The sequence below is a fragment of the Cornus florida genome, unplaced genomic scaffold (genome assembly GCF_030987335.1).
Source record: "Cornus florida cultivar Cherokee Brave unplaced genomic scaffold, ASM3098733v1 CherokeeBrave_3.0.0_Hap2_Chr03, whole genome shotgun sequence".
Lineage (NCBI taxonomy): Eukaryota > Viridiplantae > Streptophyta > Magnoliopsida > Cornales > Cornaceae > Cornus > Cornus florida.
The window spans coordinates 86,958,656-87,030,744 of record NW_026775573.1 but is presented as its reverse complement, the minus strand read 5'-3'; the positions used below and the strand labels follow the sequence as shown (position 1 = coordinate 87,030,744).

General features: G+C 36.1%; 1 protein-coding gene and 1 pseudogene across 2 annotated transcripts; both read right to left on the bottom strand.

Annotated features, from left to right (window-relative positions):
* Positions 1–15,026: 15,026 nt before the first annotated feature.
* On the bottom strand, positions 15,027–41,488 carry LOC132300837 (zinc finger CCCH domain-containing protein 19-like). 2 transcript variants are annotated; one of them, XM_059798089.1, is made up of 10 exons: positions 39,980–41,488; positions 39,730–39,809; positions 35,716–35,885; positions 30,578–31,496; positions 30,350–30,477; positions 29,854–29,913; positions 29,712–29,762; positions 20,562–20,632; positions 17,453–17,607; positions 15,027–17,358 (listed from the first exon to the last, which is right to left on the bottom strand). In XM_059798089.1, exons 1-10 carry the CDS (start codon positions 41,191–41,193, stop codon positions 15,170–15,172), a joined length of 5,037 nt encoding a protein of 1,678 aa, XP_059654072.1. In that variant the 5' UTR covers positions 41,194–41,488; the 3' UTR covers positions 15,027–15,169. The 2 variants fall into 2 exon arrangements, with proteins under 2 accessions (XP_059654072.1, XP_059654073.1); XM_059798090.1 differs by lacking the exons at positions 29,712–29,762; positions 29,854–29,913.
* A 20,358-nt stretch (positions 41,489–61,846) lies between these two features.
* Positions 61,847–61,945, bottom strand: LOC132301970 (small nucleolar RNA R71; annotated as a pseudogene).
* Positions 61,946–72,089: the final 10,144 nt, after the last annotated feature.

Below are 72,089 nucleotides of genomic sequence, written 5' to 3'. Positions count from 1 at the left end.
GTCAAATAACCGTTGGACCTTGGCCACACTTCATACAAGATTAATAAAACCCTATGAAATAATGAGAATGGAATTCCACACCTGATGCAACTATGATGAAGCAATGACTTGCGATTTTTTAAGATTTTCACAATATTTCATGAAGTTAAAAAATACATAGAACACAATATGACGATCATTGGCCTCCGGCCTCATCTCATACATATCAAATACATTGAAAGGAGTGTACTTAAGTACACATTACATACATGGAATCAAATATACATATTTTGACATATAAGTCTACAAAATGACATTTCATGCTAACATTTGCATGAAATGGAAACTTGAAAGCTACACGACATCCAAGGAAAGCTAGGCGTCACGAACCAAGTCTTCGTACCTGAAATATGCCCCAATATCGTAGGGGTGAGTAACATAAAGCTACTCGTAGGAGATGAGCATGCATCGACCTAGCATTTTACAAATTTATCACCTTAAGGTGAAACATGTTAAAGGGGTTCATGCCACCTAACGTCTATATCGAAATGAGACTCAGGGAGCATCCTAAGCTACCTTAGAGTGTTTCTAGCATAAATCACATCATCTCTGCCATTTAAACAATTTGGAAGCACGTTATACAAAGCAGAAACATATAGGTTCTTAAAGGTATTAACTTGCAATCTCGAATACAGAAAAAACTAAAGTGATCATGTCACCTAACGTCTATGTTCTAAATAAGTCTAAGGAATCATCCTAGGCCATGCTGAACAATCAAACTGCAATTTACAACTTCAATGCAATCTAACCACAAAAAACATATTATACAAGGCAACAAAATACAATTTCTTAAAGCTATCAGCTTGAAATCTAAAGCACGAAAACAACAGAAGTGGGTCATGCCACCTAATATCTAAGTTATAAATGAATCAATAGGATCAATCCTAAGCTTTGTTAGAACGTCAAAACACAATTTTTCAACATCGATGCAATTTAACCAACATTGGAACTTCTAATACAACGCATAAAGCATAATTTCGCAAAGTTAACATCCTATAACTTAAAATAGAACGACAATTAAGAAACAACAAGTTACAACATCATCTAGTTACCAACTTGAAAATGAAATGCGAAATCAAACAAAGTGGATACTCGGACGTCACGCTGGATCAGACCGACAACATAGTTATTTTAGGGTTACTAGCCCATGGGTAACCTCCCTACGTGCGCACTAGACCATATAGAGGGACTATCCCCCGTACTAGAACCACGTCCTAGCCATAGTCAAACAACGACATCCCTAAGTTTCTAAAATCAACAAATTGTGCAACAACGCATATATCAACAGGAATATGCAAGATAATCAACTATCTACCAAGCACAACCAAATTTGGAAACCTATACAATACATACTCTAAGTCCACAACTAATATGATGTGATGAATGTCGAATCTTCAGTGTGCAATTCGTTACACGCTATGCATGAATGATGTTAAATACGAAGTGTGCAAATCATTACACAAGGCAACAATATATTCAATAAGAAAAACATATTCTCATGAGTACAAACATAGCAACTATGTTATCTAATGTTCAAAACATAACCAAATGAATATACAACAAGTCTAAGTCCATGATTTGAATATTGAAACCACTTCTAAAACACAACTAGATCATGGAGCAAATTGATAGAATTTAAATAGATAAACACAATTAAATTCTCTAGATTTCTGATTCAATTTCAATTAACCTCAATTTAACACATGTTAAAGGACATGGCAAGGTCATCACCTATATCCATTCTAAAACTCAATTAGGTTATTGGAATAATAAAGTAGAACTCTAATTAAATCATGCTAATTTAATTACCAAGATTCTAAAGCAACTTCAAATGGTCCACAATTAATATGTACTAGTAAACAAATCATGGGCAATACAAATATCAAGTTAAAATCTTAATTAAGCTAATGGGACCACAAAATAGGTTTTAATTAATTCTTTTAATTAAAATCTCTAGATTTTCAAACTTAACCAAATGCTCTCAATTTAACATATCTTAGAGAACATGCCAAGGACTAATGTAATATCACATTACAAGCTTATTTCATGCAATTTACGACCATGTGAATTAAATTTTCGCTAAAGTTAAATATAAATTAAAAGTTGTAATTCTCATGCAATTAATCCCAATTTAATATATGTGAACAACTAAACCTAAGCTTAATTTTCTAGCATGCCACAATACAATTCCAAGTTGTATATCACCATGAGGATTAAATCTTAAACATGGAATTTAATTAAATAAAAGGTTTCAAAACCTAACCGAATATTCTAAATCAAATATATATGAAGCTATATGGCATGTAAATCAAGAATATCAAGTCGGAATTTAAATAGAGTGAATAGTGCACTCGGGGCAAATTAATTAATAATTACTAATTTTCAAAACACCTCTAATTACTTTCAAATTCAACTATCTACTTTTTTGCAAAAAAACCCGACAACACTGTTCCGGTTGGTTTGGGCAGTAAGACACGCACGTGACCTATGTCATAATTTTAAAATGGCATTTTTGCCCTTATTACTGCTCTAACCTTGAATCCTCAAATGAAATCCTTAACCCTAACTTCAACACCCATTTGCTTCATTCCATTGATGTTCCAATTTTAATACACGACAATGAGCATATCAAGGGGCAATATAAAATCATGCTACATGTTTAAACCAAGTCATGAGCAACTGGGAAAATTAGATCCCGTACAAGAAAAATAAATAAATAAATCTCTAGATTTTATATTTAATCGTGCAAACAAGTAGTATAAGCATCACAAGCATGCTATATAACAAGAATTTAAACCTAGAACATCTCCTACCTCAATTTGAGATGAAAATCCCAAAGGCCCACCAAAATGGAACGGCTCCGAATCCGACGAAACTACTAAGTTTTGTCTGGGACAACGCCGTGAACATAACCCCCATGAAAGCCCCATCAAAATCATAACTTGACCTCAAAACCAAACTCAAGAAATGGTCAAAACTAAATTCTAACAAGGGGGAAAGGTAGAGCACGGCAAGGGGAACAACAAACGTTAAGGCCGAAGACTTTCCATCAAGGAAAAGTGAACCAAAAGAGGAGAGAGAAGATGGCAGCACCCCTTGGGCTGCCATGGGAGCTCCAGGTCATGCATGAAGATAGGAGAAGATGAAAAATGAAATATCTCACCCCCCTTTTATAGAAATCTCAAAAAGTGCCCCAAATGGGCCCCGCTAGGTCCAAAAAAGTAAAATTTAAGCAGACGCTCTCAAATGGCAAAACTTTGTGAACAAAAAAGATTCAAGATGATAAAATATGAATAACGGAAGAAACATCATAAAAAATTGAGTCCCGAGCAGAAAGTTATGCCCAAAACAAGTTTGGCGCAAACCGGGGCCAGAAACCCGAAACTGGAAAACATCAACCAGGAGGAAATTCCAAGAGTACACAACTCGACGAAATGTGAAAATGAATCATGTACGAGGATCCAGGCTCAAAACAAGACATTTTGCAATAACTTTCATTAATTGCACAATGGCCCCTCCAAAAAGTGAAAACTGCACTTATACAGAATGAAAATATCTTCCAAAAATATTTTCTTAAAAATCCCTGAAATAAAATATCTTCAAAAGATATTTACGAAAAATACCCCAAGAAAAGAAAATAATTTCAAAGAACTTTGCATCCATGCCCCTATGGACACCGGGAGCAGCCAGAGTACTTTCTTGCAAAAGTAAAGATACGTATTTCGAGGAAACCACTCAAGATGAAGGCACGTGAAGTCAAAAACCAACTCCGAGCATGAGAAGTGAGGTTGTGCCAACAATGTGACAAATGGGGAAAAGACAGAATTGGGAAAAGGACAAAATAGCGCAAAGTGTCCAAAAATGAAAAATGCGAAAATAACACGGTCCTCAAAGGAAGTTGTCAATTCACATGAAAGAGTCTCAGAAACCAATTCTGAGCACTCGAGATGACACTAAGCGATACGAAACAGAGCTCAGAAAAGAAAATTAAACGAAAAAAAATTCATTCGTAAAATTTTAGGAAAAAGGAAAGGAAGGCAAATGACCGGGTTGTTACAACCGATGCCCTTTGAATTTCATTTGAACAGTGAAAACTCAATTCTAGTAGCCATTTTCCATCTCGAGTCACAAACCGGTCGACCAGTTTGTCATTTCGGTTGACCGAACTGAAGGCTCATTTCCCCTTCTTTTCCTGGCTCATTTCGGCAGACCGAAGCTCCATTTCGGTCGACCGAAATAGAGCTACCTTATAGGTTTTGTTTGGTTTGTTGCCTAGACAGGTTAACTTCATTTGTTGTTCCTACAGGACCTTGTTTATCTTGTTTGAGCCATTCTATGGTACACATGGTCTAGTTTGAACTAGATCTTGCTCCTTTAGTTGTCATTGGTGCCATAGGGTATCAAGTAACCTTTTCATTCTAACTTTCGCTTCTAGTTATTCCTTTGGGTTCCGTGACCTCATGGAAGGTCATCTTAGGGTCTTAGAGGTGTGTTATGCCTTGAGAGACCATTGTCTTGTTTCTTTTGCTTCCACATCTGGATCCATTATCGGGTCAATCTTCGGTTCATCACAAGACACTGGGTTGAAAAATCCAGGGTCACGACACAACCTTTGTAGCTGTGAATTTCCACCAAATAAAAGCCTTATTTCTGCTTTGTTGCCTACTCAAAGAGGCTTGTATTGAAATTAAATGAACTAATTTGTAAAGTTCCTCTAGTAGATATTTTTACCAAATATAGAAATAGTTTCTCTCTCTAGAACGAGGGTTTTGGGGAAGAAAGTAAGGAGGAAGAAAATGATGCCAACCTTGAAGACAACCCTTCAGGGTTCCATAGCCACTACAATGAGTGGCTAAATCCTTCTCTTAGGGCTAGAGATAGCCTTTAGGCTTGCTTCCTAAACCTAGTCTTTCGTAGATTTTTGGGTATTTTAGTTGTAATTGATGTTTTGACCATGAATAAATATAGATCTTGTGTTTCTACATGATTTGTATGAATTAATACTTTTAATTAATTATTTAATTCTATCCATATGTCTATGTATGCTAGAATGAATGTTCATGTGTTTTTCTCTAGATTTTATGAGTTTGATGCATGTTTATGTGTGTTGGAATTATAAATCTAGTGATGGTCAAGGCATGGTGCTTAATTGATTACTCTTGTGGTTTGTTTGATGGATCATACTTATTTCTTGATGGATTGTGCTACCTCCTTAGCTTAATTAGTTTAATTTCTATGTTATTAGCATAGTTGTGGTGTAATTGCTTTAATTTCCTAGATAAGTGAACAATCCATTCTTATTGTTTGATGATCCATGCTTATGAGTGCAAGTAGTACATTTCTCTAGATTTTTATGTGTGCATTAATTGTGGTTTCATTGAATGGTTAATGGTCTTATTTAATAGGTCGTGCTACTCACTAGATTGATTAAACAATCTATACTTATTTTCCATCCATGCTTAGTTTTCAATTGATGAAACACACACACAATTTACAACATGAATGTCCCCATTAATTTACATTTTCTAGTGTTTGGTGAAGTGAAGCTTAGTAGTGAACTCTAAGCCCCAACACCTTTCTCTCATACTCTTTTCCCTAATTTCTATATTGTTGTTGAGTTGCATTGTTTAATTAAACCATTAGTGTAATTCAACCAACTAAACCCTATTTAATCATTCGACCTACTAATCTAACATTGATTCCAGAATACCTACAAATCCCTTGGGACAATCCATACTCACTCTTTCTACGTTAGTAGTTAGTAGTGGTAGTGGCATTTTACAAATTTAAAATTGGCCACAATCAAACAATCTTAATTTTGGCATATGCAAGCGACCCTTGTCAAGCTACATCAAGATTTCCACAAAGTCTCACAAATCCACTATCATAAGTAAACCACCATAGTAACTCACAAAATCATTTAAGCATCTTAGTCATCATTTATAATTGAAAAAAAATTAGTAAATCTCATATTAGCATTTAATCCACAACAAATGTATTAGGCAACCTAATATTATAAATCCGAAATGCGACAAAGTATCATATCATTCACAAACCACAACAAGTATAGCATGTATACCACTACAAGTGGCTCACAAAATCTACTAAAGACCTTGTCTAACATTAATAACTAAAACAATACATCAATGATTAAATCAATATATCCCTAAACATCCTAGGCATAGAAATCAACAATACTTTTCTAGAAACATCAAAATAAGGCATTGTAAATACACTTATACAATTCTAAATACACACACACATATGCATGTATAATTCCAAACTAACTCACAAAATACAAAAAAGGTGTAACCATACGTACGTAAAAAATCTCTACCTCATTGAGATGAAAATCTCAAAACTCCAAAGGTGAAGATGTTCCAAACAAGCTACAACTTCAAGGGTGTGATAAGGAAGGCAAAGGGTGATAAGCGCCGACTATTTCATATTCAAGTGCCCTTAATTATATATTTTAGTCCAGTTTTGTATCAATAATGTGTACTTTATAAGCTTTTGTATATTTTGTTTATTTTCATGTGACGACTTGGTTTTTCAAGCCAGTGCATCCTATAATGAACTGAAGGTTGACACAATAGCGGATCCAGATACGGAAGCAAGAAACAAGAAACAAGACAACGGTCTCTCAAGGCACAACACACCTCTAAGACACTTTAATGACCTTCCATGAGGTCATGGAACTCAATGAGAACTGACGCAGAAGCAAAAGATCAGAAAAATAACAATTAAGCCCCTAGGGGCAAAATAGTCATTTGACATGAAAATGGCATCCCTATAATGCATATCATTCCTGTGACACATCCTTAACTTCTCATGAAGTCAATGGACTTAAAAGAAAGTAGCGGAAAGTAAGAAAAATCAGACAAAAATAGCCACAAGGGTAATATAGTTATTTCTAAAAATATGGATTCGGGTGCCACCAAGTACACCACTAGAAAGACAACAAAAAAACTAATCAAGATGGACTCAAGAATCGTATGATTCGGAGTTCGAACGAAGGAGAAACGGCAAGACGAAGAAAAACGAGCACTTAAGGTTAAAAGGGTAAACTGATAATTATCTAGAAAGATCTGGGTGCAACTGAGCATACCGTTGGAAAGACAGCAAAAAATTAGTCAAGTTCAAAAAAAAGTTCACTTGATTTGGAGTCCAGACGAAAGAGAACGAGTGAAAACAAAAATCAACATCACGACGTCAAGACGAGGCACCACGAGCACCCCACGAGCATCCTGACAAGCACCATGACATGCTAGGGGAAGAAAAAAGATTCAGCCAGAACTGAGAGCCGAAACAAGGTCCGAAACGAATTTTTTTGGAAAAACACGAAAAAGAAACCCCCCCTAAAATCGAGTTTTCTACTCGACAATGTCGAAGAAAATGAAAAAAAACTCACTGCGAAATCCTCAAAATGCCCCTAGATCAGAAGAGGTCAAGAGAGCTAAAAAAATTGCTACAGTAATTGTCCACATCTAAGAGCAAAAACATCCTATCAAATGAATTTTTCTAGAAAAATACGAAGAAGAAACCCCTCCCGAAATCAAATTTTCTACCCAGTCTTGTGAGAGAAAATGAAAAAAAAAACACACTATGAAATGGCCAAAATGCCCCTAGATCAGAAAAGGGCAAAAACAAAAAAAAAAACTGATGCCTTATGGAATTTCTAAATCTGTTAACAACTGAGAGCAAAAATGAGCTAGTAGATAGATTTTTCTGGAAAAACACGAAAATGAAACCCCTCCCGAAATTGAATTTTCTACCTGGAATCACATGAGAAAATGAAAAAAAAAAAAAAAAATACACTGTGAAATGGCCAAAATGCCCTTAGATCAGAAAAGGGTTAAAAAATCAGAGAATGCAACTTTGCACCAAGTATGCATTTGACCCTAAATGCATTTCTAGGTTGAAACGAATGTGCATGCAAGTGTAATAAATGATTCTAAGCACGCGAGAATGGTCCGCGGCTCCCGAGAAGCCCCGACTCAAAATTCGACCCCTCGACGGCCAAAAATAATAAAAATGAACTTGGAATCGAAATTTTGAAATCCAAAAATATGAAATGGAGTCAAATTACCATTTGGCCCTTGGTCATACTCCATACAAGATTAATGAGGCTCTATGAAAGAATAAAAATGGAATTCCCACACCCGATGCAACTATGGTGAGACAATGACTTGTGATTTTTGAATATTTTCATAATATTTCATGAAATTAAAAGTTACATAGGATACAAGATACATGTCATTGGCCTCCGGTCTCATCTTATACATGTCAAATACATTACAAAAGGTGTACTTATATACACATTACATATATGGAATCAAGGATACAAGTTTTGATATATAAGGCTACAAAATAACATTTTATGCTAACATTTGCATGAAATGTAAACTTAAAAACTACAAGTCATCCAAGGAATAATGAGCATCATGAACCAAGTCTTCGTACCTAAAAAATGCCCCGATAACTTTGGGGTGAGTAACATAAAGCTAGTCGTAGGAGATGAGAATGCATAGTCCTAGCATTTTATAAATTTATCACCTTAAGGTGAAACAAGTCAAAGGGGCTCATACCACCTAACGTCTATGTCAAAGTGAGACTCAGGGAGCATCCTAAGCTACTTTAGAGTATTTCTAGCATAAACCACATCATTCATGCAATTTAAACAACATAGGAGCACTTTGTGTGACGCAACAAGATATAGGTATCCAAAGTTATCAACTTTTAACCTAGAATGCGATAACTACTGAAACGGTTCATGCCACCTAGAATCTAAGTCAAGATGCTTATATAGGATCAATCCTTAAGTCATATCAACATGAAGCAACATGAATCACGATGTCTATCAAATTGAATAAGGTTGGGATAATCCAAAGAATACGACAAGTTTATAATTTAGCATGAATCGCATTATCAATGAAATTGAACAAGGTTTGGAATAATCTATACAACACGACAAGAAGGGTACTTGAATACAAGGATCATATTATCAATGCAATTAACATGATTGGAACATTCCAATTAACACGACAAGAATAATACATGAAATCAAGGATAATGCATAATATCTATGCAATTAAACAAGATTGGAACATTCCAATTAACACGACAAGAATAATACATGAAATCAAGGATAAGGCATAATATCTATGCAATTAACAAGATTGGAGCATTTCACATAACACGACAAGTTTTAAATCTTCAAGGAATAGTGACTTGAAATTTAAAGAGTGAAATTAACCAATGTGGATACTCGGATATTGCCCAGATTAAAACCGTACTCTTGGGATCACTTTAGGGCTACTAACCCATGGGTACCTTCCCCTAGTTCGGACTATAATATAGGGAGCTCTCTATCTCCCGTACTAAAATCAAGTCCTAGCCATGTCAATTATTGATTGATATCCCAAGTTCCAAAATTAACAAGTTGTGCAAATTAAGATAGTATCAAGATACAAGTAATGCATTAACCACGTTTCACGCACAACCAAGATTTTGGAAGCACACGAGTCATGCCCTAAATTCTTAACTATGATGGCATGCGAAATGTCAAGAGATCATAGTATGCATCTGCATAGACTACAAACTAGGATTTAAAACACAAGGAATCCATTGATGTAAATATACCCCAGGTATAAGATTAATGATTTAATTATTTACTAAGCAATACATGGATAATTAAATCATTCCAGGACAATTGTGCTATTTCATTAAACACATTAATGGAGTCAAGTTACAAGAAGTCTAGATACATGATAAAAAACTAAAAGCCCCATGAAATACGAGTTACAACCATATGAATTAAGTTCCATACAAAGAAAATAATTAAATATAAGTTTCAAAACTTATCCAATTATTCTCAATTTGATACACGTGAAGGAACTTGTCAAGGAAATTATGAATACCAAGTTAGAAACTTAATCAAGCTCATGGAACCATTGAATAGGTTTTAATTAATTTTTTTAATTAAAATCTCTAGATTTTAAAACTCATCCAAATGCTCTCAAATTAAAGTATGTTATAAAATATGCCAAGACTTGATTTAATAGCCTAATACAAGTGATTTCCATGCAAACTACAACCATGATAATTAAACCTTCATACAAGAAAAAATATTAAAGGAAAGGTTTCAAAACCTAATCAAATATTCCCGATTTAATATATGTGAAAGTATATGGCATGCACATCAATAATATCAAGTCGGATATCCAATTGAGTGAATAGTACGCTTGGAATAAATTAATTAATTATCTTTAGATTTTAAAACATTTCCAATTACTCTCAAATTCACATATGTTGAAGAGTATGCTATGGCCTAATATAATATGACATCACATATTAATTTCAAACTAGATAAGGCTACATGAATTAAATTTTCATTTTAGAAAAATATTAAATAAAAACTTCAATACTTGTCCAAATGCCCTCAATTTAATTATGTCAATGAACATATCAAGATGTAATTTAATGTCATGCCACATGTTTAAACCAAGCTATAACCAATCGGGAAAATCAAGTCTCACACAAGAAAAATAAATAATAAAATCTCTAGATTTAATACAAAGACATGTAAATGAGTTGTATAAGCATCAATAACATGCAATACATCAAGAATATAAACTATAACATCCCCTACCTCAATTTGGGATGAAACCTCGAATCCCCACCGAAAGAAAAATGCTCCGAATCCGACAATACTTCTAGGTTATGTCGGGGAAAACTAGAGGAACAACTTTAACCTTTGAGGTACCATGAAAATCCAAACCTGATCTTGAAACCCGAACTCAAAAGTGGTTAGAAATGGATTCTAATAAGCGGGAAAGGTAGAGCACGACAAGGCCTACAATAAACGTAAAGGCGGAAGACAAAATACAAAGGAAATCAAGTGGAGAAGAAGAAAGAGAAGTGGCAGCCCCTTGGGCAGCCATGGCTGCAGGCCAAGAGGAGGAAGAAGAGCTGAAAAGTTGTCTTTAAAAATTAGGGCAACCTATTTATAGAAATCTCAAAAAGTGCCCCGAAAGGGCCCCGCCGAGTCCGGAAAGGTGGAATTTGAGCAAACGCCCTTAAATGACAAAACTCTATGAACGAAAAAGAACCAAAATAAGAAAATATGAACAACAAAAGAAACGGAGTCAAAAATTGAGTCCCGACCAGAGAGATATGCCCCAAACAAGTTCGGCGACAACTAAGGTCAAAAATCCCTAAAACTGAGGAAAACGACCAGGAGGAAATTTTAAGAGTACACGACTCGACGAAATGTGAAAATAAATCCAGTACGAGGATCCAGCTTCAAAACAAGGTATTTTTGCAATAACTTTCGTTAAATGCACAATGGCCCCTCCAAAAAAAGTTAACTTCACTAATGACCCAGAATGAAAATATCTTCCAAAAATATTTTCTTAAAAACCACTAAAATAAAATATTTTCAAAAGATATTTACAAAAAACAACCCAAGAAAAGAAAAAGTTTCCAAAGAATTATGCATCCATACCTCTATGGACACCAAGAGTAACTAGAGTACTTTTCTACAAAAGTAAAGATACATATTTTGTGGAAACCACTTAGAATGAAGGTAAGTGAAGTCAAAAACCAACTCCGAGCATGAAAAATAAGGTTGTGCCAAAAAGTGACAAACGGGGAAAAGACAAAATAGGGAAAAAGATGAAAAGTGAATAGTGTCGAAAAAATGAAAATGTGGAAATGACTCGGTCCTTAAAGGAAGTTGTCAATTCAAACGAAAGAGTCTCAGAAACCATTTCCAAGCACTCGAGATGACACCCAGTGACGAGAAACAAAACTCGGAAAAGAAAATTAAACGAAAAAATTTTATCCGTAAAATTTGAGAAAAAGGAAAGGGAGGAAAATGACCAGGTCAATACATTTCAGGACTTGTCCCGTAAAATGAATAAAAGCAAGGATTTATGGGACTTTAAGAGACATGGATCATGGCAACCTGAGGAATCGACCAAAAGGGCTTAAGATCATTAACAATTCTATTTTGAACAAGGAAGTTGACCCAAAAAGACTGGCAAAGAAGATGAAGTCGCCACAGAAATCAAGCTAGCATCTAGACGCAGTTTCCAAGCACAAACTTGGCGTCCGGACGTCCTGTGGAAAATTTGGCTAAACAATTGCAATTGAAATAACATTCCAGTAGCCAACGAAATTTTAGTTTGGCACATCTCTGCGTCTGGATGCCCCATGCTAGATGCAGCAGTTACAAGCACCCTGCGAGTTCAAGGATGCCAGCCCTGACAAGATGCGTCCGAACTTCACCCGCTGCGTCCAAACGCCCACCTGCGAATAAATAAGCTGTTAAAAGATTTTCAGTTTTGAACTTCTCTCTCCCCCACTTGAATGCACGATTTAAGGGGTTTTTGAATTAGAGTTTGACTATGGAAAGCAGTTATATATATCTCTATATTGTAGATTCATTGGGATATTGAATTTTGTATTGTTTTTAGAGAGCGAAAGTGAGAAAGAAATTAGGTTTTGTCTATGGAAAAGGGGGTTGCTATGGAGCTGAAAGGGGAGTCATCTTCTTCATTCCTTGGTATTTCCACCATATTTTTCATTCCTTGGTGTTTACACCTATACAATTCTAAATATACACACATATTTACTTAGCCCTTACTTAGCCATTTTCTACAAGAATTTGTGCTATAGATAGTGGTTTTATAATTGATACACGTAGTGCACATCAAGGGGAACAACAAAGCCTCCTAAGGCTACCTCTGAATCCAAACCCGAACTCGACCCAAAAATTTGAAATACCCAAAATCGAAAACAGAAAAAAGGATTTTGCTCCACATGGTGTCCTTATCATATCTCCCTTCTACGGCGAGTCACAAATCACGATGAAAACAGATCAAATCAGCCCTTAAGCTCAAGAACACTAAAGAAAATAAAAAAGAAAAAAGAAAAGAAAAAGGGGGAGGGGGTCGCGGCTGATTTCTGGCCGCTCTCCCTTTGTGTCTAACACACACACACACACAAATATATAATGCAAAATCCTAAAAAGTTAAATGTGGCCCCACAAAAGTTAAAATCACAAAAGGCCCAAAAATTAAAAAAATATTTAGAAAATAATAACGTGATTGGCTCAAAATAAAATATGATGTCTAAAACATCCCAAATTAAATATATAGGTCCAATATATCCCAAAAACAATAAATACAAAAAAATGAAAAAGAGATAAGTCTTTAGAGTAGGACGAAGACTAAACTCCAATAATTACACATGATTAAAATTTTATGCAATATTAGGTTAAAGGTGATGGGGTTCCCAATGTGGTGATGGGGTGGGTTTCCCTCCGTGACTGCATGAAAAGGCATGTGATGATTTTGACCATGTAAGGTATGAAATATGAACAGTGTATTTTGAGTTGCCGATGATAGAACAATATAGAAATATTTCTTAGTTGTGTTACTTGTGTGTATCATCAGTGAAGGAGAAACTACCTAACATTTCAGTTGGAAATTAGAAATTCTTACTTCCTTTTTTTATGAAAAAATATTAATTTTGTAGATCTTGATTTATGACCCATGAGGGGTGGCGGAGTGGACAAGAGCCCTACTTTGAAAGTGTTGCACCCAAACTTACCCTGCACATGTGGCTCAGATCTGAGTAACAGTGACCTCTCTGTTGTAAAATTTGACATTTTTATCTATTGATATCATAATAAATATATACCTAAAGATGAAGATGAGAATGTCCTTAGAAAGTTTGAATGGCTATTTTGTCAATAAAAAAACAGATATTTTATGCAAAAAATAATAAAAATATAATAATTATTTAATATCTTCGAGTTGATTTAACGATGTTATATTTGACACCATATAGAAGGTCTATGTAATTTAGACAATTTATAAAAAAAGAGTTAAGTGTAATTATCTCATAAATAAATCATGACAAAATTAGGGAAGATGCTTTTTCCGTCATATATATCTTTTTATTTTTATTTTTATTTTTATTTTTTATTACTAAATTCTTACTAACCTAACCTAATAAACTCTCACAGTCAGCTTTTACTATTGGTTGTTTTTCAATGGGCTTCAAATTTTTTGGGTTGTTACCTATTTTGTTGTCCAAACAATTAATGGGCTTGGGCCCATGAAAAAATATACGAAAATAGGGCCGACGAGACGAGCACGAGTTCACTTATCTTCTAATGGAGCGGGTCACTTATCTTCTAATGGAGCAGGTATGAATTTTGATAAACCAAACCGTTCGGGTGCAAAATTCCCATTTAATTAAATGGGGACGGGGTTTTGACACACGTCATACGAACCCCATTGCATCCCTAGACACAAATGTTCTTTCTCTTCAGAGTTAAAAGATCATTTTTCGTTAGGAATGTATTCACATGTTAAGATCATAGTATTTACCATGATAACCATGATAAAACAACTTTAACTAGTAACTCACGTTGAGATCATAGTAAATTAAATATGGAATCACATTTTTATATGAAATAAAAAGTAAAAAATAAAGAACAAAAAAACAAAAACAAAAAAACAAAACAAAACAAAACAAAACAAAACGTATGGTATGATTTCTTCTAAAAGAATATAATAAAATTTTCGGCATAGAAAAAGTAAATTGTTAGAATATACATATGTACATGTACAAGAATATTATAAATACTAATTAATAAAGGTGGTATAAAATAAAAATATGCATAATATAAATGCTAATTAATAAAGGTGGTAAAAAAATAAAAATATACATATATACATGTACAAGCAAAATATAAATGCTAATCACTACATTTATACTATTTTGTATAAATGTAATAAAATATGGTAGCATTTATATATTATTTTTATGTATGTTACAATAATTATTACATTTATACTATTTTGTAATTTATTTTCAATCATACTCTAATTATTAAATTATATTGAAAGAGTTGCGAAATGAATTTATTCATTTTTAGCTTATTCAAAACCCATTTTAGGTATCAAATGAGATTAGCATTCAACAGCAATGATATTGCAAGAGAGGAAAATTTGAAGTTTGCTGCTGAACTGAAAAAAAGTTTACAATTGAAAAGCACCAATGGAAATTGAAAAGTCAACCACCTTACTGGAAAATTACTGTACAAAATTTCTTTTCAAGTGTGCATATAATCGCAGGCAGCACCTTTCTTACAATATCCATGCTGTTGGTACGGGCACAATCTCTGCCCCTTGGGAAGCCTGTCAAAACCACCTTGCTCTCTGCCAAATGATGAATCCCTGTTCCAACGCCTACCGCCACCATAACCAGAATCACCACCCTGAGAACCACTATCCCTCTGACCAGAGAATCTATCTCCATTGCGTCGTTGTTCACCTCCCCGTGTGCCTTGATTCCCAGCTGGTGCACCCCAACCCGGATTTGCATTTCCAGGTGGCCCTTGAACAGCTCCATGATTCCCACTTGATGTGACCCATCCTCGATTCACATTTCCAGGTGGTTGCCCTTGAACGGTAGGTCCTGGATTCCCCATCGGTGTGGCCCAACTTGGATTAGCATTTCCAGGTGTTAGTCCTTGAACAATAGCTCCCGAATTTCCAGTTGGTGCAACCCAACCCATATTCACATTCCCAGATACAGGCCCTTGAACAGTAGCTCCTGGATTCACAGGTGGCATGACCCAACCCACATTTGGATTTCCAGGCACCGGCCCTTGAGCAATAGCTCCCCAGTTCATGTTTGTACCTGGTGCTTGTCCTCCCCAGCCCAAGTTTGGATTTCCTGGCATCAGTCCCCAACCAGCATTTGGATTTTCAGGCCTTGGACCTGGTGCAAAGGTGTTATTTTCCGCGACAACCATACCCCACTGCATAGTGGGTTGTGCTGGAGGCTGGACATTAGATTGATTAACTGGAATTGGAGGTCTCCAAGGATCAGGTGGAGGCAAAGCTGAGAAGCCTGGATTGAGTAAGTTTCCACCAGAATTTTGAACAGTAGATGGAACACCACCCCATGCCATTTGTGATACAGGAGAAGGAATTGAAGAATTTGCTTCTAATTTCTGGGTTGGTGCACTACCCCAGGAATGAGATTCACTCATTGGTGTCGCGCGGGGAGCAACTGCAGTTGATTGAGAAACTGGTAGAGCATTTGTAGGGCCCACAGGGAAACCCTGACCAGAGTTGGGTGCTAGACTCAAACCAGTATGAGAGCTCAAAGAATCATTTTCAGAAACCCTTGTCAATTGCAGGTTTGAATTCAAAACTGAAGTAGGCGCCGAAACACCTATGGACTCCACTGCATTATGTTTTTTGCTTCCATCTTGATTAATTGAAGAAAAGGTAGAAGAACGTGTAGGTTGGCCATTATCTGGGGTAGCTAAGTCATGTGATTGCAGCACTCCATTGCTACCTGGAAACAAATTGGCACCCAGGACAGAACCTTCTTGATGAACAGGAAAAGGACTTGCTGACCATTTGTTCTCAAAAGCTTGTCCTCCTGTAGACCCCGGAGTGCTTTGTTTTGGAGTTGGTGATGGGAGGTTTGACGAATCAGTTCTGCTACCATAGTCAGAATCCCTCTGGTCTGTCGAAAGTTTGGTGACCTCAACTGAAGGAGTGGCCCAGCCAGTCGAAGAACTTAGCTCCACTTTCTGCAAGGATGTCCCGTGAGACCTCCCAGCATGTGTGGATGAGAGATGTGGACTGAGCACATTTTCAGCCTTTGTGAACATGTTTACTGGTGGCAACTCTTTCTGAAATCTTCCGGCCAATGCATCAGTCAAAAGGAGAGAATCGTCTTGCTTTTCAGTACTTCTCCAAATTTTAAGATCAACAGGAAAATATCCAGTGTTATTCCATTTACGTAGCTGGCCCATAGAAAATGGCCCTTGAACTTTACCCGACGGATCCTGGTAATGCCAAATTTTATCTGTTTCACTGATTTTGGCAGCATTTTCTGCTAACCCAGAAGAGAGAGATGCTGGTGAAGATTCTGATGCGACGCCTGAGAATGATTCAGATTTTACCAGAGAGTGGCTATTCCATCCAACTGTTTCAGAATCAATAGCTGAGTTGAACTTCTCCAAATTGTTTGATTGCTTTGCATCTATGTCTCTACCTTGATTCCACACTTTTTCGTTCGGTGTCTCACCAGCAAGAGTAGTCTCTTCACCTTTGTTCAAGTAATTTTTATTAGACATGGTTCTGTTTAGTTCCCAATTCTGGCTAGAATTCTTCCTTGTACCACTCCACGAATCCTTTGAAGAAAAACTTCCACTTCGTGGAGAGAGAGGCTCCCGGCCTTTCCTGCTAAAGCCAGAACCTCTTGGTCTCATAAAACTTTCTGGTTGAGTGAAAAGCAATTTTAAATCTTAGTAATAAAGAAAAGTTTAATATAATGGATACTGAGTTTAAAATGATGAGAACATAAATTGGACCTCGTTTGTTATCCTCCATTTCACTGTTATCTTCTTCGGACTCATGACCAGGATCCATGTTTGGGTCTGCATGTATTTCTGGAGTCTCCTCTAGCCTACGCCGACGCTCCTCAGGTGTCTTCAGAAGCTGCAGTTTCTCTACACATTCTCTAAGCGTGAAGATCAGTTAAGGATTACTTTGCAACTCATTCTGGGAACACTGATTATCGCCATTGCACAGCAATACATATACATATTACGTACATATATATATATACACACACACACTTATATATTTGGTAAGCATTGCATGACAGCAATTAATGAGGATCAAACCACAGACAAAATAGGTACCAACCAAACAGTAGACAAATTCATCACAGGTACTCTAATCCCAAAAACATCAGCATTATCAGACTATGTCCAATTGAAGAAATTTGAAAAATGTAAACAATAGATTGATGTGAACTCTTAAGATTACTAGTTTTCTAAGCCCAGACGATCACAAAGGCATTTTATTGAATTTCTCAGAAATAGAGGCCCACAAAGAGGCATGATGGTTAAGCACAACTGCACAAGCCCTCGAGAACTTCAGCTGCACAGCTTCCATTGATTACTGTTGTAAAGCACAAAACAGAAGTGAAGAGAGAAATGAAACACGAAGAACACAAGGATATTACGTGGTTCAGCCACCAGGGCCTACATCCACGGCACAAAGAGCCCGAAGGGCTACATCACTTTATAATATATTCTCTCTTGATCTTTGTATACAATGATCACCTCTATTTATAGGTGAAAGAATAGAGGTGATAAATATGAAAAATACATTAATGGAAGATTTCTAAAATCAATACCATAAATCGCTCCAATCAATATTCTATCATTAGCAAAAATCTCTCCTATGATATTCTCATATCAAATATTCTGTCAAGGAGTAATTGAAGGATTCCTATAATAATATATTCCAAATATAGCATCTTCTAACAATTACTACCTGAGACCAAGGAATGACCAGAAAACCGCAACTCCAGAAAAGGTCATATTTTCTAAACCAAGGAAAGATATATCCTACGAGGAAATGAAATGGTGTGGTCCAAAACAAATTGAACCAGCTGACGAGAATAGCATTTGCCGGATTAAGTAAGCACAAAAAAATTAAGGCGGTGAACCACAGGTTTAGCGATAGCAGACCTGAGAAATACATTTGGAATTTTTTTTTTTTTTTTTTTCATCATTAATTCTGGTGGCATCTGATTTATGGTATTAAATTTATTAAAGGTAGTGAGTCAAGCAAAAACATAGATCTTTGAAGGACTTCAAAAAAGGAATGCTCTTGACCTTTCAACTTAACTGTCAAGTGCTGAAGTCCCTAATACTCTAAAAGGAAGAAAGAAAAGTCACTCAAAGTAGCAAGTACCAAAACAAATTAACAAATTAATAGGACTGAAGTTGGCATTCTATTCAACACCAACAAGAAAGTCAATAAAAAAATAAAGTAAAGAAATGCAGCGAGAAATAATGACCAGCAGTGGACCACAGAGAGAACTCTAAAAAAAATGTCAAATAAAGATCCTTATTGTGCCCATGAACCGTGAACTTCCAGAGGCAACAAGATCTTTATTGTTCAAGAGTTTAGCCTCCCAACCATTATAAAGGACATAATCGATTTCAATACCAAAGACCAAAAGTAGAATGTAACGATCAGGATATTGAGTCATGTTAGCATATTCCTACTCAAAACCCTGATTGTAAATGTGTGAAAGGTTCGTGGACATCTATTGAAAAGCCATGGTCGTTCACATCCACAATTACACATTTAGGTCAAAGGTAAATGACTTTAATAAGACCTAGTTTGACCTAATATATATGCTTTGAAAACGTTTTTGAATATTAGCTTTTCAAAACGTAAGTTTAAAATGATTTTCGAATCTGAATTTCAAACTAGAAACAGTAGTAGCTATCCATTGGTTGCTCAATCAATCAAACAGTTTTTAGAGAGCATTGGTCAATGGATCAAATTTTAAACAGTAAAATGTTTTCAAATCTAGTAAAAGTCGATCAAATGGTGGATCCATCAAACACGGTTCCAAGTAAAATTTCTTTTAAATACAGAATGTATCGATCAAATTGTCAATCAATCGAATGTGGTATAGTAGAGTTTGATCGAAGAGGTCGAAGTCAAGGATAATTTGTGAAGGAAAGATGGGGCCCATATGGAGGTGGCCATAGACACCACGAGGTCAGGACCTTATAAGATCAGTTCAAGCCTAGAGATTTCAAGATCTAGTCTGGCAATAAACTAATTCTTCAATGTAATGCCTACTACTTCACAACCTAATGCCTTGTAAACGAAGGACTATCAATTGCACCGTAATAGAGGAAAATTTTAATAATAAAATGTCTCCTAACAAAGCCGTCAGAACTTCTCCTATAAGAATATAAAGATCATTGCTTCAGGGAGCAATGGAGGAGGTGGATTTGATTATGCATATCCACGGTGAAGTTCTCTGTTTTGATTAATGCGTCTCGGTTAGGTCAGCTATATTATATCGAGCAGAGTTTTGGTCATTGAAAAAGAAACAAGAACAACGCATTCATGTAGTGAAAATGAGAATGTCACGATAGATGATAGGAGTGACTACAAGAGACAAGATTAATAATGAATAAGTAATGGGAAAACTAGGAATAGAGCATATTAATGATGAAATTAGAGAAAGCAACCTTAGGTGTTATTGTCATATACAATGTAGATCCGAACATGCACCTATTAATGGAGGAAAAATTGTTTCCCTATAACGTATACAACAAAGTGACCGACCAAAACTTACATGGGATGAAGTAATAAAAATAATTTAAATAATTAAATATTAGAGGTGACATGGTAATGATTTGAAAGAACTGAAAAAGATGATTCATGTGGCTGACCTCATTCATATGAGATACAAGGCAAGGATGATGATGATGACTACAACGACTTTTGATTGTTCATTGACCAAAAAAACAACGAATTAACTCTTTTAACAGCACTTGTAAACCAGTTTATAATTAATTAAATAAAACATGTACTGCAAAACATTCAGATAGCACATAAAAGTTAAGAGAACTTTATAAAGTTGAACAAAAAAGATATTCCTTCCTTCGCCCTTTCTCACTTGCTCGATCACGAAGATGACTAAGCCTCACTATTTCCGTTTCCAGCCACTGCATCATAAGAAAGTAAACTATGCATGATATGAAAGAAAAACCAGAGAAATAAATTTCAGATGTCCTAACAATACAGCCATGAAAATCATGAAGAAAACATAATTGGACAAACAATTCAGAAATTGTAACTATTCCAGCTTTTATAACGAGGAAGTATTCTTTGAGTCCACACTAAAAACTAATTCATTTGGACCAACTTTATTTTTACAGCTCTCTCCCAAAATGAAAATGTAACATAAAGTGAACATAATTCAACTCAATCAAACAATTTTCCCAATACTAGAGTAGACAAAAAAATAATAAATAAACAATAAACAAAACAAAAATAAATAATAAAAAAAAGGGCACTCAACACAAGTGATCCAATTGATCCTCTGAAAGAACAGAGGTGGCTGTTTCTCATAGCGAATGACCCTTTTTTAAGTTATATAGTACAGTTGAAAAACAATTAAGATCATTTGAATCCTAAGAAGCACGGACACTTCTACAAAGGTGTGTCAAACATGACACTCCATGGAAACTTCATAGACACGTGTCCTATACTTCATGAACTTATCCATAATTTAGAAATAACTTTTATTAATTTGGAAATTTGGCCGACACATCCAGGACACTTGATAAAAACATCCTACACTTTCAAATAAAAGTCTTATAGAACATAGCTATATAAAATCTTGAAAATGATACAAATACAGTTCAAAGTGTCCAACCTTCTTGTAAAAAAAAAAAATAATGACACTTTATACATGTCATAACATGCAACAACACTTCTCAATATGACAAAACTATAATCATAGTGACATTAGTTCGAATCTGTATGAGAGAAATAAAATCCACTGAAAGGAAAGATCCTCAAGGTCATTACCGACAGCTATCCTTTCAAGAATCTGTTTTAACTATACACCACTATTTTATATATGAACGAGTACACATGTAAATGCATGTATAGAGGCCTCCCTCTGCCTTTGGCTAGATTCTTCCTACTCAAAAAAAATAACATGAAGTCACCTTTCGTTTCATGAATTCAGAATTCATAAGTAATAGGTTAATTGAGTTTCCTATTTGAGAAGTAACCCCGCCAAAGCCCAAGATCCATGCTAGGCCTCCCTCCCACTGACAACTAAAAATCCTAGAAGTTGGCATCAATCCACAAAAGGTTGACCCCAAGTTAAGGCCAGCCATACAAAAATCCCAATGCCTAATGGATTGCAAGTAAAGTGGGTCTAAAGGGCCAACCCCAAAAGCTTGAGATTGAGACCTGCCAATTATGTTCAAACACACATTGAACTGATCAGAAAATTATCAGGAGTTCCAATCGTCATCCTCCACATTGTCGCTCAAACTTCTGTAATGTATTGATTTACACTTTATATAAAATTAACAGAATATATGGTGTGATCTCAGAACTAGAAAAGGTATAAGGATAAAATGAACTTGATGGATACCAAAGGCAATCCTTTTTTATATCACGGATCAATTATCCATAAGGGGAGATTAAGGGCATTGCTCGTAAAATTAAAGCAAGATGAATGAAAATGGAAGCATGCATGTCAAACATTGCAATAGCAGAATAACTGTCCAGTGGAAGGGGAAAATTTCTGAGTCAGTTATAAAGCCAGCTGTGCCTTATGGCATATAATGTTGAACAATTAAAGATCAAGATGATCAAAAACTGAACTCAAAGAAGGCTTTTTTAGACAAATGGAAATAACAACAGGTAGAATATGGGACAAAAATGCATTGATGGTGAATTAGACATAGCACTGATTGAATAAAAAAATATTAATGAAAAAGTTTCTTAGGATAGTTCCAATATGTGCGATATTGCCTAACTAGTGCCCAGTATGTAAAAGTGATCTGATCTAGGTTGCAGGTGACAGAGAACAAAGGCATAAGAAAAATTGAGACATCATAGTCATACCAAAGGAAGGGAATTAAAGGGAGAAAGGACATCATAGCCTTGCATTTTATCTAAGATATGAATTTACAAAGAATCAAAAGAAGACACATATACATGTAGATTAACCCATATAGTTAATGCCATGGGTTGTTAACAGCAAGCTACAAAATTATTATTGGCTTTACTTAATTTTGTCATTGTCTTTTTGCTCCATGCTACAGCTATCCTTTTTCAATTCTCTTTTACTTTAGGTTCTGCAAATTTTTTAAAATTTTATACGGTTCAGATCCTTGTAGATATTCTTCTACGAAAACTTATGATCTTCAAACAAATAAATACATTATTTTGCCAATTTTACCATCTTGTGAAATCATATGATGTCAGATATAATTCTACCGGCAACAGCCTCTCCCTGCGAGGTAACGTTGCGTACATCTGACCCTCGTATACTGGGCTAGCCCCTTTTTCCATATATTATCCTAATGCAATCAACCTTGTAAACCTCAAATTTTTTTTTTTTTTTTATAAGTAAGAAATTTATAAAAAGAGCTCAAAAGGGAAGCGCATCCCAAGGGAACAAAAACAGGCCAAAACAGCCATTACACTTTTAAAGAAGCCAAAAAATCAACTATTTCATCTAAAGATCTATAATCTCTACCTGAGACCCAACAAAAAAGAGTGGAAACAATAGAGAACTTTAGAAAAGAAATAGGCCTCTCCTTCCCCTCAAAATATCTCCTATTCCTCTCAAGCCAAATACACCACCACACACAAAGAGAAGTAGCCCTCCAAGCATCACGAACATGGCCCCCCACAAAACACCCTCTCCAAGCCTCGACCAACTGTCTGGCGGAGTGAGGCATGACTCATTGGAACCCAAACAAGCCAAGCATCAAATCCAAACAATCCTTGGCCATGGGGCAATGCAAAAGAAGATGGTCCACTGTCTCCTCGTCCCTAAGACACATGTAGCACCAATTGACCACCACCTGATTTTTCCTTCTCAAATTATCCTGAGTTAAAATTTTGCCCAACACAGAAGTCCAAGTAAAGAAGGCCACTTTGAGAGGAGCCTTAGAACGCCAAACAGACTTCCACGGGAAGGGCCCTCCAGGCTCCACTGAAAGACACCTCAAGAAGGACAGCACATCAAAACAACCTTGAGCACTGGGAGCCCAAATCCAACCATCAGACTCACCAACCGTGACTCCTTGCTTATACAACAACTCCAACAGATGAATAGCATCCTCAACCTCCCAATCCTGAAAGAGACGCCTGAACCAAACATCCCACACCAGTCTCCCGCTATCAAGATGATAACAGTCAACTACCATGGCCTGCCTATTCGAAGCAATCCTAAACAGCCGTGGAAAAGCGAGAGCAAGAGAAATATCTCCACACCAAACATCCTCCCACCCGTTTCACATCCCATTCCTCCTTCATTGCATATACATGGTACTCTTATTAGAGTGACCACCCCCCCCCCCCCCCCCCCCGGGGGGGGATGAGAGCAACAAAGGTGGTAAGCTCTTCTCAAAAGACCCCTGGGCATGGAAAGCTTGAAAAGTGCCCATCACCTCCCCTTTAACCACCTCCCAGAACTCCAAAAGGAAACACATGGTAAACCCATCAGGCATAGTTGTCAAAGGCGCCTGAGGCTCCAAGCGCCTCCAGGCGCCCTGTTGTCACCTTGAGTACACTTAAGGTGGCTGAGTTATGTAAGGCGTGCGCCTTTCCCACCAAGGCGCCAGGCTATAGGCGCGCCTTGAAAAAATCGTTTTTTACTTCTTCGTTTTATTTTTTTTTTAGGTCTTGTAACTTTGTTTATTGTCTATGTATAATAGAATATTATTATTTTATTAGTCAATATAATAGAATGCCTACAAGTCTACAAGTTACAACATAAAAGACAAAAAAAAAAAAAAAGAAAAAGAAAGAAGAGTAGAAGACAAAGGCTCGCTGCGGCACTCAGACTCTCGGATCTGCGTTGACGGCTAGGCCAGCAGGTAAGTTCTTCTCTCTCTCCTTCTTCTCTTCTTCTTCCCTCCTCCTTCTCTTCCCGGATCTACTCAGATTTTTTTTTTTCTTCTTCTTCTCTTCTTTTTCTTCTTTTCTTCTTCTTCTCTCGAGTCTCGGCTCTCTCGAGAGTCTGGCATATTTTTTTATTATTATTTTTCTTCTTCTTTTTATTTATTTATTTTTTCTCCAGTTTTATTCTTCTTTTTCTTCTGCTTTTTTTTTTTTTTTTTTCCTCAAGTTTTATTTCAATCTCAAATTCAAAAAATCTCAAATTTAATGTGCCTAGTGTCTAGTGTTTAATATGTCACCTCTGGTTTTGGGTTCTTTCAGTGTTCAAGGATTCTTTCAACTGTAGTAGTTTATGACTGAAGTTCATAATGAAATTAGTTTTTTTTTTTGTTTTTTTTTTTTTTGGGAAATTTTAAGTTTGTTATTGTTGTAAACTGTAAAGAGGATGCAATTCTCTTGGATTTACATTTTTGTTTAACACGTTTCAATTAGTACAAATAATTAATTATTACTTGCTTGGAGTATTTTCTATATTAATGGATGAATTGGATTGTATATGTTGTCTCAGTTTTGGATTGACCATGAGTTTAGGGATTGCCCGAGGTTGTAATAAGTCATGTCACTTAGTTGCTATAGCAAAAAAAAAAAATACTTAAAAAGAATTCATAATGTGTATTATCTATATTAAATATTAATGGATGAATAGGCTTGTAGTGTCTGATTAACCATGAGTTTAGGGATTGAGCCCAAGGTATATTAATAAGTCCTGTCACATAGGTGGGTTTTGATTTTTTTTTTCAATGTGCGCCTTGCTTCAGTCGGACGCACGCCTCGCCTTGCGCCTCAAGCTCCAAGAGGCATTTGCGCTTTTGTGCGCCTTGAGCCTTTAACAACTATGCCATCAGGACCTGGGGCTTTATCCCCGTTACAGCACTTCACAGCAGACAAGACTTCCTCTTCAGAAAAAGGCTCTTCCAAGCCCGCACACTCCTCACAAGAAATGGTGTCGAACTGAAGCCCCTCAAGTAGAGGTCTCCACGTAGCAACCTCTGTGAACAACTCCGCATAGTACTCAGCAATATCGTTGCACACATCCTCCTCCTTAACCAGAGTCAACCCATGCACCCGAATCCTCCCAATATGATTGCCTCTTCGATGGGCATTGGCCAATCTATGGAAAAACTTCGTGTTTCTGTCGCCCTCCTTAAGCCACATGGCTCGAGATTTCTGTCTCCACGAGAAATAGGATAAGATCGGATTCAGATCTTATCAGGACAGATCTAATCCGTATAAGGCCTAAGTGAAACATGTAGTAATGCCCATGTTTGGTGCCGTAAGATAGTCTATCCTTTGCGTCAATGCCGATAATAGGTATGTATAGGAGCCGGTGCATGAGCTTCAGTTAAGGGTGGCAATTCGTATTCGCGGGTCATAATCGTATCATGTCAACCTAAGGGCATTATCTTAAACAGCTCAACCCAAACACGACCCGTTTAATAATCGTATCAGGAACCATCAACACTAACCCGACCTATTTATTAAACGAGTGACACGTGTAACCCATTTAATGGTCTATTTACTAAACAAAATATTATATTATTTAAATTATTAATAATACTCAATCAAACAATAAATACTAGAAAAATATAAGTTTCAATCCAACCAAATTACTAAATAGTCTCTAATTTACAAAAAAATAAATTATATAAGACACAAGTTTAGATAGTTATTTTGGAACTTAAATAAAAATTTGTTTATGACACGTATAATTAAACGGGTTACACGAGTTGAACCCCTCAACCCAAACACAACACGATGTTAATCGTGTCGACCCATTTACGACCCAAACCCGTTTAAGGTCGTCAACCCAAACCCGCTTAGCTCGAGTCGTATTGGCGGGTCGTGTCAAAATTTGCCACCCCTAGCTTCAGTGTGATCTCCATTACCTTCTCTACATATGCTTTCCGTTTAGGCAGAAGGAAAAAAGCTCTTCAAAGAATTGAAAAACTTGAACACAAAAGAAGAGCGAGCAGCAGAGTGGTTGCCTTTTTGCTATTTACGCAGTCCTTATGGAAACAAGAAAAATGATTGAAGTGGAGCTCACAATGGGATAGTTGCTTGGAGCAATTGTTCTTTAAAGAAATATGTTTCTAAATGCATTATTAAACTACTTCGACAACCACACAATCCAAATATGTAGGTTTGGACAGACTTTCTCTATTTATTTTGCAGTTTCTTGTCTTATAACTAACTACTCCCACTTCAATTTATCTGAATTATACTCAAACTAGTAGGAATGCTTATGAATGGTTTAAGTTGCGTCAGAGGTTGCAATGGGATTATGTAATGGTATCAGCTATCACAGTCATTTAACTTTTTGAACATTACAAAACTTGATCAATGCAAACCAATTCACAACTTTTAAATTTAGAAAAAACAAAAAACAAAAAGTGTTTTTAATGATTTTTAATGTATTTAACTGAATATTTAAAGTTGTTTTGAGCCTATTGTTTGGTCTATTGGCAAATCTCTCCTCAAATTTTGGGTTGTAGCGTGTGTCAAAGTGTCATTTTTCTATAACCATGGAAGATGATGGCAATGGAGCTTAGCGAAGAACATGATGGAAATCTCTCAAGACTCAAAATATTGTTTTAATACTATTTGTCAAAAAATGTGGATTTTGTGGGAAAAATATATTTTAAATCCAGTAAACCTAAATGGTCAATCGATCAAGATTTTGTAGGAAGAATATTTTTAAAATCCAGATTGCTTTGATCAATAACTCAATCGATCGAAACTTGTCTAGTGGTACTCGATCAATCAGACCATTGCAGACACATTTTATGCGAAACTCTCTCAAATCAAAATCCTAAAAGGATTTTACTTACCATGCTATAATGATCTCCTATATTGGCCATAAATATAGGGTTATAGTCAGTCTAGGGTATCTCTCCGAGGAGCTTTCAAGTCTTCACACATTATTGAAAATTTTATATTTTTAGAGAGAGAGCTTAGAGAATCAATCTAGGGATCTTCATAGATTAACATATTATAAGGGATTAGGAGAATCAAAGCAAGCAGCTTAACTGAAGATATCTATCAGAGCATTAACCGAGTTGCTCATTAAGAACAAGTTGATTGGACAACTAGTGGTTGAGACTGAAATTAGCAGAGAAGTAGATTCGTGAGAAACAGATATTGTTAACGAAGGGAATGACAGCCTGAAGACTTTCAGGGTAAAGTTTGTGTCCTTTGTATCAAGAAGCAACTAAGGGATTCTTGGGGTAAATTCTATTAACCTAGGTTGTACTCTCTTTCTCACATAGTGAATTTTGGTTTGCCTAGACTACTGCTCTGTTTGGTAGGAGGGATGTAAAAATAGACTGAGGAGAGAGGGGGAGGGATGGCTGAGGCATCCCTAGGGAAGATTGATGTCTCCCTCATTTTTTGTTTCGTTGAATGGAAGGGATAATGGAAAGGATGGATGATGTGAGACCTTTCTTTGTTTGGTCGGAAGGAAGGAAGGAAGGAAGGGAGAGATTTTATATTTTTTTACCAATACACCCTCATCATATAGACTAATACAAAGTAGGGTTTAACAATAAATGTAGGGTAAAAATAGTATTCCATATTTATAGAAAAATTTATTTCTTTCCCACTCTTCCGTCCAATTTTGGAGAAATGAAAAAATGCAGGCCATGCTTCCTTCCTCTCTTCCCTTCCACCAAACAATGGAAGCTTCTTCCATCCTTCCTTTCAACCAAACAAAGTATAGGTTCCATCGTTTTTCCCTGCTTATGGTTTTTTCATTAAAAAAAATTGTATATTTGTCTCTACATTACTCAATTTATTGTTTTATATATTAATATGATTGCAGTTGAGACACACAATCAAACTAATTAATTAAATTTTAAACAAGGATTCACAGTAATTCAAAATTTTAATTAGTTGCAAACTATTATCCACAAGACCTAATTCATCGTTTACACTGACATATTAAAGCCATGGGTAATGGTCTCATAATATTTTGATCACCAAAAATCAAATTTTAAGGCGTTGTCAGTAGTAAAAGTTTACTAAAACTTGCTTAGTAAATTTTATTGAATATATGAGCAACTTTTTCTGATTTTTTAGTTCACTTTTTAATAATTTTTTACCAAAAACAACTTATGTATAATAAAATATGTGAAGTATCACGTATTTTCATATTTCTGAATTTTTCACTACTCTCCAAATTTTATGTCAAATTTAATAAGAAAAAAAATTCACTTTGTTATTCCATTTTCTATGAATAACTTATTAATGTAGACTAGTATATGAATAATATAAAGAATTTATGGTTTAATAATATACTTATACAGATATATTTCAAAATAATTTTACAAAGTATAAAAAAATAATAGGTTAGAAAATCAGAAAAGCAAAAAATGACGTATAAAATTTAGAGAGAGAAAAAAATCTGAAAATGAAACATTAGATCATGTTTACAAACTCCAAGTATACAGTATATATATATATACATATTATATCATTCACATGTTTTATGAATGTAAATCAATTACTTCCTATGAAAAGTACAAGGAAATATTTGAAAAATAGATTGATGGAAAATCCGTAATAGGATCTGCGAACAAGTATGCTAGATCTAATATAATACAATATTTTGATGTTAGATCTAGGTAAATAAATAAATAAATAATAATAATAATAATAAATAAATAAATAAATAAATAAATAACAGAAAAAAAATATTAAAAATAAAATCCTACTGATCATTTGCAAGATCAGAAGCTTTTTTTGAAGATTCACTGTTAAATCTTTGTTTTTTTTTTTTTTTTTTCTATTGAATTTGTAAATTTAAGTTGCTTAGTGTGTTTAGAGGTCGTTTCAGGGTTGAGAGAATCATTTGACAGAGAGGAATGAGAAAAATTGGGGAAAAGCAGGTTTATATAGATGACTGGCTAAAAAAATATTGTCAAGGCCCTTCACGACCAAGTTAGTAGTGTTTTTCAGTCTCATTGCACTATTGCAGTCTCAGGGCCACTGGCTCGCAGTTGCAGCCTAGTCTAACACGACTCCAACAAGGGGTGAATTTGAAAACCTTGATTATTATACAAGCACTTTGTACACGACTGATAAACAACTTACATCATTGACTCTGACCTCCTGGATTTCTGTAGCCTTTTCCAGAATATCACCCTACAAAAAGACCATATATCTTTTTAGAATGATGAAATGGCCTATTTACTTGAACCAGAAAATAAAACTGAAATTAAAATGTAGAAATTACCACAGTCAGTCTGTTGATAAGTCCACATTTTATACTCTGGCGTAGACGCTTGCACTCATCCTAACACATCAAGACAAGAAATATTTCAACGACTTCCCTAAGAAAAATATTATATAATATAAGTCACCATAAATTATATAGGGACCCCTTTTACTCCCAAAATACACCAATGCACATCAAAAATATCCTTTCTTAACCCATCTAATGTGAGTTCAGTAATAAAGGGGAATTTGAATTTTCAAAGCCTTATTTAAGAAGGTTCTGCCAATTCAATTTTTGAGGCTGTTTGAATATGTGCGTGTTGGCGGACTAGTGCGAATCAGGAACCTGAACCTCTATAACATTCACATTTGTGTTTCTGAACCAAAGTAATTTTGCATATAACCACAAAAATAAAATAAAATAATAAAAACTTCCAGATGGTAAGTTTTTCATTTGAAGTAGTTGTGAAATAAAGCAGATCATAATTTCTGTACAATCTGTTACATTCAATCACCTCAGTGAACTCCTGATTTGAGATTGTATCAATTGATATGACCTCTGTTTTGTTCAGATTTAGTATTTCTAGCACTTCATCTGTTGTCCTTTTTCCAATCTTATATGGTTCAGTTGCTTTGCTTGTTCCTGTAAACAGAATCATTAAGAAATTTAAATTTAATCAGATATCAAATCTTGACTGCATAAACGAAAAATAATACGAAGAGGTCCAATTGTAAATATGTACCTACAACTTGGACTAGCCTATATATGTCTTGTTTCTGGTTGCTACCAGAAATCCTGATTCTTACAAAAGTACCAACAACCTTGTCACGGAACTTCTCAATATCTTCAATTAGATCCTCCATCAATTTTCGTCGGAAGTAAATCAAGTTAATATTGTGGATATCAATAGCAGCATAATCATCAAGATTGGACTGAGGTCCTCTATCATCACCCCTTTTACGTATTTTGCGTCTCCTATCTTTACCCCCCTTTAATGGGGCATCCATGTTCCCGTCAGCCTCCAATTGGTTAAATTCAGTATCAACAACAGTCCCTTGGATATCATCTGTCTGAGAATCTTCTTTTATAAGAAAGTGAGATTCAAGAAGTTTTAACATTTCAAAATGCCCCACACGAGCTTTTCCAAACAGATTTTCAAGCCTTGAATCACAAATAATTTGACTTTTCCTACGAGGATCACGAAGTTTGTTTCTTTTTATATATTCAAGCAAGAGAGCCTGTACATCAAATTGTGACACAACAGATTTGTCACCATTTCTCATGTGCATTACAAACTCCAGAAGCTCTTTTGATGCCCACTCAGTGTTGCCAGGAGTAGAAGTCCCTTCAGCATGAATTGCTGCTGCTGCACTTGGCACGTCCACTTCCTTAGGGACGGACTTTGATCGTTTCTTTGCCTTTCTTCTTTTAGATTTAGTTATGTCTAGGTTCTCAGAACTGTCTGAACTAGAACCTCCATCATTGTTATCATACATTTCCTCAGTCAATTCCTGTTTATTGGCCAATGCATCAGTGCCTTTCCACGGATTTTTAGCCTGCTCAAGTTCATTTATAGAGAGATCGATCTTTGCTTTTAAGTCTATCCAGTAATCCTTGAAGAGAAACTCCCAGCTACTCCTGTCATCAAAATCTACTTGAGCCTGCACAAGGACCAAAAAAGGAGAAAATTAGAATGATACTTCAGGAATTCAGAAACTATATGAGCACAGCAAGTTCAGGACATTAAGCTTCCATTACCAGTGCTAGTTCCATTAATGCAGGATGTTGGGATGGGTAGATGGAGACAGATCTAACCTTTTGGCATTATTATGAACAAAGTAACAACTCTGGGCCTCAAACCCCACGTTTCAGGTTTGTTAGTCCAAGCCTTTACTATGTATGCATGTAATTTCTAGCTTGACTAAATCTGAAAATGGTACCAAATGATTTATGACTTCTAAAAATTGTCCCATCTAGCCCCAACTACTTTCACTATTTAAGTAATTTTAAATTAAAACTAAGAATATTCTCCAATTAACTTTGAGTTCAAGCAATTTCGATAATTTGGTGCAATCTATAATTTTCCTGTTTACCAAATTGCACGATAAATTTGATTGGGATTGTTCCCATGAACCTGATAATGATATTACATGCTCTTCTTATTTTCTGTTTTTTTGGAAAGGCGTGCTCTACTCTTGCTGATTGAATGAGCTTTACCTTTTCTGAACGAAAACCGAGCTCTTTCAGGTTTATGCTTGTTAGTTTGAGCTGCATATGAAAATGTGTTTATGATAACAAAATGACACAAGGAACCACATTTCTATTCAAATAATCTCCTCAAGTTAGTATGATCTTACTAGTCTATGGCATAAAACCCAGCACTGATATGAACATGGACCACTAACTCTTCATGGAATTGCTCAATCACACATATTTCCATTCAGATTAAACAAAGGCATCCCAAATCCTAGAAAATTTTTAAAATCCTCAACACTTGGAAAAAGAAACAAAAATATCAGTAAATAGAGAGAAACAAAAATATCAGCAAATAGAGAATCCAAACAATTATGCATATACATATTTCTCTCTGTGTGCTTGTTTGTATAAAATATATATCATCATGCCGGACATCTTGATTTAAGTCCTATATATTGTCCACGAAATGTGATCCATAATTCCAGAATTTATGGATGCTACGTATGCAAGAGAGGGAGAAAAAGGAACCCAATGGAACATAATTTAACAAACCATAACTATAATTTAAAACCTATATCAATTCAAATAACCAATTATGAATAAAATTTAAAAAAGAACTTTAAATAAAAGCATTCGCATATGAGAACACACAGATTTACATGGAGAATCCCATAGGAAAGAACCACAAGACACTAGGCCAAGCAAATCAGATCCACTGTGACACAAAGGTATTACAATCCTAGGAATAAAACTCTAAAGACACAGAGACCACCTAAGTTACCTTTGATCCAGACTAACCCAAACGTTTACGACAAACTCTAATGACATAAGATCAACAAATTTGTTCATCACAAAATCCACTTCTTCTTCAAATAATTTCTCTCCTTTGCTAGCTATCCAACTTACTTGCATGGTTTGTTGGTGATCATCTCCTTTGAGGAACTCAAAGTATAAGGAATCAACATTCTACAAATCCACTCGCCATTTATATGCTTAGAAGATGAAAAGAAACAAAATTGCCCCAAGCTGCCTTTACGCACTTTATATGTATGCAAATGATTCTATTTGTTCTTGAGCCTTAAGGGTGTTTATGTAGGCTTTTATTAAAAATAAAAATAAAATAATAATAATAATAATCAGGGTTTTAAAGTTTAAAATTGATTAGGAAACAAAATCCCACAAAAATAAATCCAACTATGGGATCAATCAAACTCTGAAAGCAAGGGTCGATCAATGCTTCCAACGGTTTTAGTCCCTGCTTTATAAAAACTTTTTTTTTTTCCTTAAAAACCTGTTCACATCCATTAAATGATATATCTGATGCATTCTAATTATGTTGAATGATATGAATGGCTGAATAAACGATAATTGGCGAGTTAGACATTTAGAGTGTGAAATGACATTTTGCAAAAAAAATTATGTGCAAGGAGGATGCCCAAAGGGTGTTTATAGCGGCTTTTAGTAATTAGGATTTTGGAGTTTAAAACATGTTAGGAAACAAAAACCAAAAGGATTCGATCAATCGAATTCCCACAATAAGGTTTGATCAGTGCTTCAATCGTGATGTATGAATTTTTATATAAAAACTTGTTCATATGCATGAATAGAAATTGGGTGTGCCAGCATACCACATCAATGGGTGTGCCAGCAACATATCAGCTTCTTGTCAGTATTTTTACACACAGGATAGCTCTGTTTTTCAACCGGACACAGGCTAAACAGCCTTAACGGAGATCCGCCCTTGTTAATCCATAAAATTTGTCCTCCCTGCCTGTAAAAAATACTGACAAGAAGCTGAAATGGTGCGTTTTCATTGGATGGAGTGCAACCAATTCTCCATATGCATTCAATGATATGCATATTGCATTCTAACATGGTTGAATGATATGGATGCTTAAATTTAAAACTCTAATTGCTGAGTTGGACATTTCGAGTATTAAGAAATCTTTTACTCTTACCTTGATCTCAAAAGTATGTGATCTTACTCGTCAAAAAAAAAAAGTATCTGATCTTCAAAGTGCAGAATATAAGGTAGAGGCACAGAATTTTGGGGAAGTGGTTATGGAGATTTGAGATGGAGAGGCACGACTTTGGATGAGGGTGATTGCGAGCAGATTTTGAGGAGGCGAGAGGAGGATGGTGCATTGCTGAGAGGCGGCTCCCAAGTGGAGTTGGGCTTTGGAAATTCATTCGGAAGGGGTGCGATGAATTCTCAAAACAAATTAGATTCCGAGTTAGGGATGGTACGCTTTTGGGAGGACATTTGGTGCGGCAATCGCTCTCTTTCCCTCGTCTTACCCAGACTCTTCAAGATTGCCACAGATAGACATGGCTTGGTGGTAGACTGCTATCGACTTGATAGTGGTAGAACGGTTTGGGATGTGCATTTCTCGGGGCATTTTCAGGATTGTGAGATTGAGGATGCCATTGGTTTTTTGGAGTTGCTTTACCACCAAGAAAAATGGGGGATGCTTCTAACTCTCGGGTGTGGGTTCCCTCTCCTCAGGGGTGCTTTGATGTTAAGTCAAATTATAGGTGTCTTACAGATACCCCTGGGAACCCCTTCCCATGGAGGACTATTTGGCGTTCGAAGGCTCCGCTCAAAGTGGCTTGTTGATATTTGGACTCTTTGAGAGTTTAGAGGCCTTTTTGGCCTTGTGTAGTTTTTGAGGGATCCCCTTTTGAACTCCTTTTTTAATGCAATTTATACTTATCAAAAAAATAAAAAAGAATAAATAAATAAGGTAGCATCTAACTCTAACGAACTTACCTAATATTTAAAATCCAATCAAAATAATTTCTTACACTTCTTTTCTTTGACATACTTCTCTTTGTTTCACATCATAAAAAAGATAAACTTTGCCATGCAAGTTGATTGATTCTCAGGTAGATTCCAATTGACCAACAACTTGGCCCAAGGTTTAACCAAATTGAGCTAGGTTCATTTTTTTTTTTTTTTTTTTTTGGATAAGTAAGACTGTATAGAAAGAGCGCTCAAACAGGGAGGGCGGCCAACAAAAAAATTGAGCTTGGTTCTTCTAAACACAACACTAGGACAGATAAGCTAGGCACGAAAACCAAATCGAATCGGCCCAAAGGGAAATGAATTCAATTTGGTTTTAAATAGGGAGTGCAAAAAAGAGGATAAGAAAAGCCAACAGAAACCAATTGTAAGCTAATAGCAATACGTACATGACTGCAATGTGAGTGCGCAATAGAACTCAACAAAAGGAATTGAAGTGCACAAAGAAACCAACTTAATAATCTCATAGTTGCATCACCATATAACAATAAACCATTGAAATCCTACTGGCTTGTATTTCAATTCATCTGTGGGCTGGAGAAGAGAAATATAAAGAACAAATGTATCAACAACTTAACATAAAATCATAATAATAACATGAAAAATATTCAGCTAGTACTCAACATGAAAATAAAAAAATAAAAAAAAAAGAAGAAACAAAGAAAGAAAAGAAAAGAAAAGATTTTAGTGAATAAACATTATGAAGGCACATAATCAAAATTCCCTCATCCTTTCCAGCAAGAAGGTTTCCAACAACACACCCCCACACCCCCCACCCCCCCCCCCCCCCCCCCCCCCCCCCCCCAAAACACCCAAAACCACCAATAAAAATTAAAGTGAGAGAGAGAGAGAGAGAGAACGAATGAGAAGAGTGCACATACCTCATTGTTTTCAATTAACATCACAGTTTTCATGCAAGTTTCACAAAAGCCTTTGCTTCCTCTGACACATAAGATAACGGCATCTTTGATGCACCCCTTGCACAATGAAAATGTACATGTATAACACATATAGTATGCATTCTTCTCACAGTTGCTACAAATATGCCAACCTGAAATGGACAAAAATAACACTTTACACAAAGAATCCAAGAAAAAGAGGAACTTTTGGAAGTGGAAACAAATCATACAAATATCAAAGAGAAACATATGAACTGCAAAAATATAGTAGAAAAAAAAAATTAATGCAGCTTGACAGGCCCCCCTAGGGAGGGGGAGCAGAGGGATGAGTTTGTTTGCAAATTCTTTAGCTGGTCCAATATTATCGTTATTGACTGAAGTTTGATTTTTTAGCTGTTCTATAATTTAAGGCAAACAGCTTGAGTGGCCTCCAATTTTTATTATTATTATTTTTTTTTTGGATAAGTGGCCTCCAATATCACCGCCACCACCCTTATCTACGGGGTCAGCCACTCGGATTCTCTTTTTCCACTCTTTTCTATCACAAGTCATATCTTCTACTAGATTTAATTTTTTTAAGTTGTTTCTTACCACTTCATTCCATGTTAATTTTGGTCGACCTCTTTGTCTCTTAACCTCTATGCAAATCAATCTTCCTCTCCTCACGGGCGCATCTATAGGTCAGCGTTGAATATGCCCATACCACCTAATTCTACTCTCTTATTTTCTCGCTAATAGGAGTGTCCTTCAATTATTAAACTCATCTTTCCTAGTTTTTCCTAATATCCGCATTTTCGCGATGAGGGTGCGTTGTTCGTATTTCTTTTTAATGCTCAACATTCCGCCCCATATAACATAGCAGGTCTAATCATTGTTCTATATACTTTCGCCTTTAATTTATTTGGTATTCATTTATCACATAGAACCCCACTAAGGTTCCTCCACTTTGTCCAGCCTATTCCAAATCTACTTCTTACATCATCATCAATCTCCCCATCTTTGTAAAACAATTGACCCAAAGTGTCAAAAATAGTTACGTTGAGTAATGCTTTGGTCTTGAATTTTTATTATTATATTTTCATCTCCTATAACAATATTAAATTTTCATTCCATTTATTCCGTTTTATTCTACTAATTTTTAAGCTTTTTGATTCTAGAACAGTTCTCCAAGCTTCTAATTTTATTGCTAAGGCTTCCTTGGAGCTATCCAATAGCACTATGTCATCCGCAAATAGCATGCACTATGGAAGGTCTCCTTGTAAGTCTTTCATTACTTCATCCAAGATTACCGTAAACAAATATGGAATTAGCGCTGAACCTTGGTGTAATCCTACTTTTATAGAAACATCATTCGTCTCCCCACGTAGAGTATGAACTCTACTCTCAAAATCCTTATACATATCTTGAATAAGTTCTATAAATCTTACCATAATATTTTTCCTTCATAAGGCCCACCAAATCATGTCTCTTGGAACTACAATTATATGCCTTCTCTAAGTCTATAAAAATCATGTGTAGATCTTTTTGCACACTTCTGCACTCCTCTACTAATTGCCTTAATAGGTAAATGGACTCTACAGTAGATCTCCTTGGCATAAATCCAAATTGATTTGCAGACACGGTACAATCTTTCGTTAATCTTTGTTCTATTACTCTTCCCTGTGACTCACTAATTTAATTTCTGGATTATTGTTACAATTTTGTATATCTCCTTTATTTTTGAAAATTGCTATTATAGTACTTTTCCTCCATCCATTGGACATTGTATCTTCCTTGAAAATTTTATCAAATAGATTTGTTAGCCATTCAACTCCTACTCTTCCAAAAATTCTCCACACAACTATAGGAATATGGTCCAGCCCTAATGCTTTATTGTTTCCCATTTTTAGCAATTTGTTCTCTACCTCGTTCCTATTGATTTTATCCATCATACTAAGATTAGGCTCATTATTCTTAATGTCCTCCCTAGATATTCATCATTGAGGAGTTGTTGAAAGTAATTTTGCCACTTATTCAATATGTCATCCTCTTTAACTAATATTTTTTTATCCACATCCTTAATACATCTAACTTTATCCATATCTCTAGTCAATTAACTCTTAATTTTTGCCAATCTATAAATATCTTATTCACCCTCTTTTGTACCTAATTTTCTATATAACTTGTCTAAGGAATTTTGCTTGGGTTTAACTACCATCTTCTTAGCCCCATTTTTTTGCCTTTTTTTTTTTTTTTTTTTTTTTTTTTTTTTTTGTATTTATCTAGTTCCTCTTGATTCCTACTTTTTTGCCATTCTTTTAAACTTCTTCTCTTGTCTTGCACTTCCTTTTGCATTTCATTACTCCACCACCATGTCTCTTTTTTAATAAATTTCTTTCCATTCATCTCTCCCAAAGTCTCTATTGCCACACTTTGAATAGAATCCGTTATGTTCAACCATAAATTATATGTATTGTCATTCACATTGCATTGTGCTCCTTGTAGCATTTTTTTTTTTTCCTAGTTGGTAGTCGCACACACATGCCTCTACTGAGACTTGAACCCTTGACCTGATACCGCTAGGCCATTGGCCTATTAGGCCATTGGCCCATTGGTTCCTTGTAGCATTTATTACATTTCAACTCCCTCCACTTTATGTTTTGGTGACTTTTTCTTGGTTTCTTATAGTTAACTTCTTTAATTACCATGTCTAATATGAGCAATCAGTGTTGGTTGGCAAGACTTTCTCCCAGAATTACCTTACAATCCTTGCATGATGTCCACTAGTTGCTTCCATATAGACAATAATCCACTTGTGTTTTATTCATACCACTCTTAAATGTTATTAAAAAAAAGTATTTGCTATAGCTAAGTCCTATATATAAGTGGCCTCCAATATATAGAACACAACGACCACACACAGATAGAGCATTCTAAGGAAAAACTTCAAGCATCACAAATCAATATAAAATCCTATTTTTGTAACAATTACCAAAGTAACAAGGACATCATTTCAGATGTTCAATGGATGATTTAAACTAAAATAATTTCTGTTTTATTGTTTATTTTCTGCTTTTTGCATTTTCCATACAAAAAGAAAAATTCCTGCCATCTTCTAGATACTCATAAATTAAGGCTACAAATACAAAATTCTAGCTTTGATCAAAATGTTGTGCCCCAATGTCATAACACAATCGCCACCAGCCCCTAATTAGTCATCCCAATGACGACTGTGTTTGCATGTTATCCCTTTCTACATCAAAATTAATACACAAATCATAACATAAAGTATCTAGAACAAGTTTTCCTCCGTATAAAGTAGCATATCCCTCTCCTGGTACAACTGTTCCTTGAGATACAACCTTAATCAAATAAAGGACCAGACAGTCGTTTGAAAATCACAGTATTAGTCAGGCTATTGAAAACCACCCTCGCCATTTTTTTTCTTATTTATGCACAATCGCACTACAAACAGAAACCTCAAGTCACTTGGAGGTTAATAATTGAGCACTTCAAGAATGATCACACTCCTAGTGAAGGACAAGCAAGTACATTGACCAGCTTGCCAATCTTAAAAATGTGTACTAGGAAGGTTCTCCAATGGAACTCCCTGTTCCTCGACACCAGTCCACTCCTGCATGTTCTGCTCTCGAATACTTCAAACCTTTTACAAAAGAACACAAAAGTAACAACTTCATTACATAAAAAATAATTAGAATAAAAGGCACGAAGATTTCAGTGCTTTTGAATGTCTTGAATATTTATTAGTTTTCAATGGCTACTATACCCAACCTATTCGAGATGAAGATTGCCCAATTCATCAATTTTACGAACACAAACAACCAACAAAACAACTACTAAAACTACAAAGCCCAAGCAAGAAACTAAAAACCACCATCATCAAATACACGAACATATATATATATATAAGAGATGGCAGAGTGTGTCAGTGTTGAAGCAAAATGCAAACATGAAAGAGAGTTAAAGAAAAGCATAAAGCAACCGAGAATATCTTACCACAATTCCAACGACCCTTAGCTCGAAAGAATGCCTCATCCCTATTCACACAAGAAGGATGATATGCCTTGGGGCATCCCCTAAAACCCCCAACAAGAGCAAGCTCAATTAGAAACTAGCCCAATAAATAATAATAATTTTTCAAACACAAAAAAAAAATAAATAAATAAATAAAAAAATGAAAAGAAATTGCAGCAGAACTTAATTTACAAACCCTACGGAATCAAGCTCCACAATTTGTTGAACTTACCGGCGATCACATAGTACAAGGTCTCCACCATCGAAGCAAATAAAACAAACATCCTCTCCAATAATCTTCCTTGCTGGAGCCTTCACTGGAGCTTTAGGTTTCCTCCCTCTCTTCCGCTTCACTCCACCACTACTGCTTCCTTTCTCCCCCTCCATGGTATCTGCCACATCCATTACTGTGTCCATTTCAGAGTCTGCCATTGGAGTCGCATACTCAGCCATCACCTCTTCATCGTCTTCTTTGGTTACAGTCGGTGAGACAGCACCAACAAGCTGTGTATCATCCAACTCTGGAACAGACTCCACTCCACTGCCTTTTGCCAATTCTGCCTCCGTCTCAATTTCGGTATCCGAAGGATCCTCGGCTGCCACAGCTTTGTCATCCTCATCGTCCACAGAAGCAATTGGGGACTCTGTACCAATGGGTTGTGCATTTCCTATCTCCTGATAAGACTCCTCTCCGCTGCCTATTGACTCTCCAGACTCCCTCTCAATTTGTGTATCCAGATTCTCTTTCTCTGCCACAAATTTGCCATCCCCATCGTCCAGAGAAGCAATAGGAAACTTCGCACCAGCTAGTTGTCCATCTTCTATCCCCTGAACAGACTTCTCTGCACTCCCGTTTGCCCCTTCGGTCTCCATCTCAAATTGGGTGGTCAAATTCTCCTCCTCCGACATAGTTTTGTCATCCCCATCTTCCATAGAAGCAACCGATGACTCTGCACCATTGAATTCTGCTTTTTCTATCTCCTGAACAGAGCTCTCTCCATTGCCTTTTGCCGTCTCGGTTTCCATTTCATTGTCCACCGTCAGATTCTCCTCCTCTGCCACAACTTTGTCATCCCCATCGCCCATAGAACCAATTGAGGTCTCTGCCCCAACGATTTGTTCAATTTCAAGCTCCTGAACCACCGACTTCTCTCCACTGCCTTTAGCTGTCTCTGTCTGTGGTTCAATGTCCGCCATCAGATTCTCCTCCTCTGCCACCGCCTCACAATCCTTGTCCTCCTTGGCGGCAATTGGAGACTCAACAACGATGTGCTCCAAATCCCCCAACAGGGTAACAGCATTCTCTCCACCGCCTTCTTCCTCCTCCGTCACAATGGATGGCTCACCACCAAGCTGCGAATCACCCAACTCAGGAAGAGACTGCGACACAAATTCGCATTTTTCTGTGTTTGCGAGCTCCTCTGTTTCTATTGGTTCATCTTCCATGGCTGAGTCTTTGGGACTTCTGAAAGAATTGTTTACGCTCGCAGTCTATTAGTCATCTTCCATAAGAAAAAAAAATTCAAAACCCTAACCCTAGGCTGTGTACATATACACAATTTATATATGTATGAATGTGAGTTCGTATAACTGAAGATTGTCGATATCGTTGAGTATGACGAATGTGGGTGTACGGACCTGCTGACCCAAATATGTGAGTTACATGTATACAGAGAGAGAGAGAGTTACATAAAGGAGAAAAAGAAGAGATGATCTTGGTGATTGGTATCTCAATATATAGTACTAAAGAGCAACCTTATTAGGTTTACGGTTCTCTGAATAAATAAATTTGTGGAAGATTGTACCAAATATGCCCCTTGGCCAGGGCAAAGATGGCTACTTTCCTAAAATGACGAAGTAGTCAGGGCAAAGATGGCTAATTTCCTAGAATGATGAAGTAGTCATGAATATATTTTATGGAGAATTAGAAATTTAAATTTTGAAGAATTATATTTTTTTTGGCCAGGGCTGGTTAATTTTTGCAGCATTATAATTTTGCACGACTAAAGACACTGAAAATATTATCTAAAACAAATGGAGCAAAATGAAAGAGGTACACTATTATTCAACCATTCATACTTAAGCGAAGGGCCTTGTGTCACAGTGGTGGTATCTCCTATTCTTCAAAGTGAATGATAAGGGTTTGAGTTTTTAAATGAGTAAAGCGACTGATGTGAGTGTGTAAAAAAGAGTTTCTTGCCAATAAAAAAAAAATTAAAAAAAACATTCATTCTTGTTTTTATTCTAAAATTCTTTTAGCTTCCTTCTTTTCACAGTAAAATATTTTTTGGAAATCATTTTTATCATTTTTTGGTGTTTGGAAGACTCCAAGATTAAAAAATCATTTTCCATGTAAATTCTTTTCTCCCCAAATGACTTAAAATGATTTAACAAACAAGTTTGGGTAAGTTATTTTTCACATGCTACATTTTAAAATCTAACGATTTGTATTCTTATTCAATGCCTACATCCCTCTTAACAACTTAACTTTTAAGCCCTCGCAATCTCAAAATCTTATAATCAATCTTCTATCTACATATGTATACATCAAGTGAGAGGGGAGAGAGAGAGGGAAAAATTTGGATTGATCGAGGGAGATTGTGTTTTGTTGAGAGTGATAGGAGTGGGAAAGTATAGCGAAGGAGAGTGGAATTGTTTAGCATAGGTGAATAGTTTTGGGTCCATAAAGAGAGAATGTTTTCTCATATGGTGAGAAGAGAGAGAATAGGTAGGTGGGGGGGGGGGGGGGGGGGGGGGGGATAGGTTTGGGTTTAGAGCATTTTTTTTTTTTTTTTTTTTTTCATAAATGTGTTTGTATAAAAAGAAAAGAAAAATATGTAAAGGAGCACAGAGGGCATTCCCCCAGAATGAAAGCACACCTAAGTAGGAAAGGATACATACATCCACCCCGGAATAGACAAACAAAACAAGGAATCAATAGAAAACAATCCACTGCCCAAGCACATTAAATCAAAAATAATCTAAAGCAAAAGTTCTGAAATTGAGGTATTGTGTATATCCAACACCTCCAGCAATAGACTCTTAGCAACAACTTCTGAATCCGTAAGATTTCCATGCAACCTTGCATTTCTCTTATGCCAGACACCCTACATAGCAGCAGCAAACAAGGTTTTATGATAGCTCGCAGAACTAAGATCCTTACACCAATGAAATAAATCCTCGAGTGACACAAGAGTATCAAACTGGAGCATGTTCCACTACAACAACTCACTTAACCATCTCCAGAATTTTTGTGAGAAGCAGCATCCAATAAACAAGTGATCAATTGTATCCAAGGCACTATGACGTAGTGTACATTTAGCACCAAACAAAGTTTTCTTTTTTGAAGATTCACCATAGATGGTGCTCTATTAAGTAAAACAAAAATTGCAATTATGGACCATCACGGTCTAGCTTTTCCCCAGCAAAACTGATACCAGTCCACTTCAGCTGAATGATTTTTAATAGCCAACCAAGCTTTCTTATAAGAAAATCTTCCATTATCCCATAGCAGTTTATCCATATCAGTATGTATCACCACCAAACCTAGAAATTCTCTAAGCTGCTGTAAATCATAGCCTTGCAATCTGTTCAAATCCCAACCACCATTCCTCATTAAAATGTTCAAAACAGATGTTCAAGGAACATTTAAGGACCTTAGCACTCTATGGCCAAACCTCTGAGCAACTATCAAACCATTACACCAGGGATCTTGAAAAGAAAAAACTGAACCAGTTCTAATACAGAAACTAACATGTTCCAACATAATATCGCTCTTCTCCACCACAGATTTCCAAATAACTGAATGAGAGACTTTCGGAATATCAGTCTAATAATTTGAGTGAGCAGTGTATTTATTCTTAAACCATGCCACCCACAACCTATCTTTGCTAGTCAAAAAATCCCATGCTAAAACAACTTTAGAAGCATCTTGAATATCCACAAGTTTCCTTAAACCAAACCCGCCTTCAGATTTTTCCCTAGTAATCAAATCTCAGCCCATAAGATGTAGTTTCTTTGAATGATCAGTACTGCCTCACAGAAAATTTCTACACATTTTCTGCAACTGATTAATCACTGAGATTGGAATATTGTAAGTGCCACACCAATACAAGAAAATAGGTGTCACAGTTGATCGAATGAGCTCCACCTTACCAGCAACTGACAATAACTTAGTGCACCAGCAATTAATCCGATTAGAGATCTTATCAATTAAGCCTTGATAGTGAGCTCTCTTTAGACCAGTAGAACACAGAAGCAATCCTAAGTATTTGGTAGGAAAATGATCTTTAGAGCAGTTCAGAATTCTTAATATAGACTGCTTTCTCCTCACCACTCTAGAGAAGATAATACTACTCTTCTGAGGACTGACCTGTTGGCCAGTTAAATCTTCAATTTTCTTGAACAAATCTCCTAATATTTTGGCATTAGAGACTGAAGCTTTACAGGCAATCAAAAGATCATCAGCAAAAAAGACATGACTTAACATTTGATGAATTTGAGCTGCAGCAAGAGTGACTGACAGCCTTTTCCTTTGAACAACATCATTGATAATGGAAGTGAGATGTTCTATAATTAGAGTAAACAGCAGAGGGGACAAAGGACATCCTTGACGAAGACCCCTACCTGGTTGAATAAAACCATGAGGGGAACCATTGATCAATACAGAGTATCTAGTAAAAGTAAGAATATTAGATATCCAAGCAATCTATACTTCATTGAATCTATACCCCTTGAGAATCTTTAGCAAAAAACCTTAGGAAACTGAATCATAAGCCTTTTTAATATCCACGTTAAGAGCCAGAAAGCATGGTTAGGACCTTTAAAATCCTTAACCATTTCATGAGCCAAAATCAATGCATCCTGAATTCTTTGACCTTTCACAAAGGCACTTTGTTCAGGATCAACCAAAGAAGATAGAGCCACAGATAGTCTATTAGCCATAATTTTAGTAATGACCTCGTACAATAGGTTGCATAAGGCAATAGGTCTAAACTCACCAAGCTTCTTAGCATTGCCTACCTTAGGGATTAGAGTAAGAAAATAACTACTGACACCCATAGGCATAACACTGGTACTGAAAAAAGATTGAATCGCAGCAATCACATCCATTCCCACAACTGACCCAAAGGTTTGAAAGAACCGAGCATGGAATCCATCTGGACCTGGAGATTTATCTGGATTAAAACTTATAGTAATTCCCTTAATCTCTTCAGCATTAACCATCCTGTCAAGAGCCTCAACCTTTTCAACTTTAAGCTTTTTAACAGGAGTAATAACCTCTGGAAGACTTTCAGTTTTTTTGGAAAACAAATTTTGATAAAACTCCACAAACTATTCTTTGATTAAATTCTGATCCTTAGTAGTCTTCCCAGTCTCTTTCTCCATAGAAATTATAGCATTGAAGTTCCTATGTTGCTTCATTTTGTTGTAAAAATAACCTGTACATCTGTCATTATCTTTCAACCAAAGAATTCGAGACTTTTGGGTAACCAAAACCTCTTAAACCACAGCAGCAGCCTGATAATCAACTCTAACTTCTTGCTCAATTTGAAAATTAGTGTCAGTAGGAGCATTCAACAAATTCAGCTGGGATTGGTCAAGATGATGTTTAGCCTTAATTAATTTCTCCCCCACATCTCCAAAACAACTCTTGTTCCACTCCTTAATATCAGTCTTCAATAATCTCAATTTCTTCAAAAGAATATGCATAGGGTTACCACCAACCACATTATCCCAAGCTTTCTACATAATTGAATGAGTACAACTTTGTAGACACCACACTTTTAACATTTTGAAGGGCTTAGGACCTGCAGCAAACTCTTTAGAATTATGGATAGAAATCCCATAATGATCAGAACAAGCTGCAGCTGTGTATAACACCTTAGTACCAGGTAATTTATCTAGCCATGCCTCATTCAAGAAAACTCTATCCAGTTTGACAAAAATTCTCTTAAAGATCTTTTGCCTATTACACCAAGACCAATCACCATTAGTGGGATGCACTTCACTAAGACCAGCATAAACCAAATAGTTATTGAATTCATTCAATAGTCTCTGTGGAACCTTTCTCCCACCCTTCTTGTCCCTAAAGAATCTAATGGCATTCCAATATCCCATGGCCATCCATGGACCAGTGACCATATTGGAATATTATTGTATAGAATCCCAGAAATCCTTCATATCCTTAGCCATATTCAAAGCATATATAGGGGTACAAAAGAATTCTTCTCCAGTCACTATAATTCTCACTTTTAGTAACATACTCTGAATTTTCACATCAATAGCTTGAACAGAAAAAACAAAAAGGTTCCAGCCAATCCAAATTCTACCATAGTCATGAGCATCATAGTTGTGTAGCCATTCCCAGTTAAATCTTAATCTTCTAGAAATAGAATCAAAAGCATTTTTTTTCACCTTAGTTTCAATAAAGCAAACAAACTGAGAGGCCTCCTTAGATATCCAATTTTTGACCTCCCTTTGTTTTTGGGGCTTATTCAAGCCCCTCACATTCCAGAAACCAATCATTTAAAAGTCGAGGTTGGGGCAGAAACCCCCACTTTACTCCTAGAAACCCTATCAGAAACAGTCAAAGCTCGATATTTAGATTTCTTTCCCAGTTCTGACTTTAAATCATCATCTATAAGGACTAATTGTTAAGGAGTAGCTTTTCCCATATTCAATTCAGTACATGTTACTTCCAAGATATCAGATTCAGCAACAACATTGGAACGATCAGCCACTGGTCCCTTTTCTATAGAAACATCTACTAACAACTTATCAGCAACCTCCACATTATGAATTACATTGGAACTATCAGTTGGTCCCTTTTCTATAGAAACCTCTACTAACAATTTATCAGCAACCTCCACATTGTGAATTATAAGATTCGTAACTGCTTCAGTACATGTTGCCACTTCTACCTCAGCAGTATCCTCCAAATTAGACAATTCCTTCCTTGAGGCAGGCACCTCCTTTATCACCTCGGTATTAATACATCCATCTTTCTCAGAAACAGAATCTATATCCACATCCAGTTTAAGCAGTGTAAAGGAGTTATGTGTATTAACATTAACAAGCGGGATTTCATCTTCTCTCACAGGCTTTTGAATAGACACTTGATGGGCATTAGCAATATCCACCATTTTTCCTTTTTGTTTCACAACCCACCTATCCCTAATATGTTTTTTAGGTTTAGGTTTACTCAAAACTTTTTGAGGACAACGCTTTGCTACATGATCCACCCGTTTGCACAATGAACACACAGTAGGCTTCCAATCATATTCAATGTTGACAGTGTAGTCCTCACCATGAACATCAATCACCAATAGCTCTGGTAACTCTTTCCTAACATCCACCTCTACCATAACACGAACAGATTGACCTTTATCTCGATGTAAAGAAGGATCATCCATATATGTAGGTTTTGAGAACAAAGAACATACCTTAGAGAGGGATGTATTATTTTGACAATGAACAGGAAGATCATGGACATGAATCCAAACTGGCAACTAGTCAAACTCATCCCTTTGTAGAACAACATTCTTGCTCCATTATTTGATAATGATCACACGCCCTTCAAAGGCATAAATACATGAAAGAACTTTTTGGACATCAACCGAATATTGAAAACATACCATAAAGAAACCATTCTTCAAATAAACCAACGTAGCTGCCTTAGACCAGTGTTTCTCAATGAACGCTTTGAAATGAGGGTAATATGGTCGCTTACCCATCACATAACCCACAACAGACGACTTCCAATATTCGATTTCATCTGCAACATCTTCTTCACTGATAGAAACTTTGGCACCAACTGCCGGTGCAACATACTGTAAATTAATAAATAACTGAAATTCAATTCCTTCAAAACAGCTTTGCCGTTTGTGATTGCTGTTAGAATGTTAAAAACACTTTTAATAGTAGAGCTGTTATAAAAGTGTTGTCAGTAAAACACAGTTAAGCGTTGGGTGACACACATTGTATAAAACACTTTTTATACTTGAAACATTTTAAAATCTGTTTGGTAATAATGTTGCTAAAAGCACTTTTATTACTAATTTTACTATATTACCCTTACACAAAACATATATTAATTCCCTAATATTAAATATTATAAAATTTCATTGAGTTCAATAAGTTATAAAGATCAACTTGTATTGTTTTTTTTTTTTATTTTATTTTTATTTTTAATATCACATATTTTGTTTATGATATCGAATTTGTATTGAGTACTAAAATATAAATGAGTTAAACATATTTGAATGATGTTTAATTTGTATCTAATTTAGGATCTTCCACTAATAAAATAAGCAAATTTGCTCATATGCTATCTAATAATGAAATTTAATAATATAATGTTTTGCAATATAGACAACATTTCATAAAATAAAACTAAACACTTTAACCACACTTAATAATCTTATTATTTGTTATTTAAGATAATATCATGTATGTATTATAGTTATTTTAAAAACAAATTACAAGCCATAATTTATTAAAAATTAAACATTTAACAATTATATAATTCAGAGTCCTAAAATAAACTGAGATTAGAAGGCAGCTAGAGAGTCCCAAAATAAACTAGTATCTTCATTTGTTACAGGATATTGTTTGCTATTTGTTTGTAGAAAGGATAAAATTTTATTTATAAAAAATATAAAGGGATTAAATTGTCAAAAAGAAAATTAGTTACGTAAAAACATGGACCTCTACCCATAACGTAATTTTAAAAGTTACAATTCCCAACCTCACTTAAACGCGCTTTTTAGACCTAACCTCTACCATCTATAAGAGCTTTTTTTTTTTTTTTTTTTTTTTTTTTTTTCACTAAACACATTGCACGCAATTTTTTAGAATGGAAGTGTTTTTTAGTATTATAGAAATAATCCTAAACACCCACTAAGAGAGTCATAGTTTAGCGTAGAGAGAGAGGAGAGAAAAAGTGATAATTTAGCGTGTAGAGAGGGGTATTATTCTCTGTTTGTGAGAAACACTGGAAAAAGAGGATGAGTTAATTGTGGGTACTATTCCCTGTTGGTGAGGAACACTGAAGAAAAAAAGAGTTAATTATGCACAAAAAGTTGATTTACAAAATATTTTACGAACCTTTGCCAAATATCGGAAAATAATATATATATATATATATATATATATATATATAAATTTTTAAAAAAAAGACTTTTAAGTTGTGTTTGTTTAAATGCAAAAAGGTTTTTCTGGAAAACTTTTTATTGTAAATTGTTTTCATTCTTGTTGTTTTTAAAAAGTTTTCCGGAAAAACCTTTTTGCATTTAAACAAACACAACTTAAAAGTCTTTTTTTTTTTAATATATATATATATATATATTTGTATATCAGGGTAAAGTGCAAAAAATCCCCCTGAACTATGTCCAAATTTACAAATAATCCCGTTTAAGTATATTTTATGTAGAACACCCCTTGAACTATCACATTTTGTTGCAAAATACCCCAATGCCTAGACTATTTTTCATTAAATTACTATAATGCCATTTCTTATTGAATTGCAGTTAATCTTTTTTTCTTATTGAAATAAATTATGAAAAAAAGTCCTACTGATTTGATGACATATTCTCCATGAAATATGCATAAAATTACCTCTAATTTTTTTAATTAATTATTTAAATAAAAATCAAAAGTATAAATTTTTTAAACAATTTAAGTGATTTCTTAATTTTTCATGAATATATTGCATGAAAAAGAAGGCTTTTTTTTAAGTAATTTATTAATTTTTCATGAATATATTGAACTAAAAAGAAGGTATTTTCTTACATTAAAAAAGTTTAAACTAGGCATAATAAGTTTTGTTATAAATAGTAAAATTTTAATAATAAGTTAATCATTTAGAAAATGGGTCTTATATGTGGCGACCCTAGATTTTTCAACCCAGTGTGTCCTGTGATGACCCGAAGCGGATCCAGAATACGGAAGCAAAACGAAAACAAGTCCATAGAGATGTACGTTATCCCTAGGATACAAGAATGGACTTTTAAAAAGTTTCGAGACTCAACGGAAACAAAACGGAGACAAGGGTATTAAAACCCTACCGAAAGAAGGACCAAGGGTAAAATGGTCATTTTACCCTAAGAGGGAGGAATTTGACTTCCAACAAGTCAAATGAGATCAAAAACATCCAAAAACATTGTGACAGCCCTGGTTTTTAGGCCAGTGCGTCCTATGATAAACTAAACATAGATCCAACAGTGGATCCAGAATGCAGAAACAAAAGGTGTATCAATGGTCTCTAGAGATGCTACACATTTATAAAACACCAATGTAATCCTCAATGAGATCATGAAACCCAAAGAATGCAAATGCAGAATGATAGTCTAAAAAACGGACAAGAATGAACCTAGGGGGCAAAATGGTCATTTCATAGAGAAATGGATGCTACTAAGCATACCATTGGAAAGACAACGAAAAATTAATAAAAATGGACTCAAGAATGACTTGATTTTGGAGTCCGGACGAAGAAGATATCAAGTCTTGAAGTTAAGGAAAGAAAACCCCTTTTCCGATTCAAACCAAATCCTAACACTACCTCACTAAAACTTGAATAACTTGAGTTATAAATGCAATTTAAAACTCTAATTGGTACCATTGGAAAGCTTATTTTGATGCAGTCAGTTTAGACTTAAGAACGAACCAATTCGGAGTTGAAACGAGTGAGATATGGCCCTCTGAAGGAAGATGTTTGGTTGAGGACCTGCCATGGCGGGCGCCCGCCCAAACCATGCACAAATCCTGCGGGCACCCGCCAAATCCCGCAGTGGGCTGGAGATTTTAGTGGGGCCCCGCCAAAACCCGCGGGAGCCTGCCAGTTGCTACCCCGACGCGGATTTTTTGAACCCCAAAACGCAGAAACAGAATTTGGAAAACAAGTCTAAAGAACCTAGGTAGCTTAACTAATCATTTGCAAGTGTGTGGTACTTAAGGGTACAATCTAATCAATCAAGGAAAATAAACAAAAGATAGCCTTAAGGCCTCATGGCATATCATTTACAAATTGTGTTCAATCCTTGAAATCCCATATATTCCATAAACAAACTATGAAGTTAAACCAACATACATGTCATATGAGTGTCTTTGGCCTTTGGCCTTATTACATATACATCCAAAGAGTGTCAAAAGGTGCACTTAAGTGCACATTATAGAGTTTAGACAACAAATACAAGTTTTGACATATAAGGCTACAAAATGACATTTCATGCTAATAATTGCAAGAAATGAAAACTTAAAAGCTACAAGTCGTCCAAGGAATGATGAGCATCACAAACCAAGTCTTCGTACTTGATCAAAACCCCCAGTAACTTCGGGGCTCATAGGGAATGAGCATGCATAGACTCATTTTCTTTAAATATTTTTACATTAACTTGAAACAATTAAAAAGGGTCATGCCACTTAACGTCTATGTCAAAAGTGAGACTTAGGGAGCATCCTAAGCTACCTTAGATCATTTCTAGTATAAATCACATCCTTCATGCAATTCCAAACAACATAAGAATATGCTATACAAAATAACAAGATATAGATTTTCAAAGCCGTCAACTTGAAATCTAGAATACGAAACCAACAAAGTGGGTCATGTCACCTAACGTCTATGTTCCAAATGAATCTATAGGTTCATTCCTAAGCTACATTTGAACATTTAAAACACAATTCACCATATCGATGCAATTTAACCAACATTGGAACTTCCAACACAACGCATCAAGCACAAATTCTCAAAGTTAACATCTTGTAACTTAAAATGGGAAATCAAATAAGGAACGACAAGTTACAACATCATATAGTTATCAACTTGAAATGAAATGTGAAATTGAACAAGGTGGATACTTGGACATCACGTCGGATCAGACCGACACTATAGTTACTTTAGGGTTACTAGCCCACGGATAACTGCCCTATGTGCGCACTAGACTATAGGAGGATATTCCCCCGTACTAGAACCATGTCCTAGCCGTAGCCAAACAACGACATCCCATGTTTCCAAAATCAACAAGTTGTAATGACCCGAGTTAAATTCAACCCGGTGCATTAGCGGTGATCCAAACGTAAATCCAACAATGAATCGGAATGCGGATGCAAAAGGTAAAATAATGGTTTCTAAGGATACTACATGTCTATAAGACACCAAGGTGACCCTCAATGAGGCCATGGAACCCATAGGAAACAAGTGTGGAAGCGCCATTTAAAAAATAGACAAAAACAAACCTAGGGATAAAATGGTTATTTCATAAAGAAATGGATGCTACCAAGCATACCATTGGAAGGAAAATGAAAAATTAATGAATTTAGACTCAAGAATCACCTAATTCAGAGTCCGGATGGCAAAGATATCAAGTCCCGAAGTCGAAGGAATGGAAACCCTATCCCGGTTCGAACTAATTTCTGACACTACTTCACTAAAACATGAATAACTTGAGCTACAAATGGAATCTGAAGCTCTAATTGGTACCATTGGAAAGCTCATTTCGATGCGGTCAGTTTAGACTTAAGAATGGACCAATTTGGAGTTAAAACGAGTGAGATATGGCCCGTTGAAGAAGAGTATCTAGTGTAGGAACAATATCCACGGGCGCCCGCCAACCAGCCGCGGGGGCCCGCCAAACACGGTAGTAAGCTCCGGGCGCCCGCCAAACGGCTGCGGGGGCCCGCCAAATGGGATAGTGGCATGGCCTGGGACCTCAAAAATTGCAGGAACAGTGCTTTTAGCAGCAAATGAACTTGGAGTGTGGTTTTCGAGGTCAAAACGACATTTTTTGGAAAAACACCAAAAGGAAACTCCCCCTAAAATCACATTTTCTATGTGACAGAGTTGAGAACGAAATGTATTTGTCAAGGTAAAATCCCCAAAATGCCCTTGCATCAGATTTGTAATTAAAATGTCAAAAAGTGTCCAAAGGAAGTTCATTTCATGAAATGGTGTGAATTTTGCCCAAGTGAGCATGCATGCAAATGTATTATAATGAAATAGACGTGCTACAATGGCCTACGGCCTCATGGGACGTCATATGCAAAATATGACCCTTCAATGGATGAAATCCCTTAAGTTCCACATACAAACTATAAAGATAAAGTAGCACACATGGCATATATGTGTCCTTGGCCATTGGCCTCATTACATATATATTCTAAGAGTGTCAAAAGGTGCACTTAAGTGCATATTACATAACTTAGACAATAAGTACAAGTTTTATCAAAGTAAGCAAAGTAGGACAAGATATGCTAACATATGCATATTTTATGTCATCAAAATACTTCAAGAACTCTAGTAAGTCTAAGAATGTTGTGCATCCCACACTAAGGCTTCTTTACCTACAAAACACCTATTAATTTAGGGGTGAGTAAACAAGTTTACTCGTAGGGAATGCATGGGTTTATCTTTATACCAAGTCACAATCCAATACCATTTAATTCATGCTATTAAGTGATAATAGTACTTTCAACATGACACAATGAGATGCAATTTCACAAAGTTAACAACTTGGAATTTAAATGCGAAATCAAACCAAAGTGGATACTTGGATATTGCCCGGATTAAAACCTTACTCTTGAGATCACTTTAGGGCTATTAACCCATGAGTACCTTCCCCTAGTGCACACTATAGTTGTAGAGGGACATTCCCCTGTACTAGAACCAAGTCCTAGCCTAATTATGTTCTTGATAATATCCCAAGTTTCCAAAATCAACAAGTAGAGCAACAAGTCATGACATGTGATAAAACACAATGAGTTCCATGGATTACATGACTAAATCATTAGTTTAACATGGTAGAAATTAAGTAAACCAACTTGGCAATATCTCTAGATTTCAAGAATTGTTCAAATGATTCCAATTTAATATATGACATGGAGAAATTCATGGCCATGCTTTATATCAAGTCACAAATGAATTACATGCATGGTATGATTAATTTGAATTTAAATCAACATAAATTAATTAATCCTCTAGATTTAAAAGCTCATTTAAATCATGCCAAATTAATACACAACAAGGATCAAGTCATGGTCATGCCATTTATCAAGTCTAAAGTGAATTTCATACAAGTTACCATTAGTCATTTATTTCTTATTTCAATACAAGACATGCATATAACTTGGATATCACTGTAAGAACAATTAAATTACTTGGAAGATAATGATAACACCCCCTACCTCACAAGAGGATTGTTCCTCTTGAAACCAAGGCAACCGAGCTTAAAAAATGAAAAACCAAACAAGGGTTTTGTAGAGGGGAGTGGGAGGAACCTAAAATATTCCAAGTTCAAAGTTCTAAGGTGAGTGAAAGGGCATCAAAAATGAAGTCAAAGCTACTAGTCAAGCTTTTCTCCAATGGTGGCTTCCTTAGGGTTCTTGAGAGGAAAGTGATGAATGAATTAAAATGTGTAAACCCTAAGCTAATTTGGTGGGCTTCTCCATTCACTAGGTGCTCTTGCACTATCTCTCACACACACACTAATGCAAGACTAAATGTGAGTCCTACACTTGTCATGAATCCAAGTAAGCTTCCAAGATTAAATACTAACCCTACACTTGTCAACCATCCATGCCAACAAGTGCACCAATTCTAGGACAACAAGTGGGTGAATCTCCACCCTCCATGTGTCATGAGATTAAGCCTCCAAGTGGTTTCACCACAAAATCAACAAGTGGCACCATAGAAATGTGACACTTGTCATATTTTCCAAAAATTACAAAAAGGTCATTTTTGAAAATATCTTCCAAATTAATTTGCAAAATGGTCCCTAAGACAAAAAATAATTACTTTACTTAATTATCCTAAAACCCCTCAAGTTATGGATAATTACAAAAAGTCTTGTTTTCTTGACTTTTACAAAGAAGGTAAGCATTTAATATGCATTTCTACAAAAGTAAAAATGTAGATGTCATGGAATTTAAATATCATGGACGTATGCAAAACCGGAATCAAATCCGAGCACAAAAAATGAGGTTATGCAAGTAAAAGTGAAAAATGAGAAGAGGACGAAATAAGGAAAAGACGAAAAAAGATAATTTTCGAAAAAAGAAAGGACGTTAAATGACCGGGTCATTACACAAGTTATGTAACAACGTATATATATCAACATGTATATACAAGATAATCAACTATCAACCACGCACAACCAAATTTGGAAACACATACAATACATGCTTTAAATCCACAACTACTGTGCCATGAAAGATGTCAAATACAAGGTGTGCAACTCAATACACAAGGCAATAATATAATCTATAAAGAAAACATGCTCTCATGAATATAAATATAATAACAATGTTATCTTATGCTTAAAACATAACCAAGTGAATATACAACAAGTCCAAGTCCATGATTTAAACATAAAAATAATTTCTAAAACACACTTAGATCTATAGAGCCATTAGATAGAATTTAATTAAACAAAAATAATTAAATTCTCTAGATTTCAAATCAATTTCAAATAATCTCAAATTATTATATGTTAAACAACATAGCATGCTTATTACATATATCTAATCAAAAGAGAAAAATGAGCAAGACATCATCATGTAGATTTTAATTAATTTAAATTAATTAAATCTCTAATTTTTCAAAAGTTGTTCAAATGATCCCAATTTAATATATAGCAAGCAATAAGTCATGGTCATACCATATCTTAAGTCTAAATTGGAATACAAGCAAAACACAATTAACTAGAATTTAAATCAAATTAAATCTATTTAATCTCTAGATTTGAAAACTCATTTAAATCACCTCAAATTAACATACAACAAAGATCAAGTCATGGCCATGCCATATATCAATTCTAAAATGAGTTATAAGCGAACTATGATACATCATTAATTTCTCAAATTAACATAAGACATGCATATAACTTATATCTCATACAAAAGCAAGTAAAATCACTTGGAAAAATAAATTATTACACCCCCTACCTCACTAGAGAAAAGTCTCTCTAGAATCTAAGGCAAATCAACACAAAATGGCAAACCCTTTAAGGGTTATGTAGAGAAGGATGAGGGGAACAAAAGGTGTTCAAAGCTTCATGGTCTAAAGTGAGTGGAAGGCCCTCAAAAATCAAGGTCAAGGCCTAAGGCTTTAAGCTCCATCTATGGAGGCTAGGGTTTGTGATGAGGAAGAAAATGACATAATGTGAAAATGGGTGAGTGGAGGAAATAAAAATCCTCCACTCACTATGTGATCTTACACCATGGTCAAAACACACATCTATGGTCAATTGCACAAAAACCCCTCTTTAAAATCATAATCCCAAAGTAGCCCAAAAATAAATGCAAGATTTAATTTGGAGCATACACTTGTCATTCATCCAAGCATTCATTTTAGGCTTAATCCTAAGCCTACACTTGTTGACCATCCAAGCCAACAAGTGCACCTATCCTAGGTCAACAAGTGGTTCAATCTCCATCTTCCACATGTCATCATCCAAGGCATCAAAGTGTCCCCACACAAATGTCAACAAGTGGACCAATAAGAGTGTGACACTTGTCACACTTTTTTAAAAATTACAAAAAGGTCCTTTATGAAAATATTTTCTAAATTAAATTGCAAAATGGTCTCTAAGACGAAAAATAATTACTTTATAGTAATTACACAAATAACCCCAAAAGAAAGAGAAATTCCAAAGAAGTGTGCATCCACACCCCTAAGGAAGAAAGTACACCACTAGCATGCTTTTCTACAAAAGTAAAAATACACATAGCATGAACTTTAAATATTATGGATACATACAAAACTGGAATCAAATCTGAATATGAAAAGTGAGGTTGTGCCAACAATGTGACAACCGAGAAAAAGACGAAAAGTGAATAGTGTCAAAAAAGTGAAAATGCGAAAATGACTCAGTTCTCAAAGGAAGTCGTCAATCCAAACAAAAGAGTCTCGGAAGCCATTTACAAGTACTCGAGATGACACCCAGTGACGAGAAACAGAACTCGGAAAGAAAAAGACAATGGAAAAAATTTATCCGTAAAATTTGAGGAAAAAGGAAAGGAAGGAAAATGACCGGGTCATTACATTATAAATCTATTTATTTTGTTTCCATTTTTATGATAAATTGATACAAATAACAAAATTAAGTTAAATAGTATAATTAATATTTAGATAAGAGAAAATATAATTGTGACGGCCCAAGTTTTTCAACCCGGTACGTCAGTGATGACCCGAAAGTTAACCCGGTAGCGGATCCAAAATGCGGAAGCAAAAGATAATACCATAGTCCTTTGAGATATAAATCATTTCTAAGGCACCAATGTGATATTCTATGATATCATGGAACTTAAGGAGAACGAAAGAGGAAGCTAGAGTTAAAACGAGCTAAATCCGTTAAATAAGGGCAAAATGGTCAATTCACAAATAAAAGGAGCATATTAACTCTAAACAAGTCAAACAAGGTGAATACAACTAAATCTAATCATTTCACAATATTCCAAGAGGTTCCAAGAACATTGGCCAAGAATCCCACAAAATTCCCCTTTCCTGGTTTAAGCGAAAACTGACACTACCTCACTAAAACATGAATAAGTCCTACTGTGACTAGAATCTGAGAATGGAATAGGTACCATTGGAAATTTGACTCAAAATCTTTGAGTTTAGGCTCAAGAATCACCCCATTTGGATTAGAAACAAAGAAGTTATGACCCTTTGAAGTTGGAACTTTAGTGTTGAAACATAACCTGGAAACTGTGTGAATGCAAGCTATTTTGGTCAACCGAAATAGAGTTTTGGACGATCGAACTAGACATAATTTTGCTGAAAACATGATTTTTAAGAGGGGGTTGTTTTGGTAGACCGAAATAGGCCATCGGTCGACCGAAATGGAGTTTCGGACGACTAAAACACCTCGAAAAGCTGCTGTAAGACCTACTATATGCCAAATGTGTTAAGGTTTAACCCATGCTTCAAATCCCCTCATGAATTGGTTCAAAAATGAAAGTTTAAAACTGATTTTCAATGAGATTTGAGTATGTGAGCATGTCAGCAACCTTTAAATGAATAAATGAATGTATTACAACAACTTATGGCCTTATACATGTCCATTACAAGAGTTTTATATGCCAAACCTCCAAAGTTGGTTAAAATGCAATTTAAAGCAAAAGTTTGATACCAAGTGAATACAAGTACTAAAGTAAACATGCTTATAATGTCAAAAGTAAATATTTGAGTATCATTACACATTAAGAAAGTTACATTAGCTTCCAAAATACCATACACTCATGGTATGCAAAAATATGACTTCAAAAGTAAAGCATGCTAAACACTTGCATGTTAATATACAAAAATACTTCAAATTGCTCATAAGACTCTAAGGATGATAAGCATCCAAGAACATAGTCTCTTTACCTATAAAACAACCTAAACCACTAGGGTGAGTAATCAAGTTACTTGTAGAATGTGGTGCATGCACATACCCTATAGTTTCAAGTATAATGTAAACCAAGCATAGATCATTACAAGGGTGCGTTCCACCTAACGTCTATGTTTTTAAGGTACTCTAAGGGATCATCTCAAGCTATACAAATATTTGAAGTGATAAACACATAATATCCAAGTATACATAACAAGTACACTAACCATTTTGAAACTAAAATTGCCAAATCACAAGCTACAAGAAATCCATGATTTACAACTTGGAATATAATGCGAAATCAAGTATGGAAAGACTAGGATATGTGGCCACGAGACCATACAAGTTATTTTGGGTAATTACGACCCACAAGGTACTACCTAGTGCGCACTATGACTTAGGAGAATTCTTACCCTCCGTACTAGAGCCAAACCCTAGCCATCAAACATTTCATATCCTTACAAACTTCCAAAAATCAACAAGTCCATGACATTTATATAATCTCAATGCATGAAACTACCTACCAAGCACAAATAGGGTGAAACCACACAAACCATGCTGATAAGCACTGAAAAGTGCGTATTTAAACCCCTTAAGCTTAGGCATTCTAGTACCTTTATCTATCTTACTTTACCGTTTTAGATTGATTTCGTATTATTTTCTTTTTCAGGCACTTATCTCGAAAATAAGCTAACTTAGCCAAATAAGAGCTTAATTGAAGCAATTATGGGATTAAACAAAGAAAGGAGTAAAGTGGAGAAAGAGGGAAGCAAATGAAGCCAAAGGTTACAAGCAGCAAAGTTCAATCGATCTAAGTTCAAGGTTCGATCGATCGAACAATGATCGATCTCAGCACTTCAAGATAGATCCAAGCCTTGACCCAAAAGCATAAAGTTCTAAAAGTTCGATTGATCTAACACTATCCTTCGATCGATCGAATACTTTTGTCTTTATTCAAATGATTGATCCTATCCACAGCTGTACCACCCACTAACTACTTTTGTACTTTTCCCATAAATATCTCCCATAAATATCTCAGATTTGTCTTTTTCCAAAAAGCTTAGCCAGTTGGATCGATCCAGCCTAAGTTCGATAGATCTCAGCCAGTTCGATCGATCCAAGACCAAGGTTCGATTGATCGAACTTCCTCTAGTGCGAAAAAGTTAAAATTCCACCTCATTGAAAGTTGTCCTTTATCCAATCATTAGGGAATATTGTGTGCACGACCCCAACTCATTTTGGGTGCCATTTTGACCTACCTATATAAGGATAAGGATTGCTTTTTACAAAGGGAGCCAACATTATTTTCATATCATCTCTTGGAAAGCAAGCTTAGAGGAGGAGGAGGCTAGAGACACAATTGGAGTTCTTCATCAACAAGGAGTAGATTTCAACCATGGAATTAGCCCTTAAGGGTTGGAGCATCATCACCATGAGTGGCTAGACATCCTCTTGGGCTAGAGTTAGCCCCAAGCATGCTTTCTATATCTTAATCTTGTGTATTATTGAGGGATTAGTGTTGTAATTGTTGTTTTGACACTTTGATATATATATATATATATATATATATATATATATATATATCTTGTTTACTCAATGATTTATGTGGTTTAATGCTTCCAATTGATCATTTCATTCTATCCATATGTCTATGTATGCTAAAATAGATGTTCATGTGCTTGTCTCTAGATTTTGTGTTATTGATGCATGTCTATGTGTATTGATGCTATAGATTTGGAGATTGTCAAAACATAATGCTTAAAGGAATGCTCTTGTGATTCTCTTGATGGTTCATGCTTATACCTTGATGGATTGTCCTCTCCCCTAGTTTATTTTCATGCTAGTAGTGTAGATGTAGTGTAGTTGTAGTGTAGTGTTAAATGGGAGGACAATCTATGCTTGTTGTTTGATGATCCAAGCTTTTTAATGCAAGTAGCATATGTCTCTATCCTTGTGTTGTATTTGGATTGTGAACTTAATGAAAGGATTAATGACTTGTTTTGATTTATTGTGCTTTTCACATGTTGTTTAGACAATATATGCTCCATTGCTTAGATATATTGTGCCTTTCACATGATGTTTAGATAATACATGTTTAACTAGTCTTCATTGCTTGTTGAATCAACCAAAAACACACACACCAATATTGCAACACACCATTTGCCCTCATTACTCACTTGTCAATGATATAGAAATGCATTGCTTGATGGTGATCTCTAAACCCCAAGATCTATCTCTCTCTCTCTTACTTACTCTTAATTGCATTCTTTTGCTATTATTTAGCTTAATCTAGTTGCTCTTTAATCAACCAACCAACCAATTGTTTGATCACTCGACCTATTAGCCTTAATTGTGATTCCACGACATTGCTCGATCCTCATAATCCCTTGGGACGACCCCTTCTCACTCATACTACATAGTATAGGTGTTAAGCAGTTTATAAATTTAAGTATGATGCCCACTTGACACTAATTTCCAAACTCAAAGTGTTGTGCATTATTTTGTGCACACGTTTGGGTCGCATCATAGCTTTTGGCGCCGTTGCCGGGGATTGATTGATTAGATTTGGCAACGTTGGATTTGTGGAATTGATTAGGATTAGTACTTTTTTGATCGTGTCTTTACTTTATTTCTATTTTTCTTTTTGGTTACTTATTGTGTTGTTCTTACTTAACTAGGTGCATTGTTGGAGAGGAAGCATGCAAAGGAGTAATAAAGCATTCAAGCAAGCAAAGAAAGTAAAAAGCTAAAAAATTCTAAAAATTGCTAAGCTAAGCGTTAAATCTGGAGTTGAAGTGCTAAAGGACCTTTGTAAGACTTTCTTTACTCAATCCCTTAGTTAAATCGTCGGCCCGCGTGGAGGCTTATTTTTAATTGTCTTGCATCATTACTGTTGAAGCATGGGAGTATGAATTAAATATTTTTGGAAGAAGTCTAATTGAATTGTTGTGAAGGCATAGTGTTTGTCATTCTTTGTGTTTGTTGTATTTTGCATTGTGCATGCATAAGCATCGTTCATTAAGACCAACTCCTGTCCCTCTTGATTTGCATCTTGAATCTATCGTTAGAAATTCTAGGGGAAGAGGAAGTTCAAATAGAGCCAATCTATCAATGGATGACCATAATGACAATCATGTTGAGGACCTTGGTCACACAGACCAACAAGGTATCCTTTATCCCAATGTGCACAATGAGAACATACAAGTACCATTAGGCATGCCTAGGCCATTCATTCACCAACCACCACAACAACAAGGCCAAGTTCCATATGGAATGCCAAGGCCAATGTATGCTCCACAACCTCCCATCAACAATCAAGGAATTCAAAACCAAGGTGTTCATGTTGCACCTCAAGTAGCTAATCCACCTTTTGCTTTAAGAGACCATTATGTGCCTAATGAGTATAATGCACCTACATGCATCCAATTGCCACCATTTAGAGCACATCATTATGAAATTAAGCCACAAATCATTCAAATGCCGCCTAACTATCATGGACTTCCAAGTGAAGAACCTTACAAGCATTTGGATGAGTTTCTTGAAGTATGTTCCATCGTAAAATATACGGACATGCCGGAAGAGGTTTTAAGACTCAAACTTTTTCCATTCACCTTAAAAGATAAGGTAAAGTATTGGTTTAACAATCTTAGGCCTTTTTCAATCACTTCTTGTGCAGAAATGCAACAAGAGTTCTTGAAGAAGTACTATCCGGTTTCTAAGACCAATGCTATGAGAACCTCAATTCGAGAATTTTCACATGGGGATGGAGAAACATTTCATGAGGCATAGGAACGCTTCAATGAATTGCTTAGGAAGTGTCCACATCATGACATGCCCAAATGGCAATTAGTTCAATACTTCTTTGAGAGCTTATCGGACAACTATAAGGGCATGGTTGATGCTTCCATGGGTGGCTCATTCATTGATAGGCATGAGGATGACGTGTGGCGTCTCTATGAGAGCATGAGTGAAAATTCTTTGCATAGAACACTATCATCTAAGAATGGTAGAAATTCACAAGGTAGGAAGAGTGTCGGCTTACATCAAGTCAACCATTCAAATGAAATAGCTGCCGAAATGAAGTCTTTGTCTCAAAGGTTTGATAAATTTTAAATTAACCAAAACTCGGCGAACCAAGTATCTTCCTTCCCTAACCATTCTCATCGTGCATCAAATGAAACATGTATGATTTGTTCTAGTATTCTTCATTCTACTTCTCATTGTCCTCACGGACAAGTGCAAAGTGAACCTAATGACCAAGTCAATACGGCTTTTGTGAACCAAGGGAACAATCCTTATGGCACTCATTATAATCCAAGTTGGAGGAATCATCCGAATTTCTCTTAGAAAAACCAAGGAGAGGGCTCAAACCCTTCCTAAGGCGGTTTTCAAGGGAAGTACATTCCACCTCCACTATAAAACCAAGGATCCCAAGGTTATAGACCTTATCAATCACAAGGGAATCAGTTTGCTAATTCTCATTTTCCCAACCAATCTTATTCCCAAGGTAATACTAGAAGTCTCACCATTAAAGAGAAAGTTTTGAATGCTTTGGGCTTTTTAGAGGCTAACACTCAATTGCTTCATTCTCACTCTCAATCTATTGCAAAGCTAGAAACCAAAGTAGGGTAAATAGCTAGCACTCTTAATGCAAGAGAGAAGGGAAAGATGCTTATAAATGCCCCACCTAAGCAACAATGTGTTGTGGAAACCCATTCCTCATCGGAAGGCCACACCATTGAACATGTTAATGTGGTGACTACCTTGCGGAGTGGTAGGATTATGGACAATCAAGTTGGAATGTCCAATGAAGAAAGTGAACTGGTGCAACTTCAAGTTGTCACCCGTCCCGTTTCACATCCCATTCCTCCTTCATTGCATATACATGACCTTGTAAATGAGAAAGTCTTGAAAGAAGTGTTTGAAAAAGAAGTTTTGAAAAATGATGTTGAAAAGGTTTTGTTAAAAAATGATTTGAAAACTTCTTCTGTTGAAGAGAGTTCAAAAGAAAATTTTGAAAAAGTGTGTGAACCAAAGGTTCCATTTCTGGATGCCTTAAAAGGATCCATTTCAAAAGACAAGCAAAAGGCAAAAACTAATGAAATCATGGAAATGTTTAGGGAAGTGAAAGTTAATCTTCCACTATTGGATGCAATCAAGCAAATTCCGGCTTATGCCAAATTCTTGAAGGACTTGTGCACCTAAAAGCGGAAGAACAAGAGCCAAGCACCAAGAAAAGTGGTTTTGGCCGAGCAAATAAGCTCAATTTTGCAACATAACACTCTTCCAAAGTTTAAGGACCCCGGTTCACCCACTACATCATGCATTATTGGTGATCATATCATTAATCGGGCGTTTCTTGACTTAGGAGCAAGTGTTAACCTTCTTCCATACTCAGTTTATGTCAAATTGGGCCTAGGTGAATTGAAACCGACGTCGGTAGTTTTGTAACTTGCTGACTGATCCATTAAGAAGCCTAAGGGTATAATTGAGGATGTTTTGATAAAGATTGACAAATTCTTCTTCCCGGTTGATTTCGTTGTCATAGACACGGAACCAGTTCCCAATCATAAGAGCCAAATTCCCGTTATCCTTGGCCGTCCTTTCTTGGCAATCGCTAATGCCAACATCAATTGTAGGACGGGGATAATAAAGATTTCATTTGGCCACATGAAGGTGAAGCTGAATATCTTTAATCCCACACCCAATTCATTTGACAAATATGAAGGAGAAGTTAATGTTGTAGATGAATGCCATGATCTTCAATGCCAAGGAAATGAGCTTTTGTTTAAAACCAAAACTTCCAAAGGATCATCTTCAACCTTGCATTCTCAAAATCTTGTTTCAAATTCTTGCTTTGGAAGGGCATGGAAGCCCAAGGGTTGTAATTGCAAAGACAAGGGACCAAAGATTTCTTTTGAGCTTAATCCAACAAGTTCTTCAAAGAACCATTTGTTGGGTGGAGTTCAAAGCATCTATCACCCCAACAAGGAGGGGATACATTATAAGATCTTTGATCCGGGCTAAAAGAGCCCAATGTCTTGCTAGCGACGTTAAAGACTAGCAAAAGCATTCGTAGGGTGTCAAACTATTCCTCCCCCATTTCTTTCTTTCATTTCATTTATTGCGAAGTCTAGATACTTGTTTTTGGTTCATATGCATTTCAAGGAACTTTGGTGAGATTGCATAAGCTTTCATGTCATTATTGAGCATTCTGCATAGTTCGATCGATCTCAAACTTGAGTTTGATTGATCGAACTCCATTCTGCATCCAACACTTAGAAAAATTTTCGACCTACAAAAACCTACATCCAAATCACCTCTCTGTCCCATCGTTCGAACTAACTCTTAGATCGATCAAAAGACCTTCGATCGATTCAACTTCCAAGTTCGATCGATCTCATGACTCAACACTTAGAAAAATTTTGAGCCTGCATCAACCTGCATATTTTTGCTCTTTGTCTGATTGATCGAACTCTTGTTTCGATCGATCTCAGTCTTCATTTCATTATTTTGACTTTATTTTGACTTTTCAAATTTCCAAAAATCCAAAAATATTTGCATTTGCATTTCATTTTATTTTATTTTATTTTTCAAAAAGTTTTCAAAAATTCAAAAATATTCTATTTTAATTAATTTTTATTTATTAGTGTTTATTCAATTTAATTGTATTTAAATTAAAAAAAAAACCAAAAATATTTTATTTTATTTTCCAATTTTTTTTTTTTTTTAAAATTTTAATCCCAATTTTTAATTTTCATTTTGCAATTTTTAAAAATTTAAAAAATCCAAAAATATTTTGAAGGGAGTTCATCAAAGTTCGATCGATCACAGTTGAGTTCGATCGATCGAACCCTGTCGGGAATGTTTTTAAAAATAGAACCTAGGGTTTGCAAGATCAATTACAAAGATCGATCTAACTCACCCTTATCCTCAAAACCCTAACCTCTCTTCGTCGCCGTCACTGTCCAACCACTTCACCATCTCCGGCGAAGCTTTCAGGCGAGTTTCCAAGCTTCGCGTCTCTCTCTCATCTCGGATTCCATCTTTCCCTCTTCGCATCCACTTCTCTCACTCGTTCAAGGTAAGAAGCGAGATCCACTTTGAGATTTGATCTTCGATTTGATGATTTAATGATTTATGTACTCGATTTAGGTTGCTTAGATGGTTGAATCTCCATTTTTAAAGCTTCGAAGCCCTGAGTTTTTATATGTATATATATGTGTATGCTTTTATGTATATATATGTGTTTTTGATCTATCTTTGGGAGTTTGGGCCTCGATTTGTGATGGATACTTATTGATTTGATGTGTTGTTGGGCCCATGAACACGTTCGTGTGGGCCCCATGCTTCTAAAGTCACAGATCTGTGACCTTTGAGTTTTCAACGTCGCACAGTTCAATCGATCGAACTAGTATCTCCGATCGATCTTAGGAGATCGATCGAACTCATGTCTCCGATCGATCAAAGTAGTGAGATCGATCTCACTTACTTTCGATCAATCCAATTTTTGTGATCGATCTCACTTCTTTTTATGATCAATCGAACTTCACAGATCTCACACACACACTTCATTCATCATATCTTATGTTCATGCTATCATATCCATGCCCAATACCTGTGATATTCCATATTGGATGCATTTCATACTTACATTGTTCAGCATGTTTCATATTTTGCCACTTGCATAGATTCATGTCATATTTGTTTTGTCTATTTTATTTGACATACATGATTCTATTTCGTGCTTTTAAATTTCTTATTCTGGCACTAACTCCCATTGCAAGTTTTTCTTTTTCTTTTTGCAGGCCATAGTAAAGAGGAAGACCGTTGCTAACAGGCAACACGGGCCCACCCGACATACTAGGCCACGGACAGAGGAGCCAGTAGAGCCCTCTTATGTACAGCAGGAGCCAGCACAGGCTACCCCACCTCAGTGACCATCTCATAAGCCTGAGGATGACCACATACCATCCACTTCTGCGGCTCATCCTGCTTTCACTCCATCACCATCTCCATCGCAGACTGGAGCTGAGCATTCACATATACCACCTCACCCAGCTCAGCCAGCTCATCTGGGGCGTGATAGGCCCACGCCTCGATATACGCATATGACGCTCGACCATGAGTTAGAGTTTGACACGGCGTTCTTCTCTCGATCGGTGCTGACCCGATCCGCCTACCAGGATATTATTCAGAGGGGCTTAGCCGCTATTCTTGCCCCCGTTACAGAACTGGTCTAACCACGCCTGGTTCGGTTGTTCTACCATAACCTCCGACCATCGCCGTGTACCACAGCCGAGATGGTCACTTCTATCAATGGCCATCCGATTACCATTACAGTGGACACTTTAGCCCGCTCTTGCCGCTGTCCACACAGATGTCCCCCAGAGCTTTATGACACATATCTGAGGCTATTCAGGCCTTCATATACCAACATGGTAGTTTTCCTTATAGGTCACCATGCTAGTGGCGAGACCTTTGCCACCCGGACATTCCTTCCAGACGACCTATGGTTTATTGATTCCGTTCTTTATCGGAATATATACATGGCGGGGCATAAGATTCAGAGGAGGGGCGATTATCTGACAGCCCTTTACTCTTTCTACACCGGGTACTGGGTGTCCATTCCCGCGCTCATCTGGAGCGTGATAAGGAAGTTGTATGACGAGTACATCAGCAAGGAGATGCTCGGACGGGCTAAGTCTCTTCCTTTCAGCCACCTCATCACCTAGATCCTCATTGACTAGCGCTACCCTATCCATCCTCGGGAGCACCCCGAGAGAGGTTCCTATCACTACCTCAAGAAGGACTAGAACAAGACCTACAACTCCATTATTACCAGGCTTCAGGACCACGCGGTACTGGCTGCATCAGAGTTGGAGCTGGAGGAGGCACAGGTACAGACACAGGCCCAGGCAAAGGCAGAGGCACTGGCAGAGGCAGCAGCAGCACATCCTGCAGCGGACGACGCACCAGTCGATCCAGCTGCTGAGCATTTAGATATAGACTTAAAGTACCCTGCAGACGATGCAGAGCAGGACTCTCCAGCCAGGTCGCCCATTCATGAGCAAGAGCAGACTCAGGAGCTTTCCTCTGATTTATCTATGCCTGAGACTCCAGATATGACCCCCGGCTTTGGAGTACGTCTGCAGACGCTTGAGGATGCTGTTGTTTCCATCCGAGCTGACCTCACAGCCCACATAGCTGATTTTGCTGCCTTTCGCACGGATGTTACGACCATGTTCAGAGATTTATCCAGAGACATCCGCGGAGCCAGACCTGCCCGTCCTACCTCATCTTCTTGAGCTCCTAGTTCTTTCTATCTTATGATCCCTCTCTCCTTTTGATACTTTACTATTGTCACTGTACATTATTATTTTTACAGCCGGTTTGTCGGCTTTGATATTCTTGTTGTACCTGCACTTTATCCGTTTTATATGTATCTATTTTTGCTATGGATGTCATATGATTGTATTCTCATATCTATATATTTGACTCCATCAGGTGCATCACAGTGACTTCAGTGAGAGAGTGCTACCCAATTTCCAGGACCACCCTTATACCTCTCTCATTTCTTTATCTGTTTATCCCATTTACACTTGTATGTCCACTATGCACTGATTATCCCATTTTGTTATCTAATGAGTTTATCCAAGTGCCAATTTTCAGGACCACAGTTCATCCCAAGTTTGGGGGGGCCATGCCACTCACTTCGAATACTTCAGTCCCGATCATTCTTGCTTAGTTGCACTGGTATACTCTTTCCTTTGTTCTCTTTGCACATTGAGGACATTGTGCAATTTAAGTTTAGGGGGAATGGTGCTTTACAGTGTTAATTTTAAAGTCAAATTTTGAGCATGACTTGTGTATTTGAGGGATATTTCTATGATTAGTCCATATCTAGCTATGATTTTGATCTTTTGAGGACAATATTGCTTAAAATTTAAAAATTGCTTGACTTGAGAGTCTAATACTCCTTGTATGCCTTATGAATGCCATTTAGGAGTAAATTTTTCGAAATATTGATATCTTGCTTGCATTTGTGGACCACATCATCATGATTTTGTGATTATTTTTGAGATTCATTCTAGGATTCTACACTAGCACTGTCGCACACTAGCATTCATTTGTGGGGTACATGCTTCGTTAATTATTGAATTGGTTATATCCCAATTGAGCTAGTAGTGCATTAAAAGCTTTCATTTTTGATAAAGGTGGATAACAACCCCTTTTCACCAAGTAGCCGGGATTCTAGCCTCATCAAGTACTGAACTTCTCGCGCCAAAAGGTGGAGGGCCCAAACTCTAGGTTAATAATTGAACTTGTTAAAAAAAAAAAAAAAAAAAGCAAAAGCAATAAAAAAGTGAGGACTTCTCCCAAAAGGTGAGAAGTGGGAAATGATTAGATGGTTGTTGTCTTGATTTGTAGCCTAGTTGATTTGAGCTTGTAAGTCCGTAGGGGTATTTGAATGCCTAATGCCCTAAAGCCGTCTGGTTTGGGAGTCATTGACCTAACGCTTGACCTCATGAATCACTAGAAAGCTTAAGAGATCAACACATTGCACCATACTTCCATATTTGATCCTATAAAAAAATAAAAATAAAAATAAAAAAAATCGAGTGAAAAGAATAAGCACACCTAGATGAATAAAGCTTTACTAAAAGGACCACTTTTTGTCTTGATGATCGGTATTAGATTTGTGTGCTAATTTGAGGTTAAGGATGTGATTAATTCTTTAGTTGGCTAAGATAGCAACACATTTGATGCCGGTCCACTCAAAAAGGATTCTAGAGTTGTTTTGATTTTCATGATCATTTTCTTGATGTGTGGAGGACCATACTTGCTTGCTTGATCTTGAAATTTTGAGAGATTGCTTGGAAATGTTTGAAAAATTGCATACTTGAGGTAGTTTTCTCCCGATGCTTGTTTGCAATATTGGTGCCTCTTTTGAAAGAATGAGCTTAATGTTTGTGGGTACCATTTCTGGAAACCCTCACAAGACTTCACTAGTCCACTAGGGGTAACATAGGGGTTTAAAAGGCTTGTTGCATATGCTAAATGCAATCGTGCTCCTTACGAAAGTGGCGTTATCCATTTATTGTTTTCTAGATTCATACTTGTATAGTTGTTTATTTCATTCCTTTACTTTCTAGTTCACTGCTAGGGACTAGCAATATTTAAGTTTGGGGGTGTGATGAGCACTGAAAAGTGCTTATTTAAACCCCTTAAGCTTAGGTATTCTAGTACCTTTATCTATCTTACTTTATCGTTTTAGATTGATTTCGTATTATTTCCTTTTTCAGGCACTTATCCCAAAAATAAGCTAACTCAGCCAAATAAGAGCTTAATTGAAGCAATTCTGGGATTAAACAAAGAAAGGAGTAAAGTGGAGAAAGAGGGAAGCAAATGAAGCCAAATGTTACAAGCAGCAAAGTTCGATTGATCCAAGTTCAAGGTTCAATTGATCGAACAATGATTGATCTCAGCACTTCAAGATAGATCCAAGCCTTGACCCAAAAGCATAAAGTTCCAAAATTTTGATCAATCCAACACCATCCTTCGATCTATTAAACACTTTTGTTTTTATTTAAATGATTGATCCTATCCACAGCTGTACCACCCACTAACCACTTTTGTCCTTTTCCCATAAATATCTCCCATAAATATCTCAGATTTGTCTTTTTCCAAAAAGCTCAGTCAGTTGGATTGATCCAGCCTAAGTTCGATAGATCTTAGCCAGTTCGATCGATCCAAGACCAAGGTTTGATCGATCGAACTTCCTCCAGTGCAAAAAAGTTAAAATTCCACCTCATTGAAAGTTGTTCTTTATCCAATCATTAGGGAATATTGCATGCATGACCCCAGCCCATTTTGGGTGTCATTTTGACCTACCTATATAAGGATAAGGATTGCTTTTTACAAAGGGAGCCAACATTATTTTCATATCATTTCTTGGAGAGCAAGCTTAGAGGAGGAGGAGGCTAGAGACACCATTAGAGTTCTTCATCAACAAGGAGCAGATTTCAACCATGGAGTTAGCCCTTGAGGGTTGGAGCATCATCACCATGAGTGGCTAGACATCCTCTTGGGGCTAGAGTTAGCCCCAAGCATGCTTTCTATATCTTAATCTTGTAAATTATTGACGGATTAGTGTTGTAATTGATGTTTTGACACTTTGATATATATAGATCTTGTTTACTCAATGATTTATGTGGTTTAATGCTTCCAATTGATTATTTCATTCTATCCATATGTCTATGTATGCTAGAATAGATGTTCATGTGCTTGTCTCTAGATTTTGTGATATTGATGCATGTCTATGTGTATTGATGCTATAGATTTGGAGATTGTCAAAACATAGTGCTTAAAGGAATGTTTTTATGATTCTCTTGATGGTTCATGCTTATAACTTGATGGATTGTGCCTCTTCCCTAGTTTATTTTCATGCTAGTAGTGTAGATGTAGTGTAGTTGTAATGTAGTATTAAATGAAAGGACAATCTATGCTTGTTGTTTGATGATCTAAGCTTTTGAATGCAAGTAGCATATGTCTCTATCCTTGTGTTGTATTTGGATTGTGAGCTTAATGAAATGATTAATGACTTGTTTTGATTTATTGTGCTTTTCACATGTTGTTTAGACAATATATGCTCCATTGCTTAGATATATTGTGCCTTTCACATGATGTTTAGACAATACATGCTTAATTAGTCATCTTTGCTTGTTGAATCAACAAAACACACACATACCAATATTGCAACACACCATTTGCCCTCATTAATCACTTGTCAATGATATAGAAATGCATTGCTTAGTGGTGATCTCTAAACCCCAAGATCTCTCTCTCTCTCTTACTTACTCTTAATTGCATTCTTTTGCTATTATTTAGCTTAATCTAGTTGCTCTTTAATCAACCAACCAACCAACCAATTGTTTGATCACTCGACCTACTAGCCCTAATTGTGATTCCATGACATTGCTCGATCCTCATAATCCCTTGGGACGACCCCTTCTCACTCATACTACATAGTATAGGTGTTAAGCGGTTTATAAATTTAAGTATGATGCCCACTTGACACTAATTTCCAAACTCAAAGTGTTGTGCATTATTTTGTGCACACGTTCGGGTCGCAACACATGCCCTAAGGTTCATGTCTAAAGTGGCAAGTTAGTGATACTGCACATTACACTAAAGCAATTTACTATCAATGTAGGCCATAATTACTAATCATGCAATATAGTAATTTACCTACAAGTAAATACAAGTGCTATATTCAAGGTCTTTACACTAAATCTTCAATGAAATTTCTATTATTTAACAATATAAGTACCCACTCCAAGAAATCCATAACAAACCTTCAATAAAATCACAAGTATTAGGCAAGTCAGTAAACAATAATTTACCTATTCCATTTAATAGTCATATACATGCTTTAATTCACAAATCCTAAGTCAAGCATAATAAATCTCTATTTATATACAAATACAAGAATTTAAATAGCATGTAATCAATATATATCAAGCTCCAATATATATAAAACCTAAAGAGGATAAACATACAACCACCCCTACCCCAATAGAGAATAGAATCTCTATAATCCAAGGCAACCAAGCTAAAAATGGAAAACCAAACTAGGATTTTGTAGAGGAGAGTGAGAGGAAGCTAAAGTATTCCAAGCTTAAAGGTCTAAGGTGAGTGGAAGGAGACCAAAAATGAAGTTAAAGCTCTAAGTCAAGCTTTTCCTTCAATGGAGGCTAGGTTAAGGTTTTGAAGAATAAAGGAAATAAGAAAGATAAAATAGAAATGGTGAGTGGAAGGTCTAGAAATCCTCCATTCACTATGTGCTTTTGCACTACTTCTGACACATACACTTGTAAGACTAAGTATGATGCCTACACTTGTCACTATCCTAAGTAAACATCCAAGGCTTAATATTAAGCCTACACTTGTCAACCATCCATGGTAACAAGTGCT

Bases quoted from the DNA above. Each gene is read 5' to 3' on its own strand.
- LOC132300837 (XM_059798089.1), bottom strand. From the start codon at position 41,193: ATGGAAGATGAACCAATAGAAACAGAGGAGCTCGCAAACACAGAAAAA. The intron at 31,497-35,715 runs GTATGTGCACTC...GTCCTTGTGCAG, and splicing joins TGTTAATTGAAAACAATGAG to GCTCAAGTAGATTTTGATGA. The intron at 17,359-17,452 runs GTCCAATTTATG...TCACTCAACCAG, and splicing joins AATGGAGGATAACAAACGAG to AAAGTTTTATGAGACCAAGA.